The sequence below is a fragment of the Vipera ursinii genome (genome assembly GCF_947247035.1).
Source record: "Vipera ursinii genome assembly, chromosome: 3".
Classification (NCBI taxonomy): domain Eukaryota; kingdom Metazoa; phylum Chordata; class Lepidosauria; order Squamata; family Viperidae; genus Vipera; species Vipera ursinii.
In genome coordinates this window covers 44159358-44230800 of record NC_139516.1, presented here as the reverse complement: position 1 = coordinate 44230800, position 71443 = coordinate 44159358, and the positions used below count along the sequence as shown (strand labels likewise).

At 39.3% G+C, this 71443-nt stretch overlaps 1 protein-coding gene across 1 annotated transcript; it reads right to left on the bottom strand.

Annotated features, from left to right (window-relative positions):
* Positions 1 to 11158: 11158 nt before the first annotated feature.
* On the bottom strand, positions 11159 to 33126 carry NUAK2 (NUAK family kinase 2). Its single transcript, XM_083358566.1, has 7 exons — positions 32840 to 33126; positions 22560 to 22680; positions 20629 to 20780; positions 18769 to 18834; positions 16738 to 16857; positions 16212 to 16344; positions 11159 to 14404 (listed from the first exon to the last, which is right to left on the bottom strand). The coding sequence occupies exons 1-7, from the start codon at positions 33056 to 33058 to the stop codon at positions 13263 to 13265; spliced, it is 1953 nt and encodes a 650-aa protein (XP_083214692.1). The 5' UTR covers positions 33059 to 33126; the 3' UTR covers positions 11159 to 13262.
* Between the last annotated feature and the right edge of the window lie 38317 nt (positions 33127 to 71443).

The window sequence follows — 71443 nt, the reverse complement described above, 5'->3', positions numbered from 1 at the left end:
ATTCATGGTAATTATCAAGTGGCATGGTGGCCTAATGGTGAAGATGCTCGCCTCCCACTTGGAAGGTTGAGACTTCAATCCTAGGTAACACTCTACTAGGGTGCAAAGAAAAAACATCTGCCGTGAACTCCATGTAGGTGTCAGGAAGGGCATCTGGCCAGTAAATGCTCAGCTCCATCCGATCACCCCAAATTAAGAGTTTACAGCAGGGGTGTCTAACCTTGGCAACTTTAAGGCTTGTGGACTTCAACTCCCAGAATTCCTCACCCAGCTTGTCTGGCTGAGGAATTCTGGGAGTTGAAGTCCACAAGTCTTAAAGTTCCAAGGTTGGGGACCTCTGGTTTACAGGTTTTAAAAAAGGAATTATTCATGATAGTTGTTAGTCATTAAAGGAAAAATATAATTTTTAAGCTAATTTGTTTTCTTTTATTGGCCAATATATAGAAATATCTATTTTATTATCTATAAATACAGCCTTTACTGGTACATGATTGCAACAGGATTAAAAAAAACCTGAATTATTCTATGTAAACTGCTATTGTGCTATTGGAAAGAAATCTGGTTTTGTTGACCAGGCAGTTGTTCTAGGTACAGTACACATGTACTTTTCATTGTCTTGTGGTTTTACTAAGAACATGTTGTGGGGAGTCAAGGGACACAGCACTTTTTGGATTATTTAGAAGAAATGACTTCATGAGTTGGAAACAAGCATAAGGAAACAATTATGATGTTAGCAGTACTGTAGTGATGATATCATTTTAGGTATAAAAATAAATATATTGGAGAAAATGATATTTGGACTTCAAAATGGGATAAATAGTAACACCCGGTGAAGACCTATGTTGTACTCTGATTATATTACTGGGCCGGAGAGACAAGGTTCAAGCCCATTCATAACCATGAAAACTCATCGAGTGGCTTTGGACCACTTATCTCTGACATCACAGAGTTTGTTGTCATGAGAAGACTAAGAATAAAACTCTAATGGGTGGCTCTTTGAACTACAGGAGCATTTATGAGGAGGCAATGACACAAAAGGTAATATGAGTTTCTTTCTTAAAATCAGCTTGGACTCAACTCTGATTTGGACCCAAAAGGAATTTAAAATACTACATACTATTATTTCCCATAATAGATAAAGGTAAGTATCCACTTCCTCACAGAGACATGGCATCAGTTTGCAAATCAAACAAATCAATTTATATTTTTCTCTTCTGATATGAAATAGCTTCTGAAAAGACTGACACTTGGCAGAGACACAAAATTTGATGAAAGTGTTTTCTTGGCAAACCCAACTATGGCCTTGTCCTTTGCCATTTTTTTTTGATAGAGTGGCTTTGGGATAACAAGAATTATGAAATTTAAAATTAGTGGGGTAAACTCTTTCAAAAGTGTGTACTTGAGCAATGACCAAGTTTGGGGTGTTATATTATGCTTTTCCTCTTCAAAAGGTTGGTGTGCATGATTGGGGGACTGGAGGCTAAAACATATAGGGAACGGTTGCTGTAACTGGGTATGTGTAGTTTAACAAAGAGAAGGGTGAGGGGTGACATGATAGCAATGTTCCAATATCTCAGGGGCTGCCACAAAGAAGAGGGAGCCAAGCTATTCTCCAAAGCACCTGAAAGCAGGACAAGAAGCAATGGATGGAAACTAGTCAAGGAGAGAAGCAACCTAGAACTAAGGAGAAACTTCCTGACAGTTAGAACAATTCACCAGTGGAACAACCTGCCTCCAGAAGTGGTGAATGCTCCAACACTGGAAGTTTTTAAGAAGAGACTGGACAGCCATTTGCCTGAAATGGTATAGGGTTTCCTGCCTGAGCAGGGGGTTGGACTAGATGACCTCCAAGGTCCCTTCCAACTTATTCTTATTATGTAATTAATACACATATTTTAATACTGGATTGTGCCTTGATATATTGTTGTTTTCTTTTTTATTTTAAGAATTGGCAACTTGTAACCACCAGTCCTATGGCAAAGTTCTGGGGACTGGGTGCTGTTGACTAGGCAACCTTAACCACCAGCTATTGATTGAGGAGACAACTGTGAGATTTAATGCTATCTCTGTTGTTTGCATAAAACTCAAGTATGACGTTAGAACAGGGTTCTCATTGCTTTGGTGAACTTCCTTTTCAGGTTGCTTCTTCTGCAAAAACAAGCCTTGCACTAAATTGCCAAACCACAAGTGAAGGTCGTGTTTGTGTAATCCATCTAAAGAATGACTCTAGAATTACGCTAGTAGCTAGGCATATATAATTAGAAAGAGAACTTGGCTGTATCATTGCTTGCTTACATTTAGAAAACCAAGGAGAAGTATTTCATGATAGACAAAGACAACTCCTAAGAAAGGCTTCTCTACCCAGCAAGCTCAAGAGAATTGTGGCCTGGCTTGTATTTTATTACCCCTTTCTGAGCCAGCCACAAACAATTTGTATTAGGAGAGAGAATTTTTCCCCCTTTGGTTTCACAGTCATGACATGGCGGTTTAGCAGTCGATCAACAATGCAATGTAAGATTTTCTAGGAGTGAGCAGAATGGATCAGCCAGGCCTCAGCCACAACATTCCTGCCTTCTTTCTGTTCCTTCCTCCAAAAAGAAAATAAGAGGAAACCACAGTCCTTTGTTTCCAGCTGCTTGATCAGCCACACTCCTTAGGCTACAGACCTAGCATAGAGGTCAGCACTAGTTCACCTAAGACTGACCAGGAAACACCTTCTCTGTGACCCAGAATTTGCCTGTGAACCCAGATAAAGCAAGGTTAATGGTCTGCCCTGAGATTTTTCAGCTTTTACCTAATATGCACAAGAGAGAGGGGGAGTTTATAGTAAAAACATGCTAATAGCTGCATTACTTAAAATTGCCAGACAGCAGAATTGCATCCACTGGCCAAATTTAATTGCATGAAGCCCCAAATCAAATCCTGCTTCTAAGTAACAATATTAATGTCAGACCCCACTCTTCATTGTTTTTAACCTTTATTTAATTGCACAAAAATCTTACATGATGTTGAATACACATCAACAGAATCCTTTTGCTGATCAACCTTTTATTTAAGTGATTATTTAGTCAATTTATATCGCTGCCCATCTTGCAAGAGATATTCTGAAAGTCCAACATACTTTTTTAAAAAAATCAGTATAAACAACAAATCACCAACAATAATCAAGAACTATAATAATAAATATACGGAGAATGACTGCCAAGGTCTGCCCCCTTCACTTCTCAATTCCCATGCCTGGAATTAAGACTTTCTGGAAAGACAGCAGAGTTGGGACTGATATGATCACTTGTGTAGCTATGTATCAGTTTTTGTTTATAGAGAACCAGAGTAGTTTTGTTTGACTATAAGCTACGTCTTGTAGAGACTGGTTTGGGTTGTGCATGTAGCCATGAAGCTTATAGAGAGCCCTTGACTCATTAAAATATATTTAAGGATTGCTGGGAAGATAAAACGGGTTTCCTCAAAGCTACTTGGAGGAAAGAGAAGGTTAAAAGGTTATCAACATAAGGATCAAAATATAACCTGGCTCTGAAACAGTGTACTGAGGACAAGAAAGAGGCAAGTTAGAAATCATCTCTGCTTTGTCATTTCCTCTCAGTCTTCCTGAACCAGTCTTGCTACATGCTGTGTTTTGTAATTTGTGTTGTACAACTTAATCATAGAGATTTTTCTTTTGTTTTTATTTGTGCCCATAATCATCTGGTCTGCATACTCTGAACTTCATTGGCACTATTCTGTTAACTGACTTTCTCACCTCTACTTTTCTGGCTTCTAAGCAATCCACTGAAGACTCAGAGTGCCTGTATTAACTGCATAATTTTGGTGTGACTGTTCTTGTCATCTTTTTCATCTTATAAATGTAGTAATTTTTTTGGTGCAATAGTGATAACAACCCCACACCATATAACAGAATATGATGGAAGTTGGAACTCAACATATCTGAAGGAAATATGTTTAAGGAAAGCTGATGAAAACAGCCAGCAATATTACTAGTTATTTTCCTAGCGTTATTGGTCATGCACTGAACCTTATACATGGTGGAGTATCCTTGAAAAGGGATGAATAAATACACTTCTGCTATCATTATTAGGATTATTTGAGATTTGCACACACATTATGTATAATGTGTATAATCTTGTAGAGGAAAAGATACAGACGTATTCTTACACAGAACTCCGGACTGCATCAACTCCTGAACAAAACACCACTTTTATTCACCAAAGGGACAGAGCTGTTAAAAAGAAACAGAGCTATTAAAAAGAAACACACTGTATATAATTTAAAATATATTAAAAGGAACACGCACTTCATTAAGCATCCCTTTGCCCATTTTTAACGAACCTGTTTTCCTTCCTTTGTTTCCATTCTTATCCTTTCTCCAGATAAATTAAAATCATGACCTAAATGCTAAATGCTGAGAGCAAAAATGTACCTCAATTCTTATTGGGCAGGAAATCAAGAGGGAGACTTGGTGTCTGCAAACTTTGAGTTAAAGGTTCCCAAGAATGTAATGATAATGATCTGTTTGGCATTTATGGAAACATCTTCCTACCTCCAGTACTGTACACCTCCTTAAAGGGTGGTACCATCCGTAGCAGCATGAGAGAAAACTCCAGAGACCCCAGAGGGAAAAAGTAATTAGGAAGATTCCCATACTTTCACTTTCCTCAAAGAGAATACCTCCAATGGATCCCCATTTATTCCATAGATGGAAGGAAAGAGGGAAAGAAATTTGGGGGATAAAGTTAAATGGAAAGAAGAAAACTTTGGAGCTTTACTGGGCAGTTCACCACTAAGCACACTTTGAGATTATGCTGGTGCAAAAGGAGATGCTGGTCTATTTCCCTATCTCAAGGTTTTTTTTTTCCAATTCTTGCAATAATAAATCGTTGTGAAGCATCACCTAGGGCAGGGGTAGGCAACCTCAGCTCTTTTATGACTCATGGACTTCAACTCCCAGAATTTGTGAGTCAGCTGACTCAGGAATTCTGGGAGTTGAAGTCCATGAGTCATAAAAGAGCCGAGGTTGCCTACCCCTGACCTAGGGGATAAAGCAAGAGTTAAGGGGGAGATGGCATGATCTCAGGTGTGGAGAAAGTTCAAAGGCAGACGGGGAGAATCTGACAGAAAATTTTCTTGCTTTGAAAGGACACCCTGCTAATCCTTGGTGCACACAGTGCAAACACATTTTCTCCCTTGAACATTGACTACCAAGGCCAGGATCCATCCTGTTAACATTCCTGTCCCAGATGAAAGCAGTAGATACACAAATCTGGGAGTAGAAACCCCACCTGCTACAGTGTGTGTGTGTTTGTGTGTGTGTGTGTGTGTGTGTGTGTGTGGTCTACTTTGCAAAATAGATATTCAGGATGGGGAGGGGGATTCTTACAGATTCTTACAGAATTTCATTGTTTTGTAAAATACCTGGATCAGCATTGTGGCCCCTTTTTAATTTCTCCACCCTTGAGCCACTAAGGAAGGATGAAGCTGACATTCTAGAGTCATATCTATTCTTCTTCAATGTGTACAATGTTCTTTTCCATGAACAACCATTACCTAAATCTTTTTGAGTTGGTGGAGGATGCAAATAGTCTTCAAAGCAATCCTATTTCTATTCCATCAGTATGGCTACCTGTAAAAAAAAACTTCTCAGCATAGGCTACAGGAAGTAGTGTTCTCAAATTTAGATAACTCAGATAGGCTTGATTACAACTAATGTTACTGTCAACACTATAAGGTAGACCAGACTAGGAAACAAGTGCCATACTGGTCTAAAACTACTTGTATTAAAACATCTGTAGACTCTAACAAGTTTGACTTTCCCTCTTCCCATATTTTATCTTTGTGTAAATTAGGAAGGTGAGGTGTTTTCTGTCGTTTGTTTCTTGGTATGGGCTCAAGCTGTATTTGTCTAATCATTCCCTCAGAAACAGTTCTTCCCACTGTCCTTCAAGGTCATTTTCTAGTCTCTGCATAATTACCCCCAGTAAACAAGTTGTGTTGTCATAGAGGGGCAAAGGACATAAGATGGTGTAAAAACATCACTCTGGTGGAAAGCTCACTTGGAGAACAACTCTGAAGTTCACCTCCCTTCTGTGGGATGATGTCTGCTGATCTGGCAGTGAACAGCATTTCTGAACTCTCCCTACCTTGAGATTCTTAGGACTTTGGACTGACCAATCAGCTTGTTCTCCCAAAATGGCTTTAAGTACTCCCAGGTTTTCTTAATGGATTTGGAAACATGTGGGGAATTCTCTGCAGGGAGGCAAATTGCACAATGACCTTGTTAATTTCATCTGAATCTGAAAGTGGAGGGAGGGGGTGAATTCCAGGCCCGCATTCTTTTCATTTCAGTCGCAGTTTAATAGCTACCAGTAGGTTAAATGTAGGTGGTTTTGTTAAGGCATTTAAAAAGAATTAGTATTAACCAAATGGAAATAGAAGAAAATATTACAGCATTTCATAGTGTTTGCGTACAATTTAAGAAACTTAAATGAGCACAAGAAGACTGGCCTGGAGAGAGGATATAGTTCATTTCTTCACAGTTCATAAATTGGTCAGAATACAAAATAACAGAATTGGAAGAGGACTTGGAGATCTTCTAGTCCAATCCTCTGCTCAAGCAAATGACCCTACACCATTCTGGACAAATGACTGTCCAATCTCTTCCTAAAATCTCCCTTGATGGAGCACCCACAACTCGTGGAGGAAAGCCGTTCCACTGATTAATTTTTGTCACTGTCAGGGAAACTTCTCCTTAGTTCTGGGTTGCTACTCTTCTTGATCAATTTTCATCCGTTACTTCTTATCCTGTCCTTAGGTGCTTTGAAGAATAGGTCAACTTCCTTTTTTCTGTGGCAGCCCCTCAAATTTTGGAAGAGCACTATCTTGTCTAATCCTTCTCTTAATTAGACTACACAGCCCAGTTCCTACAACCATTCCCTAATCATCTTTGTTGCTCATCTCTGCATTTTTTTAAGAGCCTGGCTAGTCCTGCCTTTAATTACATTTGGGATACAACCCTCCCCCTCATTTTTTTAAAAAAAAGAATCCACAGAAACAAATGCACAAATCACATCCATTTTCTAAAGGGCTAAATGTTGACCTTCACAGCGTGTCACAAACTCATTCTCATTCTCCTGTAACTTGCCAAATGTATGGTCTGACCTGCAGACTTAATAGAATAGATAGCCATGCAATCATTTTTAATCTGAATCGAGTCATTCTGTTGCCCTGGGAGACGGCAAAGATTGCACTGTCTCCTCTCAGAAAGGAAATTCACTCACAGGTTGATTCCTATTTCAAGGTAGTGCTGACATCATTTTTCAAGAGGACAGTTGGCCATTTTAGGGTTGTAAGACAGATGTCATGGCACATACACCATAGCAACATACAATCGTACATTCCAACAATACAAAAGACGACTGCTGTCTAAAGGGTATTTCCTCATTCTGATTAGCAGCAGGGTTCATTCTGGTTTGGATTGCCACTGACAAATATTGTCAGAATAGATTTTGATGCAAGCTTTTTATTATATACATTTGCCTCATCCCTATGCACTATTGCTAAAATGAAACACTCCAGAAGAAAATCAAATATTTCCATAATTAGGATCAATGACTACCAGGAAAATGCAGCAATTTTTGGAGTCATTAAAAATCAGATGGAGTCTAATAGTTTCTTTTCTCCAACTAAGAAATGAGCTACAGCTCATTTTATCAAACTATCTAAAATGCTGGAGTTGTGTGTATGCATGTATTTGTGTGAGAGCAAGAGACAGACAGAATGAATATATGTGGAAAATGTCAACAGATATCTCAAATTATAATAATTGTTGCATATGGAATTTTGCAAAATTCCATTAATTTGATGTTCCCAAGTTTGTAAAAATAAATGTCAACTGACTTGACAGGAATATTATGAGTTAGTGTGAACTATTCCAAACATAAATGTGAGAGAAAAGCAAGGTGAGTGGACTATAGAAAATAAAATGAAATCCATGCTATATATGTTTAAGAAATGATGCTTTGCAGTTGGGAAAAGCTAGGGAGGATAATTAATTGTAATTGCAGCTTCCCTCCCTCATATCAATACTTGGGAATTTAAAGACACAGCATCTAATCTGACGAAGTAAAGAGGACCAAACAAATGCCTATACCAGGGCTAGGCAGCCTTGGCTCTTTTATGACTCATGGACTTCAACTCCCAGAATTCCTGAGCCAGGCTGGCTCAGGAATTCTGGGAGTTGAAGTCCATGAGTCATAAAAGAGCCGAGGTTGCCTACCCCTGGCCTATACCAATATCTTTTGTACTTATTTTTGCAGATTTAGATTGACTTAGTTCAAGAGTTCCACCTAGTAGGTTCATGAGTTTCCATAAATTGACACTTCAGATATTATTGAAAAGAGTTGGGGATTATTACTTTTCTTTCTTACTCTTTCTCCTTTCCTTTCCTTTTTTTTGGAGCAGAGTTACTCAGAGACCATGTACTTAGGGTTTAGAGCAGGGTTTCTATGTTTCTCCTCCAAGCAGTTTGTTAAAAATATGTATTATTCTTTTCTGTGATATTACTAATATAACATTATCTTTTCTTTGTTAGCTCAAGTGGCAAAAAGTTACAATTTGGAGAAAAGGCAGTATGGTTCTGCTTTTTGTTATTGTTGCTGTTTTAGCATGACATAGAATATATGCCTCCCCAGTTTGGGACTTAGGAGTGAGCAATGAGATGACAAAATTTGCTGGTAACACAAACTTATTTCAGATAATAAAAAAGCACAAGAAAGCTCTTCAAAGTGAAGAGAGTAAACATTAAAACTGCAGGTAGAACACTTTAATGCTGGGAAAACTTCGATTTACAACATTTATATGGCATTTTTGAAAGATTTCATGTTACAGGCTTCTAAAAAATGCCTCTTGAGGATTGCCTATATAAAAGTCTATAATGTAACCACAATTGGTATGCTGTTAATACCTGATTGCCACACCTCCGAGTATACAGTACTGTAATTCTGGGAAAAGTTCAGAAGAGAACCTAAAAACATTATGGAGCTTGAATGCCTGTGTCGAAAGTTTACGGTATTTGCATATTTCTAGTTTAGTAAACAGACACCTGGCAGAAATGTGGCAATTTGTGTTTGTTGAAAGCGAAGTAGATAAATTCAGGTTTTCCCCTCATTTTCATATAACTCAGCCCTAGATTCATCTAATGAAGCTGACGGAGGACAAAGGCTGCACTTCATTTTCTAAACAGTTACTGTACAATGGTTCAAAAAATAAGATATTTGGAAAATTCTTTGACTATTTCTTGTTAGAGTGGATAATATTGAAATTACAAAATTGTGGATAACGGGGTCACAATGATAATCTGAAATGATCCTCATTTTATATATTTTATGTACCTGAACACTAATATTTTTCCTGAATCTTTTCTTCAGACACCCCACATTCTTTTAGCCTGACAGATCATGTTCACATGTCCCTATGGAGCAGGGGTGTCAAACTCAATTTCATTGAGGGCCGCATCAGCATTGCGGTTGCCCTCAAGGGGCCGAGTGGGTATGACCAGGGTGGGCGTGGCCTAGTGGGTGGGCGTGGCTAGAGTGCATATGGCCTACTGGGTGGGCATGGCCAGCTCTACATCATTTGCATCAAGGGTGCCTATGGGGGCCTGGGCAGGAGTGGGACAGATCTGAGGGTCTCTGGCAGAAGGAGGGTCTCTGGGCCAGGGCCAAGGCAGTGGGGGCCGTTCCCTCACTGTTTCCAGGATGGCTTTGTGGGCCACATGAAACCACTTCGCGGGCCGGATCTGGCCCCCGGGCCTTGAGTTTGACATGTCTGCTATGGAGTAATTTTTGTTACCTTTAACTTTCTGCCTAAAATTCCTTTCTGGAGCTGGTTAGCTAGCTGCCATTCAAATACAGGTAGTCCTTGACTTAAGACCATAACTGAACCCAAAAGTTCTGTTGTTAAGTGAGACATTTGTTAAGTGAGTTTTGCCCAATTTTACATTTCTTGCCACAAGTGGATCACTGAAGTTGTTATATTAGTAACCTGGTTGTTAAGTGAATCTGGTTTCCTTATTGACTTTGCTTATCAGATTGCAAATGGTGATAACATGATCCCGGAACTGCAACCGTCATAAATATGAACCAGTTGCCAAGCATCCAAATTTTGATCACATGACCATAGGTAGATGCAAAGGTTGTTATTGTGGGAAAAAAGGTCATAAATCACTTTATTCGGTGCTGTTGCAACTTTGAATGGTCATTAAATGAACGGTTGTAAGTCAAGGACTACCTGTATGTACTCTTTACTGAAATTCCCTCTCTACAAATCAGCCTCTTCTCTCTAAATCTGTTTAAGTATTGCACTTTTGTCAAATTGACAATAACAACATTGGGCTAGCGATCATGGCATAAATCACCTGCTGCCGGCGTCAACTTCCCTCCGCCCTGTGCGTTCCCAGAGGGCCTCCTCAGGGTGCCACCGGTCAGAGAATGTCGTCTGGTGGCCCCCAGGGGGAGGGCCTTCTCTGTGGGTGCCCCGGACTTATGGAATCAGTTGTCGGTTGAGCTCCGGACGGCGCCTGACCTTCGCTCCTTCCGACGTGATCTGAAGACATATTTATTTGAACAAGCCGGCCTGGCCTGATGGGGGATGTGTTGGGGTTTTTATTGTGGTTTTACATTATTATTTATTGTTTTAGCTCGGGCTTTGTATTTAATTCTCTTTTTAACTTTTGTACTTTGTATTTTATATGTGCCCTGTTCACCGCCCTGAGTCCTTCGGGAGAAGGGCGGTATACAAATATAATAAACAAACAAACAATAATGCATATGCAAGGGGGGTGGGGTGGAGCTTTTGTTATGGTAGTGTAATGGTTTTACTATTTGCCCCTCTTGTGCACTCTATGGATACCTCTGAGCAACAGCACAGATAGATGTCAGGCGGGTCCCTCCTCTACATGTGCGATAAGAGAATGAGCAAATAAAAGGATAGGGGGATTGTACCAATATATTATATTTGCTATCTCTCCTCTTTGGACCCTGCCCCCTTCACAGATACTTCTGCCAGTGTCTAAAAAGACTGGCCTGGGCAGGAAAGAATGCAAACAGTAACTGTCAACATAAGCACACAATTTCTTATTATTGTTTATTATTATTTCTTATGTAACCATTGCATCAATTTATGAGCAGACAAAAAGTTCTGGTCCAACTTTTCTAGAAATGTATCTTCTTTGGATGGAAGAACAATACTTTATAACACAGTACTTTGAAGGTTAACCAAGAAAATACATGGCAAGATACTGCAACTGGTACTTAGAATCCAAATGCGACAATATGGACATGTTTTGCAGCTTCTTTATTATGAATTCACTATATTACCTTTTTTAAAAATACCTTCTTTATTTAAAAAAAAAATTCTGTCAAGTACATATTGGTCAAAAAGGCAGTGTTTTTTTTAAAAACAAAACAAAACTCAAAAACAACGATTCACTACTTTGACAACAGAACCAGATTTATCCTTCCACAAAAATCCAGAAATAATTAGAAAATAAAGACGTTTTTTCCTGTTTTTCTGTATTTCCAATGTCATCTAGCAACCATACTGATTTTTTCAACCCAGATATAGAAGGCACAGGCATCCAGAGAAAATATAAGGACTGGATTTGTAAAATAGGTTAATTTTTAGGAGACAACACCTCCCCCCCACCCCCAGAATGAGACTTTCTGCCCTTTCCTTCTTTCCAGTAACTCTCAGGAGGGCCACTTGAACAACAAAGAGACCCTCTGGGACATGTGGAGAACATCAGGAAGTTCAAAGAAAGGTGTCTTTCTATGTTAAGTAAACATCTTTTGGGTTTCAAATCATAGCCTAACATCTTTTCAAAAGCAACTGTACTTACTGTATTTGGAAGGACTTGATGCTGACTTCTTTAAAAACTTACTATGCTTTACTATTCACAAACATCTGTTTCCCCATTAAACAATTTTCATCTGGCCCTCATTACCTTGACCTTTTAGACTGCATATTCTCGTTCAGACCTAGCTAGCTATACATGTACACATTTCTGGAAACACGTGTCTATTTGAAAGCTACAGGAAAATTCACTTTACAACATAGTTGGGTTACAGCAGCTATATTTTGCATTCTTTTTTGGCAGGAGTGAAAAATGCACCATATTTTAGTCACTTTTTAAATCAAGGTCAAAACAAAGGGTCCTTCTAGTATTCTAAAAAGTAGGGGGGGGGAAATGAGAATAGAGAATTTTGAACTTCTCTGTGCCTTTACTATATCGAGTTTACCACAACATCTGACTTTTAACAAGTCAGTCTTTCCTGCATGATTCCCTCCATATACGTTGGGCCTTCGCTTCTGTTTTCCTCAGCCAGAATGTCTATATTGATTGAAGATTATGGGAATTGTAGTCTAACAGGAGGAAGCCCACTGGGGAAAACCGTTCTAAATTTTATCAAATGTTTTGTTTCTTAACTGAATGTTTTTAGTGAGCCCCTTTTCTCTGCCTTTTCAGTCCAAGGATATTGGGGTAATTGGAATTCTAAATAATATATAGTGCAGACACCCTCCAATGAGCCAGAACATTAGTTGATCCTTTCCAAGTACCTTGCTTTAATCTTTTTTTTTCCCTTCAGAGGCATTTCTAACACATTCTCTTCTTTGTGCAACTAAAGAAACACAGTGCAAATAAAATTATTACTCCAGTCACTAAGATTAGAGATGATCATCAAGGTCTGTTTGGAGAGATAAAGGCTGTTCAGGAGAATGTTATGGAATTAGTTGCTCTTGATTCCAGTTCAGTATTTCTTTGTTGATGGTGTTGAGAGAATAAAAAAGTGCATCCCTTTTAGCCCACTACTCTATAGAGAACAGATGCCTTCCCATTTCTCTCCCCCCCATATTATTCCAGGCCCATTATACTGTTTTACTTTTTTCCTACAGCTAGTGCCCTTTTATCAACATTTTTTTCCTCTCCAAACACACATCATACCCTGTTGTACCATTTTACAGGCAATGATAAGAATGTAAATGCTCCTTTACATTATCAAAGAAACAAGGAATATGTAAAAATAAATAGCCTCCCAACCCTGTCAGGGTGAAGACAAAGACTGCTTCTTTAGTTCTTTATCCATCTGAATGGGAAGTGCAAATTGTTTGGAGAATGCCAGAATCTGGGCTGTAAAACATGTTTGCCACGATTAGCAAACATGCGTCAGTGGTCCTTACTGGCAATGAGTCCATCAGCTTAGTTTCATGCTGATAGTCACAGCCCGTTTGTAGACTTCAGTAACATTATCACAGTCTGCCAGAGAGAAACAGCTGTCTGCAAGGGGTTTTTGGCACTGAGTCACTGTCCAGCGTCGGAGTCGGCGGCCTTTGGTTTCCCCATCTCCCTCCTCCAGCTGCAAGAGGTCATCTGCAGAGACAGAGCCACGCATGGAGACCCCTCCACTTCCTGGCATTCGATCAGGCAAATCAAGCTGGTCAAAGGACTCTGTGGAAAGGATGCTATCTTCACTCACAGCGCTGGATGGGCAAATGCGAGAGGCTAGGGACAGCTTGGGCAAGATCACCTCAGGGAACGTTGGGAGGACTTTGTCAGGCACATCGTCTGACTCGGTGCTGCTGGAGGAATACTTGCCATTATATTTCAAAATACCTTTCCGCCTCGCCTGATTGTCACTGGAGTTCTGAGAGGAGGAGGAGGGAGTGCTCACAAAGACACTGGAATTGAGGTCTACGTTTTCAGAGTCTAAAACATCTGCAAATTCACTGCGCTCTGAAGATGAGTAATAGCCAGACTCTCTCTTTGGTGGCTTTTTCAGAATTCCTTTCTTGGGCACTGGAGGGACAGCTACAATATCCTCTGTATTACAGGCCAAGGATCTGGAAGACAGGACACAAGCTAGCTCAACTGCAGGTCTAGTATTGTCTTCTTTCTGTATATCAAGAGGAGCTGTCACAGTTGAAGAAGGACCCTGGGACTTCTCACAAGAGTTTCTCTTTTTCAATATGCCTTTCGGTCTCTTTAGGATTGATTTAGATTGATTCTCTGGTGCTAAGCCTGTTTCTTGCACAACATGAGACACGTCATTCTCCTTTTTTGACTTTTTGAGTGAACGCTGCTTCTCCAACGTGACACCAGGGATATGTTGTTTAAAGAAGCAGCGCATCTTGGAGCCATTTTCAAACAAAGGCCTGGAGGAGCGACGAAGCCAATCTGCAACAGTGGCCAATGGAGATTCATCCTCTCGTAAGGACTCCTGTTCCCCAACTGGTACTTTGTAACCCCAGTTGATCCACCAATGGCTGGCTATGTCCTCAATGGTAGCTCGGCGTTCTGGATTCACCATTAGCATCCATCGGATCAAGCCACAGGCATCTGCAAACCAAAGGAATCATATGAGTTGTACATGCTTCATTTCACAGAACTTTCTAATTTTAGTACAAGAGGAAAAGGTCCTATTTCAGCTAATGACCTGGATCTGATATCCATCAGTTACTCTAAAGCTGCAAATATAAGAATATATTTTTATAGACCTCACATTCAAAGAAAGGGGTAATTCAGGACATCAAGCCTAGCCTTCTGCTCAGCGCCAAGAATTAAAATTAAAGCCTCCCAAACAGATGGCTGTCCAGTCCATGCCTCCCTTAAAATTGTTTTACTAACTTACTATGCAATTTTTTTCTTAGAAGAAATGACAAATTGAAAATTGCTCTGAGCTAAAGCAGAGCTGATGATTATGATGGAATGATATATTTTCAAAGGAAGCTTGCTAAAGCTTTGAAGAATTTTGTTAGAAGGAACAATAAAATGGAAACAAATCAAGTTCTAGAATATAACTTGAAGAGGTTAAAAATCAAGATTAAAAGTAAGAGGAAGTAATATAATGTTGGTTGGTTTGATCAAGATTAAAATAGATATGTTATCTCTGGTAACCTTTAATCAACTTTTTCTGATCACAACTAAATGGTGAGCTTTTAAGGTTTCTAGATAAGAGATAGGATATAGGAAGAAGAGATCATTTATTGTAATTTAAGAAAAGATGATAATCAGTTTGCACAATCAGCAATTATAAGTAAAAATAAGAATGCAGATTTTTGTCTTAGAATTCTCTCATTCATTAAATTAAAACTTATATATTAAAACCTTCGTAAAGAGAAAATCAAACTCTGAATATTATCCAAGCCTATATGTAGAATTACAATTCAGAAATATCTGTTTCTCAAATATGAGATTATTTTTTACACTGATGCCTGTTCCTGCTACTTAATTTGCCATAACATTGCCAGTTCTATGGAAGGAATTATAACTGATTTCCATTGGAAAGCATAAAACATCCTGGCAGTTGTTATCTTTTATAAAGCCGACTTAATATATTTTGTGAGACTACATAGTTTGCTAATGTTTAGCAAAGATATAACTGGCAAGTAATTTCAACCTTTACATTTTTCCCCCAGTGTACATAAAATCAACTTCCAGGACTCTTGGGTTTTACAGTGTGGGCATCAAATATGAAAAACTGTCTGACCTGATTATTGCATTTACAATAATTTTTAGAAAAAGAGTTAACTATTTCAGCAATCAGTACTACACCGTCAATATAATATCTTGTACTAATTTCACTAAATGGATTATTCTTGGTGAACTTAGTATTTATTTGCCCCTGTGATCCCCACAGCAGCATGTCAATTATTCTATTTAAATTCAATCATACAGTATTTCATCAGCAGTTTGTAAATAAGTCCCAACAAATGTTCTGAATTTTGTGTTTTTCAAATTCAATCAAGTCTGTGAGCATTCTAATTTGTTTTTTTGTAATTCTTCTAGGATGATATTTATGCAATAAATATCCACATAAGCAATCCAGTCATAAAATGACAAAAACTAATCTGTAATCCAAGTTCAGCAGCTGGCTGGTTTGAAATGTGGTACTGCCAATCTACCTCATTTTCTTTATTACACTTAATCCTTGGCCTTTTTGAATCATAAAGTTTTCTCTGCCACTATTTTAATATCTTGTTTTCAGTTCTTCCTAGAATGATATGAAATAAAAATGCAAGACTTGGAAAAATATTCATTTTTATTACTGCAATAAAAAAAAACAGTACTCAAAGTGGTGAGTGATTAATAAAAATAGAGTGGAAATATTCCCTAGGGAGAAAACCCTTATCTGGTTTCCACTTACCTGAAAGTTTGGTGGGCTCTTTGTAATCTCCTCTTGTAATCTGTTTTACCAGAGTCTTATAGTCATGACTATCAAATGGCATTGTGCCATGGATCAAAATATAGAGAAGAACACCAAGAGACCAGCTGTCAACCTGCAGATATAAAAGCCGATTGTTAACTTGCAATCAGTCTACTCAAGGAATAAAAGTCTTCCTTGATCTTTATGTTGGCAACAGCTATTACCATCAGGAAGTGCAAATAAGAACATCTTGGCCTGATCACTGTTAATAGAACAACAATGTCATTCTCTCAGGGTGTACATTGGCTGTAAACCGCACAGTAGTTTCTGGCCATCGGTTTGCTCTTAAAACATCCAAGGGGCTTAATAAACCCAATGTGCATGACCAGGTGTATAATCTAGCAACAATTAAGTATTCAATGGGAAAAGCCAGGAATTTCTGCTATGTGTTTTGCAGCCAGAATATTATTAATAGTCCAAATGCTTCTCCAGTACTGGGAAAATTTTATTTTATCAGTTCTCTTACCTCAGGTCCTTTGTAAGGCCTTCCGTTAACTATCTCAGGAGATGCATAGAGGGGACTGCCACAGAATGTTTGAAGAAGCCTATCTTGTTGGAAAACATTGGAAAGGCCAAAGTCCGCAATCTACAATAAACAAGAATAATCTCAGATTAATGTTGTTTCATACTACCAGAAAACAAATAGCAAGGACTTCCTTTAGAAAAAGTTTTAGTTTCCAACCCCAAACCAATTGTACTTTTACAGAAAGCCTTTCAGTTTCCTGCATTGTTCACATAAACACAAGCTCTCTAGCCCTAGATTTAGAGTTGTCCAAATGCTAAATTCGGTACCAGAAGAAGCACCTTGTACTTACAGTTTACTTAGGTAAATGTGTATGGTAGCCTTTTAGTCAGGCTTGAAAATATTTGTCACAAATGTCTAGCTACTATCTTTTCTCTTCAGATAAATAGCAAAGATAGCTGGATCACACTAGCTCTCCTTCCCTCGACAATGAGAAAGCAAGATGGGTGAAGTATAAATCTGATCAATAAAATCATCTGCTTTTCATAATTGAATGACAGCAAAAAATAAAAATAATAAATAAGGTCACTTGTTTTCCCCCACTGCATTTGTATTTAGGTCTGTTATGGACTGCCAAGGTAGCCTTTCAGGTGGAAGACAGGAATGCTAACAGGAAACTCTCTTTCTGCAGTGAAAGAACCAATTTGTTGAGTGTATACCAACTTTAAGATCAGTGTGGCTCCTGTTCTCTGCTATCCCTCAAGAGGAAATTTGTGCTAATGCCACCACTATCATGTTTCCTCATGCAATCTACAACTAATCAGATCATCTAGACCAGGCATGTCAAACTTGCAATGTCACGTGACGTATCACGACTTTTTCCCCATTGCCAGCAATGGAGTGGGCGCAGTTTCGGCGGGACGTATCCGGCCTGTAGGCCGGCAGTTTGACATGCCTGATCCAGACAGTACAGCACATATTTTCAAAGTTTGCAATTTGGGAACAGTTTATTGTTTGGGCAATATAAATTGGGGCCTAGGCCCAGCAACATTTTAAAGGGGAAGAATCAAAATAAGCAAGATGGCAACCGTACAATCACAATGGAAACTCTACTGTTATGTGTGTGCAATGTTGACACAATCTGGTGTCCTCAATCTGTGCTTAATTACAAATCCTTTATATCCAATGTCCCACTTGCCATCTTGTGATAAGATAATGAATCATTCTCAGATATACAACGAAATTATTAGTCTAAAAAAATGTTTTCAAAGTCTCCCTTTCACTGTCCCACAAATGCCACTTCCTTTTTCTTAAACAAACCACATCATTTTCTTTTTGTATTCTGTTTTGCCAAGAGTCACTATGTATTTTAATTCTTCATTATCAATCTTCTTGTTTAGCAGAACAGAAGATAAGCTAAACTTTTTGGCAACTAGTTGTTTTTAACCGTCTTTTTCTTGTTAAAGGAGCCAAGTAACCCACACACAAGGGTTTGGATAACAGCATCTTTTAGTTTTTTGACGATATTAAAAAAGGCAGGACTCATATTTCCCTTCTGAAACTCTGAAATCTAATAGATGTCAGTGGATAAAGTGGAACCATCAGTGCCTGAAGCCTGAAGGCACAGAATGGATCAACCTTGCTGAAAGTAGCCACTTATAAACCTGATTGCTTGTGAAACTTAATCATGTTTTGAATTCCACAAAATAAGGGAACTTTGTCAAACTATAAATGTTCAGTCTTGTTGCCTAACTAGCCTAATCTGCAATGACGTCATGCAAACTCTAAGATGATTTAAAACATTTTCACACCGGAAGCCTTAACATACCAGCATCTCCACTAAAATCCATTCTGCCAATATAATTCCTGCCATTTGTGGAGGGGGACTGGGAGGATGGAAATTCATCACATACTATCCAAACATTTCAAAATTGCTACTTTAAAATTGCCCTTGATCGTGTTTTAAGTTCTCCAATAATTACCATAGGAAAGAAGTGTTCAAATGCTATTTATTTCATGCCAATTCCAACTTACCTTGATGTTTCCATTTGTATCCAAAAGAATATTTTCTAACTTCAGATCTCTATGAACAATTCCATTCTGTTGGGGAAAAAATCAGAAGCTTGTTTATTTTTTCCTGTTAGAAGAGGAAACAAAGACACGCTGGAAAACTATCTCAGTTCATCCCATCTAACTGTGTGTCATATATTACTAGGTTGCTTAAAGATTTATTTTTTTTATGAAGCAAAACACTAAACCAGATAGAGGTAGAGATGTAAGTGAAACATAGACACATTGTATGCATGCTAAGTAAAGAAGGCAGAGTAATATGAAATTCCTGCAGTCTTACTAGCGCAACCCACACATGAGAACTAAAGCACCAGAAGCCTCCATCTAAGGACTATTTTGTACCACTGAATAAAGTTGTTTGAATTCAAATCTATGGTTTTCTGTGCAAAGAAATATGAGTTGCATGTGTAATTGTGTGGGAGTAGTGGTGGTAGAACCTTCTGCACATTTGTTGCTAGATAATGCAGATGAAATCACAACGAAGGAAAACCCGCCCTATAGCCCCTGTACGATGCTTTGGTGACACATTTCCTTTTGCTACTGAGAATTCCCCTAATGTGGTGATATGGCAAAATGCAGATTTCCTAACTAGTACATTTTGTTGCAAAGAGCAAGTTGTTATCAGCTTCTAACTATATCCTAAGACAATGGAATTAGTTGCAAAGGAATGCAGTATGTTCCCACTGACTCTCCCCATCTATAGCCCTTAACATTCCTAGAGCACCAGCATTATTTCCCTGAGATACAGAAAGTATTCTAAAACCTACATTTCTTCCCTCTCTTCCAAGAACAAAGCTTGCAAAATAAGACCAATAAATGTCTAGAATTCCAGACTGACAAGCTGTATTTGAAGCAGGTTGCTCAAATTGTACCTTAGTCTGTTACATTAAGCTTTCCTCTTGACTTTCAAGTGCCATAAGTTTTGCATCTAAAATGAATGGAAGCAGGTACTTCCCAATATAACAAGTGACTTATTTTGGGCATGTAATTTGAAAGTAAAGGAATTAATGTGATCGTTGCAAGGTTACTCTTTCTAAGGAAGATTGCTCAGGCTCCATTACCCTGAAGAGAGCTCATTCGCAGTGATGGAAAAGTTTGCTATCTGCTCTCTTTCTCTTTGTAAGTAAAGTAAAGGAAGAATCAAGATTTACATTATCAAGTTTTAATCCACCATAATGTCATGTCAGTATGATTTTCCTGAGGGTAAACTTGAAATTCTTACTACTCTAACTATCCTTATTGGGAAAGCCTACTGCTTTAAGTAGTGCCCCAAATCCAGCAGACCAAAATCACCCAACCTAATAATTTTGACTGTAGATATGTGTTTCCTAATTTAGCATCTCACAGTTGCACCTCTAGGACCAGATGGGACATTTCAGCAATCACTACAATCAACTCACTTTGTACAGATATTGTATACAACAGGAATCTTAATACACAATTTTTTTTCCACTTTGAGGTAAACATTCATCCTCTAATGTTTACATCCTCCATAATGGAATGAGAAAACTCATTCTGTGAAAGCTAGGAATGAGAAGAAAGTTCAATGATGTTGTCCATGTATATAAAACGCTATTAATTAGTCCACATGGATGGGTTCTATATTGAACTAATATTGCATTACAATGCTATAAGAGAAAACTGGGGAAAAAACCTTACTGTACTTTTGATAGATTGCAGGAAACTCATGCATCCCCATTGTGATAATATTTAAACAGAGTACTGTAATTATATTTCGGCTTCCAACCATCTTAAAAAACTAGATGTAAAACATGGATTTGAAAATATAAATTGAAATATTTAGTAAAAAGTTTTTCCACTAACCTTATGACAATAATAGATTGCCGACACCACTTGCCTGAAGAAGTGCCGAGCTTCCTGCTCCGTCAATCTCTGGCGCTCACTAATGTAATCATAAAGATCTCCCTTGCTGGCATATTCCATCACAATGACAATCTTGCTACTGTTTTCAAACACTATACAAACAAGAACAGATAAAAGGTTAGGAACAGTTGTAAAGAAGAATTCTAGATATTTAATGCCAAATTCTTCTAATAATAAACCTGGCACTTTAATTCCTGTCCTGACCTGCAAATTTGTATATTTGTGAACATGTATGGCCAAATAATTTAAACATTTTAAACTGCTGCAGTATGTACTGTAGCAGGTAAATTTAAGTTTAATGAATTTCCTCTCTTAGGAAACATCGTGAGTTATAACTAAAACAAAATTTTAGTCACAGACCACACCACCTGCCAAAGAAGTGCAGGGATCAGTACATGGATACAATCACTTTTCATCACTGAATGTAATAATGGTTTAACTTTAGACCAGGATCTGGCTATTTCTTTTACCAATTCTTATGTTGCCTTTGTTGATTCTGAATTACAATACTAGCAATAATAGTTAAAAAGTTAAGATGCCCTGCCCAGTTTTCACGTCTGACACATGCAATGTATGTAAAAAATGAGTGAAGCTTTGATGGCAGAACCATGGCCACCCATCATGACTTTTTTTGACCACAGACACCCCTGCAATAATCAGAATGATACTTTTGAAATGTTAACTTTTCTATTTCTTGTTTAACAATACAACACTTCCAAGATCTTTCACCTAGTCATGCCTTCATGATATGGTACACAGTACCTATATAATGAACAATACAACGAACAAAGAAGCTACCCAGACTCAAAGTTCTTTATTCTCAGTCTCAAAATCAAAAGAATCAACTGATGTTCAGAACATGTACAAGCTGTTTTGTACACACACCAAAAGAAGGAAAGAAAGAAAAAACAAGGAGCAAAATAAAGAATCCTGAAAAGTGCAATGGGAGATTTTCAGCGTTGTATTTCACTTATCCAGCTGTACTTCAAGCAGAATCTCATGAGACTTTTCCCTTGTGTTTAAATGGCAAAGAACAGCATTTATTTATGTGTAAAAACTGGAAATATGGCCAGCACTGCTTGAAGAGAAAATCTTGATATTTATTTTCCTCCCCATACTATATAATTGGCCTCCTAATAAAGTGACCAAGCCAGTTTAAACTCTTCTTGGGTATTGCCCTGAGATATTTTCTTACTTTATACTGCCACATTTTCAACTTGTGCCAATATGCAAAAGCTAAAAAGAAAAAAGAAAGTTCTTTGCCAAATGTCTTTTTTAGAACTTTCCACCATCGTAAACGCAAGAGGCCATGGCAGTCTTATTATGCCACAGATCAGATGAGTCAATCTTTAATGCTGTTTCAATAAATTATAATCCGCCTAGAAAGTTTGGCAGTTGGGCCTATTCAAAGTAAAGCATGTATAAATAAATCATTCCACTAAAATAACTTGATTTACCTACCTAATCATACTCTACAAATGCTGCATTAAGCAGCTTTGGAACTATAGAGTTAGAAATAGCTAAAGGTAAAGGTTCCCCCGCTAGTCGTTTCCAACTCTAGGGGCCGGTGCTCATCTCTTGTTTCAAAGCTGAAGAGCCAGCGCTTGTCTGAGGACGTCTCCGTGGTCATGTGGCTGGCATGACTAGACACCAAAGGCACACGGAACGCTGTTACCTTCCCACCGTAGTGGTCCCTATTTTTCTACTTGCATTTTTATGTGCTTTCGAACTGCTAGGTTGGCAGAAGCTGGGACCCTGTCCTAAAAACAGCTACAATTTCTAGAATTCCATTTCTTCCCTTTCTGAACAGTGAAAGGCCTGAAAAACAAGTAGATAAATTTAAACTGAGTCTGCACATAAACAATTCTTACCTTCATGAACAGCAATGATGTGGGGATGATTGAGAGAAGACATGATTTCAATTTCCCTTCGGATGTGGAGAAGATCCTGCTCATCCTTGATTTTATCTTTCCGGATAGACTTGATAGCAACCTGGAAATGCAGTTTTCCCCAAATTAACAGTGAACCAAACTTTCTGAATGTAAAACATATCAATGCACTTGATTTTTTTTTAAAAAAAAATATTAGATTTGTATCCCTCCTTTATTGTGTACAGGTCCAAGTAGTGCACACAGTAATGCTTTTCCCTTCTATTTTGCCCACTATAACAATTCTGTGAGGTGAGTTGGGCTGAGAAAGAGTGATTGGCCCAAATTTACTCAGCAGGCTTTCATGCCAAAAGGAAAGGAAAGGGAAGGGAAGGGAAGAAATAAGAATCTGGAAGGGACCTTGGAGATCTTCTAGTCCAGCACCTTGCTCAAGCAGGAGAACCTATACCATCTCAGACAAGTGACTGTTTAGTGTCTTCTTAAAAATCTCCAGTGATGGAGCGCCCACGATTTCTGGAGGCAGGATGTTCCACTGGCTAATTGTCCTCACTGTCAGGAACTTTCTCCTTAATTCCAGGTTGCTTCTCTCTATGATCAGTTTCCAACCATTGTTTCTTGTAATCTGGTGCTTTGGAGAATAACATGACCCCCTCTTCTTTGTGGCAGCCCCTCAAATACTGGAATACTGGTACGGTATCATGTCTCCCCTATTTCTTCTTTTCTTTAGACTAGCCAAACCTAGAACTCATGGTCTCTCAGTTTCTAGTCAAGCATCTTAACCACTATCCAAAACTGTTTCTTACTTTGATTTTGAAACCTAACATTAAGTTAAAGAACAAGGGAGTGTGCGTGTGCGTATGTATGTGTATGTATGTATGTATCTTCCCTTGCAGAAGCTAACAAAGTGAGAGAGATCCTGTGACTCAAGAGGTAAAAACAACTGCCTAATGTGCAATCAGCCCAGGTTCGAATCTCAGGGTATGGCTGACTGATGAAAACTAATAAGTTTGAAATGCATTTCAGTCTCCCTTAATTCTTTGTTAGTAATTTACATAAATATCTTTGAATATATATATAATGTCAGCAGCATTATCAGAATAACTAAATATGCATTTTTAATTTCATACTCCTGGGCGAACTAACATCCCCCATCTGGAAGCATACATTTTGAGAATTCTATGATGTTATTATTTTTTATTTTATTTATTTATGTGATTTATCCCTGCCTCAATCTGAAGGTTTTCTAGGTCATTTTTATTGAATTGGTCAGTGCTTAGAAATGTGTGTTTATATTGTTAAATTCTTACTTTTCTTAACCCTTTTTTAAAACTTATCTGCTAACCACAAAGATGTCAGCACACTGGCACTTGAAGCATTTTGGTTAAAGATCCTCTTTAAAAAGAGCCTTTTCATTTTTAAATTAAACATCTTTTGTTTCTCTTCAAACAAAGTATCTGATTCTTTCAAAGCAGCAACTTTGCAAAAGCTTAATACAAAGCTGGAATTGGTGTTTTGGTAGAGGTCTTGTAATAAAACATAGCTAGTGAATGGAAAGTGAGCAGAGCACATGACTAAATGTTTTATTTGCTGCAAATGAAAACACTGTTATTCTCAGTCATCCATTATGGCTGAAAATAAGTCACTTGGTCAGATTTTTTTTTTAAAAAAAACCCCTTGGCACTGAAATAAAACCATAAAGTTCCAGGTAATAGTTTCTGTTCTGGACAAATACATTTTTTTAAAAAAGTAATGAACACAGAAATTCCTCCAACATAGCCAGCTAGTCAAAATTCTGCAAATCTGAAATAGCAGAAGCAAACTTTATAAAAGACTGCTCAGGTTGCTTTATTATGAAAATTCTTTTCCAAGTAAAAGAAGGAGAGGAGAGGGAAAGTGAGCACGCTAAAGAATATATGTAGTTAATCCTCTTTCAAAGAGATTGTGAAGACAATGCATGTCTTGGGTTGAATTTTCAACAGAATCCGGCACAACCTCCATATTCTCCCTCAGACAAGAATGCGGAACAGCATTAATCCTGTAAAAGGATCCTGGAAGACACATAATACTAAGTCTCCTGGCAACAAGGAAAGGGAGGCCTAGTCTTGCATCCCAAAGGCAGAAATGTTAGAGCTCTCCTATCCAGTCACAATGAACTCAAATTCCTTTTTTGCTATAAGGAGAGAAAAGAGAGAGAGAGAGAGAGAGAGAAAGAGGGCAGAGAGCATTCAACTCTTCCCAAAGATGGTGTATTTAAGGCATATCCTGCAGTTGGGAGTCCAAAATCATTTGGACTCCCAACTAGTGGTAGGATGGAAGAGATGGTTAACCTGCTAAGCTGAAACTTAACTTGGAATTCTAAAAAGCAAATTCATTTCCCCTTCTTGCTAAAGAATAGTTTTATCAATCACCAGAGATTCAGTTTACTCAGATATAATTTATTTTTGATTCAATATAAGCAAAACAGAACTGTATGACTTTGCCCTGGTACTAATATGAATATTATTCTTCATGTGAAGCTATTTTCAGAAAATGCTAAGTAATGAGGAGATAGATTCATCTAATACTTACACATTAATGTTGGCTACTTTTCTACTGGGAGAAAAAAAATCTTTGATTCCTTCTTTGGAAGACAGGCTAATTAGATAATCAGAATACTGGTCTGATTTAGGAATAACATGTTACTCTGATACAGAATTTAATCCTAACTGAAAACTATTGCTGATTACGCTATATATAAAGTTATGCTACATGCAAAATTCAGCTTCTGTAACAGAAAGTATTATGTCTTCATTTGATCTATATAGCTTTCAGTATTTATTTAATGTATGATTTACTGTATTATAGCTTTTTTAGTGATTTGAATTGCCTTAACAGAGTACGCTCACTTGAAAATTCAATAAGAATAATGTTTGGTACTGTATGTTTTATATCTTTCTTAGATCCTTTTCATGTATATTCTTTCAATTATTTTTAAACTAAAAAAGAGGTTGGCCATTCGCCACACATGCATTGTCACACTGGGATTGCGGCCACAGCCTTGAACTGTCTGATCCCTCATTATATCATCACCATTTCCTTCCTGTTTAGGATGTGCTGTTGCTTTTTAAAGGAATGGATATATCTCAAAAATATAAACCAATTATATAAACTCAAGAGATATATTTATCTGTCATGAATAATCTTTTGCAACATAAAGATCAAAGAGGTTAGTAGCAGGCTAGCCTGTGCAAGGAATAAACTTTCCCCCCCCCTGCAAATTGAGGACCACGCCTAGCGTGAGTGGTAAGTAGGGATCCATACTTTCAAGAACTGAGATGAACCCTCCCCAATATCTGAAATGTAATTAAGGAATATAAAATTCTAGACTATGATTATTTCCTACTTCATAATTTTATTTCTTGCAGGAAAAAAACATAACACTGTACACACTGTGAGGGAGATGGGCAGTTCCAAATGTGATAGACAATCTGCCAACAAAACATTTGAAAGAACTCTGGTGCTTTGAAAGAAAAAAAAGTATGTTGCCAGCTCCCAAAACATAATGAAAAGAGAGAAAAGAAACTGAAGAAAAAGCTTTCTACCTACAGATTTTGTTTCATTCACAATTTGTCAATCTTTCCCAATCTCATGTCTTCTAGATTAAAATGCTCTATTTCATTAACATATCTTATTTAAAAATGTTTTAAAAACTATAGGAGTCAATTAATTTATTTCCCAGGGGAATGGGGCAGAGACACACAAATGAACAACTAGGGCAAGAGAAGTCTGGAAATAGCATCCTGCAAAGGTTTTGATTCACAACACCAATAAGCACATGGGCAATGAATGGCATCACTGTAGCATCTCCAATGTCAGAGATTCTGAGAATGTGGTCCAAAGTATTTGTAAATCAGCAACTCTCTGTGGTTTATATTGTGCAGAACTACAATATAAGTTTCTTTCATTAAATGGCCTTTGTCCTAGGTTCAAGGGTTAAATCTTCAGTTCTTCCCACTTCATTGCCTCATCATTTGGATAAGTTTCTGGAATGTGCATCACTAGTGGGCAAAGCCTTTCCTGGTAAACAAGTAGGTGCCTTCTCTAACCTTTAAAAGTCCTCATCCCATCCACGTCTTAAATCTAAACCCCAACTACACTCCTAACTGATCCAGAGGCATGTGTCTGAAATGTTTCTTCAAAGCTAGGCAGAATCGCCCTTGAAATTTAGAAAGAAGGCCTAAAGTGGTTAGAGCTGCTAATGCTGAAGCACCACCATAACTTCATTCTCAGTGCATTTTCCAAGATACGTCCCTCACAGTCTGTTCAGAAAACTATGAAAACTGACCAGAAAAAAGGACAAATACACCTGAGTTATGCTCTGTGTCGTATTAGGACAATCTTAAAAGCTACAAGCTGCAAAGCCAGTTGTTCATATTTATTGGCTATTCTGATATCCTCAACATGTGTTGGGATACAGTTTTCACCATCCTGAGCCAACACAGCTCTAAGGCTGTACTGGTTGCACATTGTGAGAGCTGTAATCCGGTTTTTACTTTTCCTACTACAAATTACACACACACACACACACACACTATATCTATCTATCTATCTATCTATCTATCTATCTATCTATCTATCTATCTATCTATCTATCTATCTATCTATCTATCTATCTACATTCCCATGGAGTTTTACTGTTATATACACTATGCTGTTAAGATTCAAATTTTATGCTTTGTATCTGACTCCTTTCCCTGCCTGACATGGTATTTAACTATGCGGTCCTAATCATATGGCTTCTTTTTAACTCTAAATTAAACGTATGTTCCTAGAAAAACTCATATACAATAACGAGGGTAAAAACATTGCATAATGTTTGGTGATATATGCGAGAATAATCAATATTAGATACCTTTACTGGTTTTTAGCTGAATCTACTCCATCTGAATCTAGATGGAAGATGTGACTATGCACAGCTAGAACATTAGAAAGTGGCTTTAAGACAATCAGCACCATATTCTACATAAAGACTAGTTGGAATATAAAACAATTTTGTAGAATACCACTGTAAATTATGATTGCAGGTGGACAGTCTTTATCACCAGTCTGCTTTTTTTTACTGTTACAATTTGATCTCAGGGCTTATTTCAAATCTGACTTTAATTATGCTTTTGTTGAGAAAGAGATCTTCAAAAGGTAATAAAGGTTTGCCACGTGTGTTAGAATGAGTTCCAATTTCTATACATTGCCATATCCCTAAGAAATCATGGTTTATATCTGATTGTCAAAATCCCCTGTTATTTGCTACTATCCTGGGTTTGGGGGGTGGAATGGAGTGGATTTTCTTTTTTTGGAAAGTCACCCTCTTTCTTTCTTGCATAGCTCAACCCCTTGATTGTAAGTACTATATTCTGTTAGTAAAACTATAGAAATCCAGACCTACAATTTGATCTGGCAGAGAGCCAAGGACTAAAAGCTACTCTCCCTAGCTTATAAATACAAAATAATAAACTGAAATAGAAGACAATAAGCTTCACCATAGATGCACTTTGCAGTTTCATATGCAGTTTCTCACAGAAAACAACAAGGCACTCAAATTTCTTTACTTAGCATTTCAGGGTCATTACAACAGTTAATATCTTTAAAAAAGCAGTGGAAAGTAAGAACATTTTTAAAAAATGATTGTATAAAAGTTGGTTAAACGTTCAAGCTATACCACATTTTATGTTGATTTCAAGTCTTTGCTTCTACTCTGCTTTGGTAAGTATAGCATTTATTTTGTTTGATCAGATACATAACTGTGCAAATTTTTTTGGATTTGTTTAAAGTCTAACTAGATCTAAACAAAGTAAGGGAAAGTAATTCAACAAGACCATTCACCAAGATTAAATTAACTGAATCAGGATAGAGAATTCTGGGAACTATAGTTCCAATACTTCCAAAAGCCTTCAAGTATTATTTATCTGATTAGATTTCAGGACTGTCCATTTCCACACCAACTTTGGATAGGCTCACAATATAAAAAAATAAATAAAAATAAAATAAAATATGAAGATGTAACAAATACATCTAATAAGGAGTTGATCTACCCTACCCCAAAGTCTGGGAAAACAAACAGGTCTTCAAGGTTTCTGGAATGTCATCATGGTAGGAGCCATCCAGATTTTGCGGGGACAAGATTTCAGGTGCTGTGTCAAAGAATCTACCGTACTTTCTGAGTCTAGAAATATGACACTATTTAATCAAGGAGACCTAGAGAATGCCCACTCTAATGGCTCTTACCAATCAGGCAGATACCATTGGAGATTGGTGGGTCCTTCACATAACGTCAGTTCTCCCATGCCATGCAGAGCTTTACAGGTGATAACCACCATCTTGAATAACACTCAAAAACATACTGGCAACCAGTGCAGCTCATGAAGCAGAGATGTCATGCGAGCATGCCTAGACAGACCCCCACTGCTTGTACTATTGTATTCTTGACCAGTTGACGCTTCCAAGTGGTCTTCAAGGGCAGTCCCTTGTGGAACATACTGCGACAGTTGAATCCTAAAATGACAACGATATGAGTGTCTGAAGGGCTGCCTAATTGAGGAGGGGCACAACTGGCTCATGAGATGATGCGGTGCAAAGGCCCTCCTAGCCATAGCTGCCACTTGTAGGTTGGGGAAAGCTGATTCATACAATAAATAACAAGAAGCATCATATAAACAGAGGTGTCCGTTATCATATACACCTTGTTCAACTGAAAGCAGAAGCAACTGTGATATTCAAAGCTATGGCTTAAATTAAGACAGGAAATGTATGATTAGGATTAGCAGCACTTATACTGTGTGGCAATATGACTATTTACCAAGCTTTGGAATAAAAAGATATGGGGATTACTGAGAACCTCCATCTAGTTTTCATGGCAACAACACAGAACTGATTTGTCATTGCCTGCTTCAAGAATGTTTGACTTCTAAGTCTAGGTTAAAGCTCTAGAATAGATCTCTAGTGTCTCTATTCAAGTGCTTACCAGATCCAACTGCTTAGTTTTTTCCCCCCTAAGATGACTTCAGAGAACACATATACCGTAATTCAAAACAGAGCTTGTTTTTTTTTAATGGGATTTATTCTTAAGTACCAAAGCTGAACTTTGGTCTGATCTAGATTTGTTTAAACTGACAGTGTTTCAAGTTTGCAAACTGTAATAAGAATGTCACACATTTTAGAAGTTTGCATCATTTGGTTACAGCTTTTTTTTTAAGTAACATGAAAAGAAAGAAAAGGTGACCCATATTATGAGTACAATTTTATCAAACTGGTTGTTAAGAAAAACTAAAACAGCAGATTTTCCATAAATATAATCAAGAATATTGTTTAGATCAAGAAACTGGCAATTTTGTGGATCTTAAAAGATCTGAATGTGCAAGTAGCAACAGAATTCCTAGTGGCAGTAACAAAACAGGCAAGCTTCTGAAGTTATGGATACTCTTCAGGAAAGGTTGATATTAATAAATGAAAAAGAGATAAAAGTAGCTTACTAGATGAAATTAAGTATGTGGACTTAAGTTTGACTAACCTGGGCATGGTAAAAAAGGGGGTCAAGTTGTATTACCTGCTATTTTTGTTGGTAAGCTTATAATATTTATTCTTTCAGACTAGTATAAACATGTAATCTCTTCTTTCACAGGGAAACAAGATCTGTGACTTCAGTCAGCATGATTGAACTGTTTATCTACTCCCCACATCAACCCAGCTTACTAATGCTCCAAACCGATGGTGCTGCCACAGATAATTTATTTCCAAACTTTAGGTTTTTGCCAATCCTGCTTAAGCAATATATCTTATGTAGGGGTTTATGGAGAGACAAACAATACCATCATGATGAGTTCTTTCAACAAACTACAGTATTCTACTGAATGAAAGCCAAGACGTAGGCTTTAGGGCAAATTCACACTGTGCTTACATAACCAGCCAATGCACATTCTTGTAGCAATGCTAATTTACACAGGAAAAACAAGGTTAAAAGGAAGATATCAGAGACCTTTGGATCTTGCTCTTCTGGATACTGTACCTTCCCCACACCTTAACTTGCAGCCAATAAAATTAGCTTCAGTATTTCAAGAGAGGCAACCATAGGCAGGCAATTCATGCCAAATCAATGACTTTAAAAAGTTTAAGAGTGGGGAGGACATAAACATACGGTAGAAGCATAAGATGGCCATCTTTCTTCATTCTTTTAAAGGGGAAGCACCTACAACTCTGCCAAAGCCCCCCCCCCCCAATAATCCCAGTCCACTAAGGCTACTGGTTCACAAACAGCTTCCCACTATCATCAAAAGAAAAGCCACGCAGGGAGCTTTGTAGGAGAGCTCTAAACTTATCACCCTTGCTCTGATGTAATTTCTCTTAATCCTATCCCTTTTCCTCACTAGCTAGAATGATTTAAAGGAGGTATAAGAAGTCTTGCAAGACTGCATTTAATTTGCATGGACCTGTCTCACTGCATGTTAATTCACACTGTTAAAGTCTATTTTGATTCAACACACTATGCAATTTTTTTTGCTATTTTTTTTGCACTACTGCATTAACTTAGAATCCAATTCCTTATCCAATAAGCTGGGCCACTTACATAACAAATGCTGTAAAGTCCATGGTGGAGATCCAACCTAACAAAAGCTGTATTAATTTGTGTGTCCCTCTGTGCATCTTTAAGTCAGTGTTGACTCCCAGTATTTTAAATGTACCCAAAATTAAGCTTTATGTCCTTCAATAGAAACAGGGAAACGTTCACTTAAAGCTACCAGCAGAGACCATATTTAACCCAACTCAAATATGTAGACCTCACTCATGGGTCATCAGGGAGCTGCATTGATAGTATCCGGAATGGAACTGCAGATTAATCTAATACATTGTTGTAAAAAAAAAAATAATAAAAAAAATAAATCAGGATTTTTTCTTCTTCTGCCGATAGTATGACAATTAGTCTGTAATATAATTAAAATAATGAACCATTATGCAATCCCACTTCTCTTTTTTTTTTCTTGTTAGACTGCTAATCTCCCCCTACCATCAGCAAACCCTGCAGAGTGTAGGTTCCTAATCACTTTCACTGTGCAGCAAAAAAACGCCTCCCCTTTTCCAGCCAAAAGCACTCTGCAGTCACAATAGCTTTGCCAGTCCAGCTTACAGCAGCCAGCCCTGCGCTGTTCACCAGGGAAGGGGGGGGGGGAAAAAAGAAGAACGGAAAGAGGAGAGATCAACCCTCATTACATCAGCTGCAAGGGATCATCAGCCACGGCTGCGAAACCACAGCATTCTGTAATGCTAAGGAAAGACAGGCAGGCAGGCGCGCACGGGGGGGGGGGGAATTGCCGTTACATGGCTAAACAAGCTGGAGGACAATAAAGAGAGAAAGCCTGCGGATTGAAGGTAGAGGGGCTTTCCTTCACTTACAACAGCGTTTCCCAACCTTAGGAACTTGAAGATGCGTTGGACTTCAACTCCCAGAATTCCCCAGCCAGCATAGCTGGCTGGGGAATTCTGGGAGTTGAAGTCCACGCATCTTCAAGTTCCTAAGGTTGGGAAACGCTGACTTACAAGTACACACGCAGGCAAACACCTAGCGGGAAAATTCAAAAGAACGCTTCGCTCGGCCGATTTCCTTAAGGTTACCCGTACCAAAAAAAAAAAACCCACATCCCAATATAAGAGGGAGACAAGGAAAGGATTCTGAGTGGGGTCAGAAGAGAGAGGAAAAAAAGTAAAAGCTGGAAAGCATCCGACGCGCCTAGCTTTCCGATGGCTCTATCGTTAGCGCGACTTTCTACACGTTTACTGAAAAGCAAAGTTTTCTGAGCCTTGCAAACAAGTCGAACCAGCAGCCAACCTTTACACGCAGGTTCCTGGAATAAAAGGCTTAAAAACTCGGCAGACGCCAGCACCGTATGCACGGATCACCCTCGCAGTTTCAATCTCCGGCCGCTTACCCCTTAGGCGCGCACGGATATTTATTTATTTATTTTATTTTATTTTATTTTATTTTAATTCCATTTATATCCCGCCCTTCTCCGAAGACTCAGGGCGGCTTACAAGCTTAGCAGTATACCTAGCTTAGCCCAATAAAACCAAGTCGCCTTCTCTAACCTGGCGCGTTAAAGATATGCTTGGACCACACGACCCACCATCCCCTGCCAGCACGACCCCCGGACGGGGAAGCCGGGCCGATGACCCAGCCGAAAGGCAGCAAGCAGATGAGAGAGTAAGTGGGGGGAAAAACCCACGTGCGCTCCCCTTACCAGCTTGCCGGATCGCTCCCTCGCCTTCTTCACTTTGCCGTAGGTGCCTTTGCCCAACGTCTCCAGGAACTCGTAGCGGTGCCGCAGGTTGTGCTTGTGGTAGTGCCGCTTTACCGCTTGCTTTTTCATCGGCGCTTTAGGGAACTGGAATAGCCCACCTTTGAACGGGGAGACCACCACCGCCGCCGCCGGAGCATCGGAAGGCGGGACATGCTCCATGGCCGCCTCCGCCACCCCGCAGAGCCAGCGCGCCAGTTCAACGATCGCCGGCTGCCTAGAAACCTAGAGCCGGCCGGCCAACCCGGTGCCAATAAATGCTACAAACCTGCCCGCTTCTGACCCTCCCTCCTGCAGCTATTGGTTACGCAGCCCCACGTGGGCGCCCGTCTATTTCGCAAGGTGTCGCTGCGCGCCTGAGGGAGTGCGGGAGGGGGGGGGGCGGCGGCGGCGGCGGCGCGGAGGTGGTAAGGCGGCTGGGGGTAGTTTTGCAGAGGAGACAATGGGGCAAAATTAGGAAGGTGCATTCTTTTCCAGACACCTCCACGTGAGAGACATTAAAAAAAAAGATGGATTTCAGTGAGGCCTATTTCCGGGCACGCATATCATCAGTTTATTTATTTATTTTTATTTATTTTATTTTATTAATATTTCTATACCGCCCTTCTCCCAAAGGACTCAGGGCGGTGCACAGGGCAAGAATAAAATACAAAGTTACAAATATTAAAAAAAAGATTAAATATGTTAATGCGCACAAGACGTAAAAAGAAAGAGGAGAATTTGGTGGTCGGTGATCAAAGCTACAGAGAAAGAATATAAAGCTGACTTAAGCATACCTATTCCCAAGGAAGTTTAACAGAGGAATGTGCTGTCCAATGTACAATAGACAGAAACATAATTCCTGGAAGAATCAAGCCACCTAAAATATGTTCATATAATTACACACACACACAGCCCGCGTAGCAATCTCTTCTTTCTTGAACTTCAGAACTGATTTATTTGTGCGTTTTGTAATGTAACCTTTCAAAAAACCCAGGATGGTGCCCAGGATGTCTAATTTATTCTCTCAATATTTCTGTTACATAGGACATAACTCAAAGAGTGATAATGGAGTAGGTATTTTTATATGAGGCTGAGATTCCCATGTCTCTATTTGCGTTCATAAGTACAGGTAGTCCTCGATTTACAACAGTTTATTTAGCGACCGTTCAGAGTTACAATGGCACTGAAAAAAGTGACTTATGACCATTTTTCACACTTACGATTGTTGTAGCATAACCATGGTCACGTGATTTACAGTTGCAAAAAAAAAGTATGTGAACCCTTTGGGATTATGTGGAGTTTTGCATGAATTGGCCATAAAATGCACTCTAAGCGTCATGTAAGTCACAACAATAGAAAAACAGTCTGCTTAAAATAATACTACACAAACATTAGCTGTTGTCATGTTTTAATTGAACATAAGATGGAAACATTCACAGTGCAGGGTGCAAAAAGTATGTGAACCTTTGGACTTAACAACTGGTTGACCCTCCTTTGGCAGCAATAACCTCAACCAAACGTTTCCTGTAGTTGCAGATCAGACCTGCACAACGATCTGGAGTAATTTTGGACCACTCCTCTTCACAAAACTGTTTCAGTGTAGCAATATTCTTGGGATGTCTGGTGTGAATCGCTCTCTTAAGGTCATGCCACAGCATTTCAATTGGGTTGAGGTCAGGACTGTGACTGTGCCACTCCAGAAGGCGTGTTCTGTTCTGTTGAAGCCATTGTTTTGTTGAATTACTTGTATGCTTTGGGTCATTGTCTTGTTGCATCACCCATCCTCTGCGGAGCTTCAGTTGGCGGACAGATGGTCATACGTTTTCCTGCAAAATGTCCTGATAAACTCTGGAATTCATTTTCCCATCAATGACAACAATCCGTCCAGGCCCTGAGGCAGCAAAGCAGCCCCAAACCATGATGCTCCCTCTGCCATGTTTTACAGTGGGGATGAGGTTTTGATGTTGGTGTGCTGTGCCTTTTTTTCTCCACACATAGTGTTGTGTGTGTTTTTCCCAAACAACTCAATTTTGGTTTCATCTGCCCACAGTATATTTTGCCAGTAGTGCTGTGGAACATCCAGGTGCTCTTTTGCAAACTTCAAACGTGCTGCAATATTTTTTTGGACAGCAATGGCTTCCTCCGTGGTGTCCTCCCATGTACTCCATTCTTGTTTAATGTTTTTCTTATTGTAGATGTGTCAACAAAAATGTTAGCATGTGCCAGAGATTTCTGTAGGTCTTTAAGCTGACACTCTAGAATTCTTCTTTACCTCATTAAGTATTATGCGCTGTGCTCTTGCAGTCATTTTTACAGGACGACCACGCCTAGAGAGAGTAGCAACAGTGCTAAACTTTCTCCATTTGTAGACAGTCTCTCTTACCATGGACACATGAACATCAAGGCTTTTGGAGATACTTTGGTAACCCTTTCCAGCTTCATGCAAGTCAACAATTCTTGATCGTAGGTCTTCTGAGAGCTCTTTTCTGCGAGGCATGGTTCACATCAGACAGTGCTTCTTGAGACCAGTAAACCCAAAAGAGGTGTGTGTTTTTAAAGGGCAGGACAGCTGTCAGCAACACATCTAATATCATCACACTGATTGGAGTCAAGATTGGCTCACTCCTGGCTCCAATTAGCTCTTGGAGAAGTCATTAGGCTAGGGGTTCACATACTTTTTCCACCATGCACTGTGAATGTTTCCATCTTATGTTCAATTAAAACATGTCAACAGCTAATGTTTGTAGTATTATTTTAAGCAGACTGTGTTTTTCTATTGTTGTGACTTACATGACGTTTAGAGCGCATTTTATGGCCAATTCATGCAAAACTCCACGTAATCCCAAAGGGTTCACATACTTTTTTTTGTAACTGTACATTTGGATGCTTGGCAACTGACTCATATTTATGACAGCTGCAGTGTCCCAGGGCCATGTGAGCCCCTTTTGTGACCTTCTGACAAGCAAAGTCAACGCGGAAGCTGGATTCACTTCACAACTGTGTTACTAACTTATCAATTGCAGTGATTCACTTAACTGTGCCAAGAAAAGTTACAAAATGGGGCAAAATTCATTTAACAAATTTCTCACTTAACAACATAAATTTTGGACTCAATTGTGGTTCTAGGTTGAGGACTATTGTGGCACAATCTGTTTGGCTTGGATTCTAAATTTTGAATCCATCAGAATACATGAATATAAAACATAATCCATCCAGTTTCAACTGGTTTTCCCAGGCCTCAGTACATAACCCCATACCAATACTTTTGGGGACTCAGAGATGGCAAGAGAAGGAAAGGAGACATTTGTCCAACATGAACTTCCTTAATATTAAATTATCTTAAAATTCAACTCTGATAAATTTTGTTACATCTATTCTAGCAACAGCCTCCATTATACCCCTCCTCGTTGTATTTACCATCCAATCTATATATTAAATATAGAAATTCTCCTGATTTTTGTAAGAATTTAATATTCCAATTTTAAGGCTGCCCAACTCTGCAACAACTCTGGATGGCTTACAGTACAAGAAAATTAAAAATAATAGATATCCCACTGAACTGAGCTCCTGGTGTTTCTCAATTAAAATCTCCAATTTATTCTTCATGTGTGTGTGGGGTTGTCATTTTGTTCCTATTATTATTAAGAAATTGGGTTTCAGAAAACATTTCTGAACTGTAATAGCACCAAGAGCTCTATCCACTAATCCTTTCTGTAGTGTTCTTTTTCTGTTATATATCATTGATCATTAATATAATTAATATTTTGAGAATTTAAACTATAATAAATACATACCCAGGAATTTTCATGTATTGCATATATTCTTAAAAATGTAAATAATAAAAACTTATAAGTTTATTTTTTATCATTTTCTCTGCATCCCCCCCCTCCCTATTTGGAACATAAGAATAGCTAGAACGACTGCTACATTGTGGTTTCAGATCTTAAAGAGGAAAGTTCCAACAGCAGTCAAAACAAAAGTTTCAGCATGACTTTGGCATGTGAAGCCATTCACTGATTGAAGAGAAAGATAACTTCAGAGTTAGTCACCAAGACCTGGATTTTCCCAGAACTTCAAAGACTCGATCAGAAGCTATATATAAAAGGGCAATATGCTAACACAATCAAGGCTAATCAGACTTATCTGGTTACAAGATAGCAGTCAATTAATTGGGTTAGTATAGCTCTTGATAGGTATTCATAATGTCACCCAGAGCATCACAAAAGTTTTGCAAAATAAATTTAGGATTTAGGATTTCTACATGATAGTCTGTATGAATCCAGCAAGAGCATCATTGGTTAAAAAAAATCTTAATTGAGTTACCCAAATTGCTTTTCTTAAAAAAAAATCTGGAATAATTTGTATGTTTGATACAAAAATTTCCCAATGTCTAGTTTTTAGAGAGGAAAAATCATAGGCATCCCCAGTAGGGCTAAAAGTGGATAAGTGACATCACATATGTAGTGACAGAGACAAAATTGACACCAATGATATATTATGATGCAACTTACAGAAATGACAAAATTAATGTCATTTACATGATGACATGAGATCACTGTGACTTCTGTTGAGCACCTGTGCTAAAACAAGAAGCATTCAGGAAAAGATGCTTTTTTTACCTGATTTGTGCCACCCCCTCCCCTTGAAAGGAACCAGAGAGGCTTTCCTTTATAGGAAATACTAATCTTGCTGCAGAATAAGAAGAAAAATGTGGCTATACAAGTTAATGCCCATCCTGAAGGTTCAAGGCATTGTGAAGTACAGGTAGTTCTCGACTTACAACCACAAAGTTCTGTTGCTGAGACATTGGTTAAGTGAGTTTTGCCCCATTCTATGACCTTTCTTGCCACAGTTGTTAAGTGAGTCACTGCAGTTGATAAGCTAGTAACCCGGTTGTTAATTGAATCTGGCTTCCCCATTGACTTTGCTTTTCAAAAGGACGCAAAAAATGATGATCACGTGATCCCGGGACACTGCAGCCGTCAAAACTATGAGTCAGTTGCCAAGCATCTGAATTCTGATCACAGGTTATAACTGTGAAAAATGGACATAAGTCACTTATTTCAGTGACGTAACTTTGAATGGGTCACTAAATATACTGTTGTATGTCAAGGACCATGTTTATACAGTATCCAAAGTTTTTTTTCCTAGATTCTATTTTCTTCAATTAAGAATGGTAATACCCAGGTGGAAAGGAAATATATTATTGTAACGGATTGCTTATTATAGCAGAATTTATCTGAGGATAATAATATTGCAGGGCAAATCAGAGCTAGGTGATGCTAACTTATAATACAGATATTTTTATTCCTAAATAAAATAAAAATAATTTTATTCCTAAAATGTTATAAATGACAAAAGTACTGAGTATACAATGACCTTTATTTTCCTGATATCTTAATACTTTCTGTACTAATCTAAACTACTAAGGTTGGTAAGGAATAGCAATTACTATCTATTGAAGAATACAGTGTCCATCTCCAGCACAATGAATCTGAAGTTAGGTTATACAGCAGTCTTCATCTAGATATGCTGGAATTAAATTCCTACAATTTGGAAAGAGAAAGGCTTTCTGGTTGAGTAAGGCTGACATACAACATGAACAGATTTTTGACTTTTATGTTTTGCTTGTGAGAGTCCCAGGAGCAATTGGTTGAATGTTATTCGAAACTTTGATCTGTTATACCACATTTCAGTATATGCTCGTCATTTTGATACTTGGTACATACAGTATGCTGGGCTCACTGGATCAGCCTCCCAGCTCCAACACACTGAATTATTGCTACAATGTCTAACCTATTCCTAATGCTTATGTTTGATGAATGCTTATCCTCCAAGAAGCAGCTATATTATGATGGGCTCCTAAACCTCCATCACAGTTCTTTATTTTCTTTGATGTGGCTTCAAAACATTCCATGTTGTATTCTATAGTTGTCTTTTGAATTTGATCTTTTGCAGGAGGCCATTAAATAAAAAAATATTCAAATAGGAAATGTAAAGCAGAAGGACATAAGGTGAAAAAGAAACCAGAGATTTAGATTTTCTTAACCTTTAGATCTTCCCCCAGGCGATTTTGTTTCTACTGATAATACATGCAGACCCCTCCATTATGGGAAACTGCATATTTTCACTATGAAGAAAATAGAATCTTCAGAACTTACTTCAAACTCACACGATTGAAGAATGTCAGACAATAAGGAATACATAATCTTATTCAACAATCCTTGATTCTTATCAAGCAATTTGCCAAGAAGGATGTAATGCAAGCAATGAAGAACAGTACTTTCTGTTTAACTCTTATTTAACACTGTCTTGTATTTACCTCCCCTCCCTCCATTTCTAATGACTTCCCCTAGCCTTAAAGCAGGCTGTTGTATGTTTTCAGTTAGTTTGTGCATATAATACATTGTTTATCTTGACTAGTTAATAAATGATCAGTTGTGCAATTATGTCAAGGTATTAGCTTCTCCACTGTGTGTTAAACAGCTATACCTCTTTTGACAATAAAAATGTTCATTACCTTGGCTTCAAAACATTAAAAAAAAATAACAGCAGAGGTTTCTTTTTCTCATTGTATGGTGTTCAGTTTTGTGCCCAAGATATGTTCAGAAAGCAACAGACAGGAACAAATCTCAAATAAGCCAGTTCCAAGAGAAGAAAATGATTTACTTTTAATGAAAAGCAGATTTAACTATGCAAATATGTATGCACGCATACTGGGTCTTCCCAGTTCACAGATTAAATCATTCAATAGACCTGCAGCTCATATATAATGTAATACCATATTATATATGGTATTGGAATGCTATATATTCCTCCCCATATAGTATAGTACTGTCATTCTTGAGCAGCTGCTTCCTCTCCCCCTCATTGTACAAAATGCAATCCTGGTCCATATTCTGGCCTCTGTTTCCACTTCTCACAGTCCTTTTTTCATTTTTCACGTTATTCTTTGCCACCATAAGAAATTCAAAGAGTGGTTTAATTCCATCAATGCCTGAAGTACAGATAATAGCTGTGTTCATATAATATGCTAGCCTCTGGTTAATTTCCCCAATAAACTCAGTTTTTAAATTTTGCGCAAACGTTGAACCACCACCTAATCACATTGACTGGATTCACACAGGCACTTGAGGCGTAAACTACCAGCCACATTTTAATTTACTGTATTGTTCAAAACTTCAAAGATCCAGAAGAAAGAATATGGACCATGGTGTTTTCTTAAAGTTCTTTCCAGTTCTTACTTAATGGAATAGCTAAAAACCAGTTGAACATAAAACATGGGGTGGGAGAGTTTATACTAAAGGCAGGCATCTTGCTTAAAATGTAAACAAATTTGCCTGTCATAAATTGAAGCTAGAAAAATATGGAGACTTTAAGATGGACCAGCCTTGAATAAAAATAATACCAATTGCATCCAAACATGCATACATCAGTGAGAAATTATATAGTTGTTATCATAGCTTTGCGAAATCATTCTCAAAATAATGTAGCCCAGACAGAGACTGTTTGCTGGAACTTATCTGATAAATGAGGAAAAAGAATGAGTAGATAATAGTTTAGTGGAGGTGTTGCCTCAGCTTCCTGTTTGTAAAAAAAATGTCAAGTTTCTCTGAAATTCTGGTTGCATTATGTTAAAAATAAACACAGCTTTTTGTTATCTCCTTTGTGCTTAAAAGTATTTATTGCTGCCCATTTTTGGAGGCACAGCTGAAGTTCCTTTTGTCAAGGTAAAAATCACCTTTGTAGAGGGCGACGGACCGTGCTTCGGAGAATGCATGATACACTTGCAGGAAGGCAAGAAAAACACGACGCATAATCTTACTAAATACCTTTTACTTACAAAAAATAAAAACTAAATATATATTATACAGAGCTAGCTCACTACATCTTAACGTAACAGACAGTAACAGCAAAGTGAAGAAAAACAATACAGATAATAACTCTGGGAACTTCTTCTAGACATGCGCACTAAAACAGACTGAAACCATAACATAGCTAGTCATATGGTATTCACTATGGTTACCAGATAAGTTATCACAACAGGTGCAGAGAACAGGGGAAAATGTACAGTTAGAAATGAACTTTTCTGACGAACAAAAAAAAACGTGCAGTGACATTCCCCTTCTTTCGTCAGCAAAGTGAAGACTCAAGTAAGGCACATCTTCTCACGCAGATACTCATGCTGGGCTGTAGGAAGTGGTTTGTTCAGCATGTCAGCAATTTGATCACGTGTAGGCACATACTGTAACGTCACAAAACCTTGTTTAACCAGTTGCCTTATGTTTTGATATCGGATGTCAATGTGTCTGGACCTTGAACCTGTAAAACGTGTTTCAGAAATATAAACCACAGATTCATTATCCTCCATTACTGTGATTGGTCGAATCGGATGTGTCCAGATATCTGTGACCAAAGCATCAAACCAGGTTAAAGAATTGCATGCATCAGACACACAAGCATACTCAGCTTCTGTAGAGGAACAAGAAACAAAAATCTGTTTATGCACATGCCAGTAAACAGGACATCCATTTAAGAACATCATGTAACCTGATGTACTTTTCCGTGACTTCTTATCACTCGCCCAATCTGAATCTGCAAAACAACATAACTCTGCATAGTCAGTATGTGTGGGTTCCAACAACAACTTCATGTCTTTGGTGTGTTTTAGATACCTCAATAACTTTTTAACACATGTCCAATGAAACTGTTTTGCCTTGCCTACGTGTCGTGATAAAAGATTAACACTAAGTGCAATGTCGGGTCTAGTCCAACTACTAATATACAGCAGCGACCCAATGACTGAGCGATATAGTGTTTGATCTTCGAACTCAGGACTTGGTTCATGTGCCAAAATGTGAAAGTCAGTTTGCATGGGTATACTCACAGGCTTAGCGTCCTCCATGTTACAGTGATGTAACAGTTGTTCAATCTTCTCTTCTTGTGTGAGACTAAACCCCTTCTGAGTTTTGGCAATTTGAACACCTAAATAAGTGTTAATACATCCTAAACACTTCAACGTGAAAAACTTTTGTAAAGCTTTAGCAAAAACCTCACTCATCTGCTTATTTGGACCAATATAAACAATGTCATCGACATAAACAAGAATTATCTCATACCTATTACCGGATCTTTTGGTAGACACGCATTCATCTGTTTCGGACTTAATAAAGCCCATTGAATTTAGTTTGTCAGAAAGACATAAGTACCACATTAAACCAGACTGTTTCAGACCATAAAGACTTTTGTGTAGAAACCAGGTATCCCCTTCTTGCTGTCTGAAACCTGGAGGACCTTTGACGTAGATGTCTTCATCAAGATCAGCGTGTAGATAAGCCGTTTCAACGTCGAACTGAAAAACTTCCAGGCCAAGGATAGTTGCAGTGGCTAAAGCAATTTTCACACTTTCAGTCCGCACTGTGGGTGAGTATGTATTTGTATAGTCCTCAGGGTAACGTTGAGCGAAACCCTGGGCTACAAGTCTGGCCTTGTACAACGACTCACCATTCGGCTTCTTTTTGATCCTGTAGACCCATCGAGTACCAATAACTTTCTTGTTTGCTGGAGGGCTCGCAGGCGTAAACACTTGAAGTTTCTTTAGACTGTCCATTTCAGCCTGCATTGCCTCAAACCATTTATCTTGTTCTGATTCAGGGAGATGTTTGATCTGTGTGAACTTCTCAGGTGGAAGTGTTACATTACAAATCAAAGGTACAGGTGTTTTTGTTACTTGCCACGAATACCGTTTTGGAGGGATTCCCTTTGTGGACCTCTTGGAACGTCTCGGGCCAACCGTCCATTCTTCTTCTGTGTCGTCCTCGTCTTCATCGTCGCCAGCAGCAACATCAGCGGCTTGCGAAGACGGAACAGTAGGTTGGGAAGAACTCGTGGAAGGAACATTCTCCTGTGCATCTTGATCAGGTTGCGTGGCATCAGCAACATCATCTCTAGGAAAATAAACTCCAGGATCGTTAGAATGAATCCTGGACCAGTCAGCATCTTCCTCAAAAGTAGCAGATTGTGAAACCACAATAACATGATGAGAGTCAATGTATTTGCTCCATTTTGAATTATCATCAATGCCCATAAATCTCATCCTTTTTGCTGCAGGACCCCCTTTCTTTCTTTGGGCTAAAGGAATATTCACCATAGCATAGGAACCAAAAATATGGAGATGTGAGAGATCAGGCTTGTGTCCATACAACATGAAATAAGGGGTCTGATTTATCACACTACTCCAAGTACGGTTGACGATATGGTTAGCATATTTGATAGCTTCACCCCAGTATGGAAGACTGAGGTTAGCATCTTCAAGGAGGCAACGCATCATGGTTTGCAGAACTCCATTTCTGCGTTCTGCCACCCCATTTTCAGCTGGAGTATAAGGAGCAGATGTCTGATGTACTATCCCATTCTTACGCATCCAGTCCTGGAAACGCTGAGACATGAATTCAGCACCGCGATCACTCTGGATTCTGGCAATGTTGACCTCGAATTGGGTATAGACAAGACTAGCAAAGTCTTTAAAGATCTGAAAGGTCTCAGATTTTTCTTTCATAGGATATACATATCCATATCTAGAATAATTGTCAACGATTGTCAAGAAATATCTTTTACCACCAAGTGTTGGTGCAAAAGGACCAACTATGTCAGTGTGTACCAAATCAAAAATGCGTGTTGACAGGCGTGTAGCGCGTTTTGGAATTGCAGCTGCCTTAGATTTGGCTTTCTTGCAGACAGCACAGTCCAAGAACACCTTACACCCCTTTAGATCCAAACCTCTTGCGAACTCTGGCATCTTCTTCAGAACACGGAAACTGGCATGACCCAATCTTCTGTGCCACTTATGGATACACCTGGAATGCAAAGGTTTACCTGTTAGTGAATTCTCAACTTTAGCATTTTTATTAGGAACCCCAGGCTTGCTGTGAGCAACCTGTGTCTTTTTTGTATTTTTATCATTATTAGGAACCTTTGGAGTAGCAACAGGATCTCTCTCTGAGACGTCTCTCTCTGGGCCTGTGCTCTTTGGAACGTGTATACTTGCCTGCTCTTGCTGCTTAGGCTTTGGTTTTAAGTAATAAACACCACCAATCAACATGGTTTCAGCAACAATATCTCCGTCTTTGACTATATAACTTGCTTTTTCAAGATGGTGGACCTGAAAATGAGAAAACCTAGACAAATGACTCTGACTAAGCAAATTACTACTGGCAGATGGAACATAGTAAACATTTGGAATGAGAGCATCAAGCTCTTCAATGTAGACAGTTCCTTTTCCCAAGACCTGAACAGGATGATTTGAAAAAGAGTAAAGTTCACGAAGTTCAGGTTCAGGCTCGTGCATCTCAGTGTAAAGCTCTTTTCTGTAGGTAACATGTAATGCTGCTCCACTGTCCAAAGTCCAAAGAAGTCGTCTGTCGTACTCTGGTTGAGGCTGTGGATCGTTGGTCACAACCAATGTGACAAGTGGAGCTTGTGGATCACGCCTGGAACCACGACCATGACTTTGTCGTCCGCCTCTACCTCTGCCTCCTCTGGAATCTGTTCCTCTGGGCTGGTATGTGATGGGCGCTGGAACTCGTTGGGGACAATCCCGGGTGGCATGTCCCACACGATTGCAGATGTAGCATCTTGGCATCCTTGGAACGTAGGTCCTTCCACGGAAGGCACGCCTCGCTGAAGCTCTTGATGCAGGTGGTTCCCTTAAATGTGGCGCAGCTTGCATAACTGCCTCTTCTTCGGCTAGGATCCTGCATACATGATCCACTGTGCGTTGAGCAATAGGCACTTGATTGATCTTGGAAATAGCATCTTTCCATTCATGATTCAAAGAATTGATGATAATGCTAATCATTTGAAAATCATCAATAGGATAGCCTTTTTCACCCAGTTCTTTTCTAATACCTTTCATTTTAGTCAAATGTGCTCCAATATGTTCACCAGGTTTTAATCTGGAACCATGGAACTCAGACAAAAGTAAACATGTAGACTCAATTGATGTAGGCCGATAACATGCCTCTAACTGAGTCCAAATTTGTTGGGCAGTTGCATCTTGTGAAAACGTGAGCTGCAATTCAATGTCCATTGACATCAATAATGTTGTGCATGCTCTATTATCCAAGTCCCATATGTCAGGAGTCCATGGCTGGGCAGGAGGATTAAACACCATCATGTGAGTACCTTCTCTGCGTAACAAAAGTCCAACCTCACTGACCCATGCCCTGTAATTCTGTCCTGACTTCTTTAATTTTGAGTCACCAGCCAGTGATACAATGGAAGGTGTTTGATGAGGAAAATACAATTGAGGTACTGGCTGTGCAGGTTGTGCAATCCGACCATAACCTGCAGGGGGCACCAGTGGCGTCTGTCTCTGGACATGCGGCAGTTGCATTGAAGCTGCCGGTAGTCTTGGTGCTGGCTGTGACTGTCTTTGAGCTGCTATTCCACCCTGGCCAGCAGGAGGCGCTGGCGCTGGGGCTGGTGCATTAGCATAACCTGCAGATGACACTGGCCTTCGCATATAAGAACCCGGTGGCAATTGCATGTGGGTTAAATATGGCTGTGTTCTGCCAGGTAGAGGGGCTTGCATAGAAGCAATATTAACAGGAGAAGCAATAGTAACAGGAATCCTAGCACCATCAGGGACTGGAGCCTCAGATGATGGCAGAAATCTTGTATCTCTGAGCAAAGACTCCTCCATAGACAATTGCGAGAGTGAGAGCTCCAATTCATGTCTTAATGCAGCTTCACCAGTAGATGGTGCTATAACAATTGCTTCAGGCATCACTGTGGCTCTGTATGTCCTTTGAGACAGCCCATAATCATGTGACACAGGAGCCTCCGGTTCCCATTCGTCTTGCATGACACTCAATGATGGGCGTGACTTTAGCTTTGGGAAAGAAGGAGGCAATATGGCTTCTCCTTGTGGGTGTGGCAATATGGCCGGTTCATGCTCATAATTCCTCTCATATTGCTGAACCATTGACACATATTTCTTTGCCTGCTGCAAACGCCTTTCAAAAACCCCAATTAGTTCACAGTAGCCTTGCATAGCCCTATCTCGCATAGTTTGCTTGGGGCTTGAAGGAGCAAAAGGAATTTTCTTCGGCTGAACTTTAAGTTTCACTCCAAGCCTTTGAAATTCATCTTGAGCCCCTGGAGTGTGAACATTTTCAAAAGCAGCTGCCAGGGAGCTTGGAAAAGTAGAAAAAGGAGTGACTGACCTTGCATCGTGGACAGGAGCAGGCGCGTCTTCTCCAAGACGTGTGGCCGAAGCTATCGGAGTTCTTAAGGTCGAAGGGAGATGCCCAACAGAAAAACTCCTTTCCAGCCGTGGCTTCCTTCCTGACATGTTTCAGCAGTTAATCACCGCTGCCTCACTAGCACTAACTAACTGATAACAGCCGCAGAAACATGCTTCTCCAAAAACATAAATCAAACCATCCTCTGCTACCAAAATGTCAAGGTAAAAATCACCTTTGTAGAGGGCGACGGACCGTGCTTCGGAGAATGCATGATACACTTGCAGGAAGGCAAGAAAAACACGACGCATAATCTTACTAAATACCTTTTACTTACAAAAAATAAAAACTAAATATATATTATACAGAGCTAGCTCACTACATCTTAACGTAACAGACAGTAACAGCAAAGTGAAGAAAAACAATACAGATAATAACTCTGGGAACTTCTTCTAGACATGCGCACTAAAACAGACTGAAACCATAACATAGCTAGTCATATGGTATTCACTATGGTTACCAGATAAGTTATCACAACAGGTGCAGAGAACAGGGGAAAATGTACAGTTAGAAATGAACTTTTCTGACGAACAAAAAAAAACGTGCAGTGACACCTTTGATCTGAGTCACAAGGGAAATTGCTGCTGGCTACATCCAATCTATTGTTATAGGTGCATTTTTTTTTACTTCATGTGATCTCTGAGCTGTAGGCAATGGTGGAAAAATAATAGCAGCAGTAATTTTACAAAAAATATAAAAATACTTAATTATGTGAAAAAGTGGAGACTGATGAGATTACTATTATTTTTTTTTCATAAGGATAAAAACAGAATAACGAGAGGTGGAAGAGACCGTGTGGTCTTCTAGTCCAACCCTCTGTTCAAGTAGGAAACCATATACCATTTCATACAAAAGGTTGTCCAATCTCTTCTTAAAATCCTCCAGTGTTGGAGCACCCATAACTTCTGGAGACAAGTTGTTCCACTCTATTAATTGTTCTATCAGGAAAGTCCTCCTTCTAGGTTGCTTCTCTTTTTTATTAGTTTCCATCCATTGCTTCTTGTCTTGCCTTTGGTGCTTTGGAGAATAGGTTGATCCCCTCTTCTTTATTGTATCCCTTTAGATACTGGAACACTGCTGTCATGTCATCCCAAGTCCTTCTTTGCTGTATTGTAATATTTTAACATATATATTTTGACATAAGAGTCTGTGCTCTATATTGGGAGTCCCCAACCATTGGTCCGTGGACCAGAACCGGGCCATAGTATGCCAGCAACCGGGCTACACCAACAAGCAAAGCCCCGTCCGCGGCATGCAGGTAGCATACAAAACCACGCCCTCTGGTGTGCAGAAATATCTTTCTCCATAGAACCGGTCCCTGGTGCCCAAAAGGTTGGGAGTCTCTGCTCTACATCACTGGGCTTATAATAATGTTGGATAAAACTAACACACTAATCTGACATATAATCTGGTTGTATTTTTTGAAACATGAGAACATAATATGAGCTCACATATTTGGTACCAAACTTTAAATCACCAGAAAACCTCAGTGTAAAAAATACACCAATTCTGAACCAGATTAGTTTGTCTCTATTTGCTGAGTGGAAATACAGTTTATATTATTCCTGTTATTAAAGAAGATTTAGAATATTGAAGTAGTACAATAAAAACCTCCATACTTCCAAAGGCTCCTTAACTCAAGTAAACCTCCTTAATATCTTTGCCTTAGCATTTGCAGATGCTGTTTCACAAGTTATATTGAATCAGCACTTGTATTTTTAAATGAGAATTAGAAAGAAAATAATCATAAAGGTTGTTTGTGCCATCCTCCAGTTGGCAGAACATTGTGGTCTGTCCTTAGTGCTTTCTCTGGCTCAAGCATATCCTGTGGTGTCCACTTCTAAATTGGATCATGGGGAATTTTTAAATTGGGTCATGGGCAAATTTGTGTTCTGTGTATACATTTGAAATATGTACACTATTTGAAATATCATAAGATGGACATTTTGTATTTGAAGTTTTAACCCAATTGACTTCCATCCTTCCCATTATCTTCATGAGTTTGATTATCTCTGCCAGCTGAAAATAACACAATATCCTAGAGTAGATTTTAGGATACAGGTTCCACAATTGTAAATCTTACTGGATGAGAATCACTGCTAATTGGAAAACCTTGCATATCCACCTTACATTACAACAGGAAAAATAAACCTAACCTTGGACATTTTTCCACATGCACATTTGTAACTCACTTTTTTTTTCCAGTCATGGAATTTAATGGGACATAATTGGGATCCAAGATGATGTTCAAGGAGAACTTGACCAGCAGTATTTTCTGGCGGTCTTCTCATCAGACAGGGGGACAAGTGTCTCAACATGGCACAAGCTGAAGACATCATAGGCAATTAAAATGCTGTCAACTGTAGCCATCCAGTGTAGCTGAAGTTACCTGGAAACCCATGACACATACGGATCCCCATCTGATTCAGGATTCCATGTGCCAATGTTAGCAGTACAAATATTTCCACTGTAAATTATGACCAGAAGAAGGAGAGCTAGTTTACAAGTAACTCAGAAGATTGATCAGATGATGGAACAGTTCCACCATTCTTAAATCACAATGCTTTTCACAAACCACATCTAAGCTTTTCTGAAAGGAAAGATGATCTATGCACTGTCCTGATTTGTTTTCAGGACAGTGCATAGATCATCTTTCCTCAGGCTAATGTCTTCCATTATGGGAGGACTGGCTAGGAATTGTGAGAGCTTAACTCTAAAATATCTGGGAGCCCTGAGTTTGAATAAAACTATTACAGGCGAAAGAGGAAAAGATATAATTGTATGTGAATACTCTGCTTATGTGACCTAAAGGGATGGATTAATTATAGGGGTATATCATACATGTAGGACTCATTTCATTTTAGAAAATTTATCTGTACATGGTGAGGATCTGAAGCTACTTTATGATGAATTTGAAACAACTACAGTGAATTGCACTTTGCGTGTAAATATGAATATGCACACTGAATCCTAGCCTCTAACATACATTCTTCTTGGAAAGTTCTGACATTATATAATTTTAGTCTTAACATTTAAACATAGTCATTTTAAAAATAACCTTAGAATTAGTGTCTGGGTCATTTTCAACCAACTTGCCAGTTTCTTCATTTCCTTATCACATTTTCATTGTTCAGCCTACACAAATATATTTTTATGGTTTATTCTCTCAAGGCAATCACTTGCCTAATGACAGTCATTCACTTCCATGACTGAACAGGTCTTTGGAGAAGAAACACATTAGTTGCTATAATTTTACACAGTGAAGAGTTTCCTTGGCTTGCCTGACTGAAAAATTGATACACTAAGCTGATAAACAAAGCAGAGGAAAACCCTCAAAAATATCCACTATAAGATAATTTTATAAATAGCTAAGCCAGGGCATAGTAAATTGAATTCAACTTGCCCATTTCACCCCAAATCCTTGTTCCTATAGAACTGGGTGGAAAGAGCTTAGCAGGATGGAACATGCTTTGTATCACTGGCAGAGAAATTCTGTTGTTGCAGTAGCCAAATAGCAATAATTACGTTGGAGAGCTATAAATTATTCTCCAAATGTTTCTCTCTAGTAGTGTTAATGGATTTGCCCTATTTGCCACTGAAACTGGCAAGATTAGATTAGAGCTAATGTTTTGGTTGTTCTTCAAAGGAGAGTGAATTTCACACCTGCTTTGTGTCTGAGCTTAGGTAAAGAGAAGTTACTGGTTGGTAAAAAAAACTAATTAAAGCAAATTATGACTCAGATGTTTCATATAGACAACCAGCTGTTCAGTATAGTAAATAGTTTTTCCCATTAGTAAGAAAACAGAATTTGACAAAAGAAATGTGACCAGATGTTTGGCTGATGTGAGCTTATACTAAATCATTTGTATAGATACAAATGTAGGGAAAAACTAGCATTCTGCACCAAATTTGTAGTAAGAAAAATTGGGGGAATTATTTCCGTGACATTCTCCAGGGGAAGGTGAATGCTCCAAATATTCTTCAAGGGCAAGGGTTTTCCTTAGACAAACTTGGGTATTTTATGGCCTGCAGGCCACATCCGATCCTTTGACTGTCCTTGTCCAGCCTGCAGTGTGGGGCAGAAGTGGCAGGGGCAGCCCTCCACAATTGTCCCAGTTTTTCAGGTGACCCCTGGGAAAATTAATTGCCCACCACTGTACTTTGTGATAATGGTAGCAACAAAAAAATCCTAATGAGAGAAGGTCCTGTATGATTTTTTCCCTCCTTGGGATTAAATAGAAATCCAAGGAGACTGCAGAAGGCTGAGAGAAAATTGGACAAGACAAAGCACTCGCATCCTTTGGCCACCTCATAATTAAATAAATACAGGAGTGCACCACCAGACATAGTTATTTCACCAAGGTTTTTCTTTGAAAGAATTTCAAAAGTAAGTTCCCTTTCATCAGATTGAATAACAACTGTTTAAAAATCTTGTAGGGAATTTTTTTAGCCTGGCACAAATTTAACCTGAAGTTCAGTAATTATATCATAATGAAGACAACTATAACCCTTTCAGAAGTGGTTTGCCATTGTCTCCTTCCTACGGCTGAGAGAAAGGACTAGCCCAGGGGTAGGCAACCTTGGCTCTTTTATGACTTGTGCACTTCAACTCCCAGGAATTCTGGGAGTTGAAGTCCACGAGTCATAAAAAGAGCCAAGGTTGCCTACCCCTAAACTAGCCCAAGGTCACCCAGGTGACTTCTGCCCAAGGTAGGACTAGAATGCACTGTTTCTTGGTTTTCTATCCTGATGCCTTAACCACTACACCAAACTGGCTCTGTCCCTTCCCTATAAACATTAATACTGTGAGAGATTTGACTTAATTTGTTTTAGAAGGAGGTTTATAAATTACAGTTATTGAATCTCTACATTAAAAGTTTTGTTTCCACATGCAATATTGCAATTACATAGTACTTGAATTTCAGGATTTACATAAGGTTTGCTAAATTCTATAATCTTACACTTTGACAGGAAGATACTAAAGGCCTCTGTTTTCCTAAAGCTGGGCTGAAAGGAGAAGTCCTGGATCAAAAGGCTGAACAGACAGACTAAGGCAAGGCAAAATGCATTTACATACAGTACAGCATCATGGAAAAAATTAACAAAGACATTCAATGTAAAGAATAAATATTGTCTTGTTTTATGTTACAAAAAAATCCAATCATGTGCTGAACTATGAAATTCAGAAGCCAACTCATCCTGTTAAATTTTCAGTTTGTATATTTTAGTATTATTGCCCCTTTCCATTTACAATATAAAATTCTGATCCCTTTCCTTTAGGTAGATTCAACACAGGTAAAAAAAAGAATAGTGTGCATGTAATTTTTTTTCTTGCATGCTAAATAGTTTGATAGGCCAAATCAAAACATTTTTATGAGATAAATTTGAATGGAAAGCTACACGTTCTGGAACAAGATAGTATCTGGCATCTTTAATAATAGTTAATGTTTCTGTACCATGCAGATTGTTCAAAATGTTTCACATCAGCACTTTAATAAATTCTCCTCTGATCTTATAGGGTAAGTAATCCATATTATTATCTGGATATGGATGTTAATATAGTAGGGAAAAACTGAAATTGCCTGATAAGTTCCATTCTAAAATAAAATTAAAAGTAGAAATACACAGCTTTCAATTTTCCTAAATATGATTAGCTTACCTTGGCAGAATTGCTGTAATCTGTATGGATGAAAAGCCTTAGCCATGATGGCTAAGAGATAAAAGATATTCCATGAAATAATAATTGCAGTAGTGGAAAATGTATCCTTTAGCCTCCTAAACTGTTAACATGTCAAGGTAGTGGAAGCATGAAAAGTAATAAATCAGAGTAGACAATTTATGTATAATAACACTGAAAGGATCTGTAGCATAACCATAAGTTGTAACACTTCTCAGCTGATAATGAAACCACTAGGAATACAATTCAGCACCATGTAGAGCAGGCATGTCAAATTCTTGACATCATGTGATGTCGCGCAACGTATCGCGACTTTTTCCTCATTGCCGGCAATGGGGCGGGTGCAGTTTCAGTATAATGCATCCGGCCCGTGGGCTGGCAGTTTCACATGCCTGATGTAGCGGGTCTAAAGTTCCTTAACAAATATTATAGTAATATATATGAAAATATGTGGGAGTTTCAGATACAAAATCAGTGAGAGTTTTCTTCCTATGGTATTGAAACCCCACAATGTACCATATATGATTAAAGCCAATCACAGTTCTTTGCTATGCTTAAAAATGTAAGCAAAATCCTTCTTGTCTACCTACAGTAACATAAAGTTAGTCTTGATTGGGATTCCTTGATGATTCTAACGCAAAACAAGTCTGTGGTATATTTTTGGTAGGAATTTTGAAATCAGGCATTGAAAATATTTGCTTCAGTTCCACTGAGAGTCTTTTTTTTTTAAAGAGGCATGTTTCTTGTATTTCAGATGTGCCCACTTCTGGATTGCAAAACTCAGGACTTTCACTTCCAAGAATGCTCTTTCCAAAACAAAAACTATTTGATTGAACTCCCCAACAAAATTCTTCTCCTTTCAAGCCACTAAACTAAAAATTAAATATTGAATGCTAGAAGTTATATAAAAGGGAACTTCAAAGGGGCAGCACCTGGGTCCCATTAGGAATAGAGTACACTGGCAGATTGTGGTAGAAAAACAAGCAAACATCCCAGCTGTTACCATCTGCTCATAGGCTCACCGTGAGGTATTGGAGACAGAATGACAAACCAGCTTTTGAAATCTCTGGGCACAATTGGTAACTGCAAGTTGCATCTTGATTTGGCAGTACTAAGGATTCTATCTGAAGTCTATTTGGGCTCTAATTGTGTTTATTTGTTCCAAAGCTATTCTCTGTGTCTATAAAAGTTGAAATAAAAGACAGGTTTTGTGTGTAACCCTATGTATACAGTCCACTGGAATCAACAAACCTATGAAAACCCGTAGCTCTTAAATTCAGTCTGTGAATCATGATCAGCCATGCATGTTCATCTGCATGAGAGGTCAATTACCTGAGCACTATATCCAGCCTATGCTGTTTGTTCCCAGACTCATCAAATATCAATCAACTTCCTGTCTAAATGTTAGTAGGATATATAAGGATAGCAGCAGGCCTTCGTATCAGATTTTTCACTGGGATCTTGATATATTTGTTCTGGAGAAGCCATGTTTTTATTATTTGCTTTGTTGAAAAAAAAGTTTACAAATCTGAAATCCCAGAGAGTTGCTTCCAGTTAATGTTGGCAGACTTTTTACTATCTCAGACAAAAGCATTTCTCCTAGTTTGGATCATGGGAACTAGAGGTTTCTCATTTCTTTAAAAATTTAAAAATACTATAAGATTGGCGACATTTAGTGAAATTGTGCCAATATGGTTTCTCACAACTGTTGACAATACCTATGATTCATTAGCCAGGGTTAACATGAGATTTGAAGATGAGACTACAAAACTAGAGAATGAGCCCACTGTTCATTTTCAATGACTTCATGCTCCAGGCAGACAAAGCCAGAGTCCATTTACATATATTACTTTGGGTTACAGGAATCCTTGACTTACAACTGTAATGGAACCCACAATTATGGTTGAAGGTTATGTCAGTCGTTAATTGGGTCATTATGTGACTGTGCCTTTTCTGTGGTGGTCATTAAGCAAACACAGTCATAAAGTGAACACCAAGGTCATTAAGAAATGTTGCAATTATTTAGAAATCAAACTATATGAAGTAAATGCTGTAAAAATAGGTACACTAAATATAGTAAATATAAGCACAAGTGTGAAAGCACACTCAAGCACAAAGGGCATTCCAGATTTATGTATAAATACATTCTTCAATAAAGTCCAGGGATTTTGCAGAAGCACAATTAGTCTGAAATCTATCAAATCATCACGTCCCAGGTCTTTATGGGTGAGACTTCAGAAGCAACTGGATATGCTTATATCTATATTTTTGGCAGACAGAAGGTTTTCATTTTAATGTTTTATCCTGGCAAGCAGTTTCCCATCAACCTCAGCAAAGATAACTAACTCTGCCACAATTAGTAATTACGATCAAAGACCCTGTGCAATAGAGCTGGTTTGATCACTAGCTTAAATTGCCTGGTTTATGTTTTCTCCTGTTGCTTTGGGCCTGGTGAGATCCATCAAGTATCATTTTCAAAGACAGAAAAATTCTCTGATCCCACTGCTGAAAAATAGACTTAATTTTCCTCATGGACTTGCAAAAAAGACTTAATTTGCCTTAGACATCACCAGCAAGAGGTATATCATTTGTTGGCATTGACAATCATTTATATCAGGTTCCTTCCTGAAGAAAAGCTAGTTGAGCCTCTGTTTTGCTATTCCTCTCCAGGACATTCCCCCATTTTGTCCTATTTTTACTTTCTGATAAAAGATAAAATTCTATTTATAAAATGAGACTGGGAGAAAAATGATCAAAGAAAAAACAATTCTACCCTATAAACTTTGATACGTACATTTCAGTGTATGAAGATTCAGTAACTGGACTGGTTTGCAACAGCATGTGGAAGTGGTTTATTTAATATATACCTCAAGGGAGATAAGCAAAAATAAGCAAGAATCGATTAGATACTGCAATTATGGAAAAAGAATGGGAACAAAATAAGATGAAGCCAAGAGGCTTAATACACTCTTTTGTAGAGTAAGCCTATGCTCTGCTATCATCAGAACATATGGCAATTGTTACTGGATCTTGGCCAGGGTTCCCACAGTAGCCAAACAAAGACATATGGGAAACCTGTAAGCAAGATGTGAGGACGTACCAGTTTCTTTCTTGCTTGCCAGCAGCTGATATTTAGAAACATATTGTCTCTGATCCTGGAGGTAATGTTGTTATCACTAATAGCATTGTCTTTCATCAACTTGTCTGATTTCTTTTAAGGTCATCCAACTTAGTGACCATGGGTAGAAATGAACTTTAAAATTCAAATCTCTCCTGTGTAGAGAAAGATGTGTTATCCATGTAGGCCAATGTTTCCCAACTTCAGAGACTTTAAGATGTGTGGACTTTAAGACTGATTGGCAATTTGGAACTTGAAGTCTCAGGTTGAGAAATGCTGATCTAGACTCTCCCAAGTTTCAATTCCACTAGATGACCTGGACTATAGTATTATGAAAAGGGGAGGCAGACTTCTCTTACCAACTTTCTCTACCTCGTGTATAATTTTATAAACACACTAATCCTTAATCATTTTCCAAGCTTAATAGCTAGGTATTTTTTCCTTTAGTTTAATTGTGTCTGATTTTCAGAGACTGCCTGCCTGGACAAGTTTAAAGGTAGCTTTATGCCTAAAGTGGGACTAGAATTCATCATCTGCCAGTTTCTAGTCAGATTTATTTATTTATTCAACTTATATGCCACTTTATTCAACTTATATGCCACCCATCTTGCCGGGAAGTGACTCATGCAGATGATCTTAACCAGTATGCCAAACTAGCTCTCTAATAGCTGTATACCTTATCCATTTCTCATAAGAAAGCCACTCTGACATCCTGATCATTTTAATGGCCCTTTTCTGCACCCTACATTCAAACAATAACCCTTTTCCTTTTTCCTCTCTGCAGTCATTCTTGAGTAGATGAAGCAAAAGAGCTCTCAGGAGGAAAAGTAGAATTTCTTGCAGCTCCCGCCAAGTGATACAATCTAAAATCACTTTCATCATAGATCTGGAGAGCATCAGATTGAACAAGGTGATTATAGCTTGAGTTTTCACTTCATGCTAAACCAGAATGTTATTTATTTGGATAGGTATGGTGTATGATGCCAGTCTTTGTGGTTAGTAAGTTATGATTTCTGACTTCACACTGTGTGACCCAGTTCATTGTGGTACTGCATATTCAGTTTTTCAGAAATAAACAATGGCTTATAGTTTAGTGATTGATTAAGGGTTTCTCCTTCCCTCTCAATTAATAGTAGGTACAAAGAGAAACAATTATGGAATGATCTGAATATAACAAGTTCTTCCTGTTCACTGTACTGTAGTAAGTGAAACTTAAATGTTTACACTGTAATAGGTAAACCTACATTTGTGATAAGGAGCTGGAAACAATGGCCAGGCATAATTACCAGCTGCTGACATGGGCTTAATTCAACTTGGCATGAACTCATAATACGTGAAAGAGCAATAAAAGCATCTCCCCCTAAGCATGTGCAGAGCATCATTCCTATACTGCTAAGTTTAAGGAGTCAGCTAGTTTAAACATGTTGGACCAGTTTAAAGCTCTTCTCATTGTAAAAAAATTAACAACACAATGCTGCCAAGTGATACTTGTACTATTCTTAAACCAGTTTATTGAAAATAGTCTGAGCTGAGGGATTCCCTTGTATATTTAGTTTATAGCATACTTGTGTATAAACCCATCTCCTGATTCACTGGATAACATTTTTTTTCAAAAGTTTTGCTTCCTGAAAAACGTGTGGTGATTATGTTAGACCCCTTCAAACTGAATAAATATAACTTCAGAATGACAATATCACATAGGAATTATGGAATTAATTATTAATGACTAAACTGTATAATGTTTCCAACATGTTGCATGAATTGCACAGGGCCAAAAGTTTTTGCTGCTGATTTTTATTGTATTCAGTGTCTTACGCATCTTGCTGCAGAGTCCAACAATAATCAGCCAGCATTGATGAATTCCAGTTGCCCTAATGCCAGTTTTTCTATTTTGGCAATGTCCTCATGAAAACTTTCACCATGTTTGTCACTGACTACACCTAGATTTTCAGGAAAGAAACCCATGTTGTGAATGCAGAAAATGAATCTTCAGTGACATGTTGCATTTCATGGTCTTGTATGATGTAAGAAGTTTGTCAACCAGCTGAATGTAGCTTGGTGCTCCATAGCTGCCAAGAAAATCCTTGATGATATCCTTATATGCTTTCCAGGCAATTTTCTCTAGCCCCACTAACAGAGCTTTGAACCGCTTATCGCTGGCGACATATCTGATCTATGAACCAACAAAAATGCCTTCTTTAATCTTGTCATCAGTTATTCTTAGAAATATTTGTCTCAAATAATGAAAGCCTTCATTTTCCTTGTAAGTGAAGGTTTTCACAAATTATTTTCACAAACGTTTTCATCAGTTTGAGTTTTATGTGAAGTGGAGGCAAAAAAATATCTTTGTTGGCTCAACAAGTGGTTTATATGTTACATTTTTCTTTCCTGGAACCAAATTCTTTCAGAGTGTTTTTATAATGTAATCTGACTTTCTTGCATGGCTGCCCTGTAATATATGTGTGCATGAATGTAAATACTTATTACTATATTTCTTACTATTGTTAACACGTTAAAGTATGAGGTAAACCAATCTGACAGAAGAACAGCTGTCAAAATTCCCCGCCAGAGCGCAGGCGCAGCCGACTGACAGCTCACGGCTGTCAAAACAACGGAGAGCCGCCTGGCCACGAGGAAGAAGAACTGTCAAGGAGCGGCCCAGACGATTGGACGAGAGAGGCGCGGCGCGAAAAGACTAAACCCTGATTGGTCCGGCCAGCCGGCAGCCGGCTATAAAAGCCGAGCTAGTTTGTACCTTTTTGCCTTGCTCTAAAAAGCCATGGCAAATCTAGACAGCACACTAAAAAGCAGAGACATCACCCTGTCAACAAAAGTGCGTATAGTCAAGGCTATGGTCTTCCTAGTTGCAATGTATGGCAGTGAAAGTTGGACCATAAGAAAGGCTGAGCGCAAAAGAATTGAGGCCTTTGAACTCTGGTGCTGGAGAAGACTCCTGCGAGTCCCTTGGACTGCAAGGCGATCAAACCGGTCAGTCCTAGAGGAGATCAACCCTGACTGCTCTTTAGAAGGCCAGATCCTGAAGCTAAAACTCAAATACTTTGGCCACATAATGAGGAGGAAGGACTCACTGGAGAAGAGTCTAATGCTGGGAAAGATTGAGGGCAATAGAAGAAGGGGACGACAGAGAATGAGGTGGCTGGATGGAGTTACTGAAGCAGTAGGCGTGAGCTTAAATGGACTCCAGAAGATGGTAGAGGACAGGAAAGCCTGGAGGAACATTGTCCATAGGGTCGCGATGGGTCGGACACGACTTCGCAACTAACAACAACAAAGCCAGCCAGCTGTCACTGTGTGGTCCTTCAGCCACTTCACTGGCGACGAAGGTGGGATCCACTCCACCGAGCTGAAGTCACGGCCAAGGAAGAGAGTTCCCGGCCAAAAGAGCAGTCACTGGAAGTTCTAACTTCCCGAACGGAGCGGACCCCAGGACCCAGACAGCATGGCCAATTTTGGGCATGTCAGGGAGTTCGACACCCACCATCCGGAGCAATGGGAATCGCATCTGGGGCAGGTCGAGGGCTTCCTCCTAGTCAGTAAAATTACTGACGACAGAGCAAAGGCCGCCGCACTCCTCTACATAAGCGGTCCCCCAGTCTACGATGCCGCAGTGGGGCTGTTTAGCCCCATGCCGATCGCTGAGGTATCCTACGCTGACCTTATTGACCGGCTCAACAAACACTACATGCCGGCCCGCTCCGAACTGTACTGGCGGGTACAATTCGCTCAAAGGAAGCAGTGGCCGGATGAAGCCGCGAACGATTTCATCGCAGGAGTCCGGCACGCCGCCCGTAGCTGCAGCTTCCCGGATTTGGAAGACCGAATCTGGGACCAAGTGGTCATAGGCCTGAGGGACGAACGTCTCCAGAAGAAGCTCATATCTAAGCCAGATATGAGTTTAGCCGAACTCTCCAGAGAGATAATGGCCTACGAGGACAACCACCGAAAGAAATCAGCCCCGACCACACCTGAAAGCCACGCAATACCAGGACGAAGCGACCTTCAGCGATGACAATGAGTCCGTAGACCTCACCGACAGGGATGCACTACAACGCCGGATGGAGAGGTGGCAAACCCGAAGAAACGACACTACAGACTGCCAAAAAGCAAGAAACCTCCTGCCACCACGAAGAGACCAACGCACCAACTGTGCCAGCTGCGGGGGCAACCATGCCCGGGGCAGCTGCCGGTTCCGCAACGCAAAGTGCCACAATTGCGGGAAAACCGGCCACATCAAGCCTGTCTGCCGAAGCCACCCCCGCAACAACTTACACGAACTGGAGGCCAACCCCCCAGGTAGGAACACCCTCCAAAACAGCAGGGGGGAGATTCAGGGGAGTTTAGTGGAAGCGGTGGAAATGGTGCATAGCTTAAGCCCCAAAGTAAAAATTAAGACCAAAATTCAGGGAGTCGCCTGCGACATGGAGGTCGACTCCGGGTCAGCAGTATCCCTAATTTCTTTAAAGACGTACCAGGAAATCTGCCGCCGATGCAAAAGGGAAATTCCCTTAGAAAAACCCCACGTTCAGCTAGCAGATTATCAGAAAACCCCCATCCAGTTGAAAGGGAAGGCCAGGGTTACGGTAGAATACAAAAAGTTTAAGGGACCCCTAGAAGTCCTAATAACTCAAGGGGACCGCACCAATTTAATAGGGCTAACTGGTTCAGCCCCTTGGGCATTGCCATCACCGGGGTAAACTCCGTACAGGCCGCAAGCCTCGAAGCCGTCTGCAACAAATATGCAGACATCTTCGATGGCTCGCTAGGGAAATATACAGGCCCCCCCATCTCCTTAAAACTAAACCCGACGTCTTCGCCTCCATCCGCTCCGGCGCCATCTTCACGAAACTTGACCTCATGCAGGCGTACTTGCAATTGCCTGTAACCAATGAAACCGCAGACACACAGACAATCGTCACGCACCGCGGGGCTTTTAAAGTAAAAAGGCTACAGTTTGGCATTTCGGCAGCCCCGGGGATCTTCCAAGGCATAATGGAGAAAACCTTGAAGGGAATACCCGGGGTCTGCCTATACTTCGACGATGTACTCATCGCCGGAGAAACAGAAGCCAACTTAGCAGATAGGCTGTCAGCTGTCCTGGACTGGCTCAGAACAGCCGGTCTCAAATTAAAAAGAGAGAAATGCTCCATAGGAGTCACTTCTACAGAATTTCTGGGTTATAAAATAGACGCCAAAGGCATCCATCCTACCAGTGAAAAATTAGAAGCTATTCAAACAGCCCCCAGTCCCAAAAATAAACAAGAACTCCAAGCTTTTTTAGGACTACTAAACTTCTATCACGCTTTCCTACCTCACAAGGCTACAATCGCGGAGCCTCTCCACAGACTATTAGACAAGGGCACTCCATGGTCTTGGACCAGGACACACGAAAACAGTTTCCAATCACTAAAAAGTATTATCTGCAACAGCTCAACGGTCACCCTTTTTAAGGAAGAGGTCCCCGTATGCATCGCTTGCGATGCCTCCCCCTACGGAATTGGAGCAGTATTAAGCCACCTATATCAGGACGGCACACAAAGACCAATTGCTTTCTATTCCCGCACACTATCTAAAGCAGAAAGGAACTACGCGTAGATAGACAGGGAGGCTCTAGCCATAGTAACAGGCGTAAAAAAGTTCCACGATTATCTATACGGCAGACCCTTCACGATCTTCACCGATCACAAGCTGCTTTTGGGAATATTCACTTGGGACAAAACAACCCCCCAAATTTTATCCCCAAGAATTCTGCGCTGGTCCACCTTTTTGTCAGCGTACTCATACAGGCTAATACACAAGCCAGGGAGGGAACTAGGACATGCAGATTGCCTTAGCAGACTGCCCATTCAAACAAAAGACACAGACCCAGCTCCCGCAGGGAACATATTGGCAATATCAGAGTTACCGGAGTGTCCATTCTCCGCTAAAATCATAGCCAAAAACACTGCCAAGGATAAAATTCTAAGCAGGGTCCTACGATGGGTGACCACAGGATGGCCAGCCAAATGCCCGGAACCGCACTTCCAACCTTTTTTGAAGTGAAGTGGCTGAAGGACCACACAGTGACAGCTGGCTGGCTAACAGGGTTTATTTAGAGCAAGGCAAAAAGGTACAAACTAGCTCGGCTTTTATAGCCGGCTGCCGGCTGGCTGGACCAATCAGGGTTTAGTCTTTTCGCGCCGCGCCTCTCTCGTCCAATCGTCTGGGCCGCTCCTTGACAGTTCTTCTTCCTCGTGGCTGGGCGGCTCTCCGTTGTTTTGACAGCCGCGAGCTGTCAGTCGGCTGCGCCTGCGCTCTGGCGGGGAATTTTGACAGCTGTCAAAATTCCCGCGTGTTCTTCTGTCAGATTGGTTTACCTCATACTTTAACATGTTAACAATAGTAAGAAATATAGTAATAAGTATTTACATTCATGCACACATATATTACATGCCCCATCTGCATATGTAGTAATACTACTTGGTATATCCAAGCTGCATACTAATCAGTGGAACCACTACTTTTAGATCTCCACAGATATTCCAGTTGCAGTTGATGTATTAGATGTGCTTCAACAACAGTTCCATGTTTTTTTGTATTTCAGGTGCGCAGCATAGCCAACAGATTCTGAAAGGTGTACATTGCCATCGTGTAATAAAAGAGCCTTGAGGCTTAACACTGATGAATCAATAGAGAGGTGCCATTCTAGTGGGTATTAGTAAACTTAAAATTAGTAAACTTAGTGAATTAGTCAAATTAGTGTGTACACACACACACACACACACACACACACAGTGAATAATGCAAAAACAGAAGATAAAATGGTACGTGGTAGATTAAATTAAAGTTATTTATGTGGTTAGCAGTCAAAAATCTATAATATATACCCAAATGTTTTCAGGAAGGAAAATCTTAGTGTTCTAGTTTGAGGATATATACTTTCAAGGTGATTTCCTTCAGGTATGGAAGAATCTAGTTCCCTGTAAATTATAGGGCAATGAGAGTTAGGTAGCAAAACCTTGAGAATCACTAAATGGCAGCTAGAGGAAGAGGAAGAGGTGGTGGTGGTGGTAGATTTTTGTATCTCTGCTAAGATAGGGTCAAGGTTCATTCAGATTTTTCCAGTTGAGATCTGGTATCCTTAATAATTTGAGCACATTGATACATTGAATATATAGAGACTGAGTGGTTTAAAAATAGTTGTGAAAGGATTCTAGAAGCTGACATGAAAAACTTAATGTAGAGGCTTCTAATTTTCATGTTGGATATCTGGTGCCCTCTGCCGTCTATGCCAGATAGAGTTTGTCTATTCATTTAATACATTTTATGCTGCTTCTGTTCAGGATGTTTCAAACCAGGCATCAGTGTTAGAAAGAACTCAAAGGTACAATTAGAAATGTTTTGTTTAAATCTTGTTAGTCTGATTTCTTCTGTATGGTTTTAATTATAAATCCAAGCATCCCATCCAGAATGGCTAAGACACTAATTCAGGAATGAATTCCAGAAGTGTCTATGGAGATTCTCAATTATTCAGGTCAAAGTTATCTCAAAGGTGCTTTTTAAAAATAATAATAATAATAATAATAATAATAATAATAATAATAATAATAATAATAATAATAATAATAATAATAATAATAATAATAATAATAATTATTATTATTATTGATCATTGCACAGTCAGCCAGATGTTCAGACTGGATTTGGCATTTTTAGCTACCTATCGAGTCCTTAAGGGACGCGGTGGCTCAGTGGGTTAGGATGCTGAGCTTGTCAATCAGAAGGTCGGCAGTTTGGTGGGTCAAATCCCGAGTGCCGCGTAACAGAGTGAGCGCCTGTTACTCGTCCCAGCTTCTGCCAACCTAGCAGTTCGAAAGCACGTAAAAATGCAAGTAGAAAAATAGGGACCACTATGGTGGGAAGGTAACAGCGTTCCGTGCGGCTTTGGCGTCTAGTCATGCCAGCCACATGACCACGGAGACGTCCTCGGACAAGCGCTGGCTCTTCGGCTTTGAAACAGAGATGAGCACCGGCCCCTAGAGTTGGAAACGACTAGCACGCATGTGCGGGGGAACCTTTACCTTTACCTTTACTATCGAGTTCTTAGCAAAGACCTGGGATAGGCAGATGTGGCTGTTTGATGGTATTACAGATATCGTTGCAGGATGGAAGCCGTTCCTAGTAAGGCCACCTTTTGCAATTGACTAATGGCAAATTTGTCAATGCCAATGGTGTTCAAGTGGTGCTCCAGTTATTTTGGGATTGCACCCAAGGCGCCTATTACTATTGGTACTACCCTTGCTTGCCATTGCCACAGTCTTTCTATTTCTATTTGTAGGTCTTTGTATTTTGTTATCTTCTCCAGTTAGAATAGAATAGAAAAAGTCAGAAAAAGAAGGAAAGGCAACTTGATATTAAGTTCATGAAATGCCAATGGGGATATATTTGTAGAGGAAGACAAATATTAGTATAGTATTGCTTATTGGTCTTAACTTTTTAATCTGTACTAATTTATTACGGGCATTGCTGTTTAATTATTTTTTAATTTTTGTATCTTGTTTTTATTATGTATTGCCCTGTTCACCGCCCTTCTCCTTCGGGAGAAGGGCGGTATACAAATTAAATTAATAAATAAATAAATAAAACCAATTTGCTGTAGTGGTTAAGACATCAGGCTAGAAACAGACCCTGAGTTCTAGTCCTGCTTTAGGCACAAAGCCAGCTGGGTGACTTTCAGCCATTCACTTTCTCTCAACCCTAGAAAGGAGACAATGCAAACCACTTCTGAAAAATCTTGCCAAGAAAACTACAGGGACCTTTCCAGGAAGTCTCTGAGAATTGGACATGATCAAACAAAGAAAAAAAATGCTACATACAGCTGCCTTAAGATGCTGAGAGTCACTGTCAGAAAAATTAATTTAAGATCCTATGACAGATATATACATTAAGAGAAATACCAAATGAAAAATACTGTTTAGGTAAAGTCAGAGGGAATAATGGAGAGGAAGAGAATGCAAAAGGATAGCTCTATCACATTGTTATATAATTATCACATATTTGGATATGTAGCTGTTTGATTCCTATAAATGACCTTCATGCTATAAATATGTGTGTGTAAAAGAAGGAGTGGACATGGATGAAGGACAGAATGCTAAGCAATCCACTCAAAATAGGATAGAAGACAGAAGGGTTCCTTCAAGAAGATTTTGGAATATGCCACATGTATCTGAATTACATATCTCAATTAAAATTTCTAAGAAGTTCCTAGAGGCAGCTCTCGAAACAAGCAATTATGGATGAAGCAAAGACACCCAGTGGAGAAGTAACCAAGATTGGCCAAGCCTTGCTGGAAGTGATAAAAGTGTGTGGGATCTATAGTACTTTAGAGGTATCATGTAAAATAAGGTACTATGCTTCATAGGGAATTTCCATTGATTCTTCTGGAACTAAAACCCAGTTTCAGCTAGATATTGAGTTTGGTGATTATGAGCTTTGGAAGCTTTTAGTTCAGAAAGTGGACAATAACAGATGTAAACTGAATTTCTTTTTCTATATTGGGGAAATTTGCCTTCAGAGCTTGTGTGGTATAATGGTTTAGTTGCTAGACTAGCACTATGAATGTGCAAGTTAGTGTCCACCCTCAGTCAGGAAGGATTCTGAACCAATTACTTTCCCCTCAGCCCAACCTATCTCACAGAGCTGTATCAAGAAAATGGGAGGAGGAAGATTATCATCTTGAGCTCTGAAGAAAAGGTGCATTGTGAATATAATATATAAATTTGGATAAATAAGAACAAAGAATAACATTGGAACTGTTATAAACACCTCTTCTTTTGAACCTCTGCATGAAACCTTTGCTTCAGTAATTACAACAGAATGTTTGAGTATGTAGATCACTCATGATCTCTATGGTCAAACATTTTGTTGTAATCAATGAAGCAGAGTTTCAGAGGGTCAAAAGAAGAGGTTATGAGAATGGCATGGTTGGAAGAAATGATAGCTGGATTCAGAACTGGGGGCTGAAACACTAATAATGGAAGATATGGCGATGAAACTGTTGGCAGAAGTAAAAGGGACATGCAAGAATTCATGAAAATAAAAAGGGAAAGAGAAAATATCAGGCTAATGTTAATTATTAAGGCAAAAGGAATGTCATGCTGCATGATTGTTGAACTTACAACTGAAAGCAAAGAAGTGAATGTGATAGTTTTGTTTTCTTGGGCGCAAGAACAGATGTTTTCTTGGGCTCATGATTGACAGTGAGCTGAAGAAATAGAGAGGGTATTAATCCTAGGAAAAAGTTAATGACAAATTTGGACATGATCATGAAAGATGTGGATATAACAACAAACATCAGAATAGTTAAAGTAATATTTTGTCATATTAGTGTAGTATATCACACTGAGAAAGAATAAGAAGAAGCTGCCTTCTAATTATGGGACCAAGATAGTTGTCAGAAACATCAATGTCTACAAGAAGAAGTAGTCAGTCAGTCTTGTGTCAAGTAAAGACTTAAAGTTCCCTAAAACTATGATCTCACTGGAGAAGAGCCTAATGCTGGGAAAGATTGAGGGCAATAGAAGAAGGGGACGACAGAGAATGAGGTGGCTGGATGGAGTCACTGAAGCAGTAGGCGTGAGCTTAAATGGACTCCAGAAGATGGTAGAGGACAGGAAGGCCTGGAGCAGACATGTCAGACACAAGACCCGGGGGCCAGATCCGGCCCACAAAGTGGTTTCATGTGGCCCGCGAACCCATCCTGGAAACAGTGAGGGAACGGCCCCTGCTGCCTTGGCCCTGGCCCAGGCCGGCCGGGGGCCAATGTACAATTTCGTGGTGGCCATCTATGCTGAAATACATTCAGTCTTAGTTCCACAAGGCCATCTGGAAACAGCGAGGGACCAGCCCCTGCCGCATCGGCACTGCCCCCTGGGCGCACACTGGGGAGGTATCACCCTTTGTGAGGAATGAAGAAATGTACCATTGCCTGGAAGTGGCCAGCACATGGCCCTGCCTACTTCGGGCAGGCTAGGGCCTGGGCAGCATTGCGCTTCTCTTCAGATTCATGCCACCTGGCTCAGCCTCTCGGCACTGTGTGGAGAGCGCCCCGCTACCTGCCAAAATCGGGCAGGCTGAGGGCTGGGCAGCATTGCACAGGTAACATTGACTCTCATGCTGTTCATGGCATCCCCTCCCCAAGAGCCCACCAAGCCGGATATGTGAAGTAGGCGAGAGCCATGTGCTGGCCACTTCCAGGTGATGGTGCATTTCTTCATTCCTCACAAAGGATGACACTTCCCCAGCTGCGTTTTTTGCCTGTTTTTCTCCCTCCCTCATCTCAAATATTTTCCCACCACTCTTGGAAGGAAAGAAGGAAGGAAGGAAGGAAGGAAGGAAGGAAGGAAGGAAGGAAGGAAGGAAGGAAGGAAGGAAGGAAAGAAGGAGAGGGAGGGTCTGAGGGAAGTCCTGCCTTAGACCTTCCCTGCTGCCCTTTCACTATCACCTTGCCCCCTCCTCCTGGCCTATCTTGGGGGGTCTCCGATCCTATTGCTAAGGAAACTTTGGATACAAAGCCAGGTGTCCTCATATGGAGAGGGAGTGGGCTTCCCTCTTGACTTTGCCCTCGTACCCATCATGAGCAACCTGGCTAAGGAGAGCAAGCACAGCAGCAGCAGCCTTGAGGAGGAGGTAAGTGCAGCTGGGCACCCCCTTGGGAAAGTGGGGCTGGGCTTAGTGCCGTGGGTGCTTGAGGGCTGGGCTGGGCATTTGACCTCCGTGCCACCATCCAGCCCCCCCCCCACCACCATGGCCTGAGAGGAATAGTGAGGCTCCTCCAGTGGACCATGCCTTGGCACTTGCCCCGGTCCTATCTCCTTCTGCCAGAGACCCTCAGATCTGTCCCACTCCTGCCCAGGCCCCCACAGGCACCCTTGACACGAACGATGTAGAGCTGGTCATGCCCACCCAGTAGGCCACACCCACTCCAGCCACACCCACCCAGTAGGCCGTGCCCCCCCTGGCCACACCCACCCGCCCCCCCCCAAGGGCAACTGCAATGCTGATGCGGCCCTCAATGAAATTGAGTTTGACACCCCTGGCCTGGAGGAACATTGTCCATGGGGTTGCAATGGGTCGGACACGGCTTCGCAGCTAACAACAACAAAACTTATGATCAACGCATACTGTACTTTGGGTATAGCCTAAAAGCAATTATTACACTTGGTAAGGATGAAGGGAGTAGCAAGTAAAGACAAGAGGTAATGTGGAAGAACAGGATCAAAGAAAAATACTGGAGTTTGATCTACAACTACAACTTCTAGAGACAGATCAAGAAGTGAACAATCACTATGAAATCATGAGAAATTAAACATAACTATATACTGCCTATCTTATTTTTTTTTAAAAAAACACAACTTCAAATATTAAAAGTATATAACATTCCATTTTGTGGATGCATGTATGTGTGCATGCACATCCATGTACATGTTTGTGCCTTATTTTGGTTATAGTATCTTTTTTATCGTTTTATTATGGATACATATCTCAAGAGTTAAAAGTAGTCTGCCTCCAACTTGAATGTTAACATCTATATTGTGTAGTGGGACATGCATTAGAATGGAACAGAAGCATAGACCATTCTAGCTTGAAGTTGCTCCACTGCCTGCCTCCTAATTTGGGGAGCAGCCTTAGAGCCGCTGCAAGAATTCCATTCATTTGTGTTGATGCCAAGTACAGACTTTACCAAATGCAAAGAACAACAATCGGCTCTCTTAAAACTGAAACACCAGAGGGGTAAAAGGTAATTCAAGAGTGGTTGATGAAAATGATAAGAGCAAAGAAAATTGACACCACTTTGGATAATCGGGATACAACTGGGAGGTCTTATCTGAAAAGGAGGCAGAAAGTGTATAGCAAAATTTTGTTCCTTATAATGTACAGAAGGTAAATGTTTATTCTTTCTCATTTAGGCTCCTTTTTTGCAGATAGGCAGCAGATATTGCACAGGCATGGTTTGTTTAAGGCCACCCACAGAGTTCAAGGGAATCTGAATTCCAAGTCCAACACTATCTGCTAGACAGCATACTTGCTCAGTGCTGGCCTGAATATGGATTATCAGATTTATAGATGGAAGATCAAAGAAAATTTAACTTTGAAGTTTGACATGGCCCAGGTATTCTGTTTATAGGTCACAGGTGTTATACAGGTCATAGACATTCTCTCAAATAAACATAGAAATGTAGGATTTGCAGAAAATAAAAAAATAATTAACCTACATTGGGGAGGCATTTCAGAAGCACAGACATTGGTCTCATCATACCATTCAAGATAATATGACCATATCAATGTAATTATTTGAGGACTTACTGCTGGAGAATTATTTATTGCTGATATGTGATTTCTGGGTCAATCCTGTCCTCCTCGAAGCAATTCCCATTGCTTATATAACTGTTCTCTGAAGAATGATTCTACTTTTCCACTAGCACTGGATTTTACCAAGAGGAGAATAAATCTCCATCGTCTAAAACATATCAGATTTTATGTGGTAAAATTATTTTTATATTATATGTGGTGTAGTGCTAATATGGGTCCACAAAGCTCTGTAGTATTCAAACATAATGTGGTGTAATGGTGAAGATGCTGACCAAAATGGGGAAGACTCAGATTTGTGGCACCATCTGCCTGTAAGGTTTTTGGGAGATTTTGGGTCAATCATTCCTTTTCAGCTCAGCCTACCTTTCAACATTATCACTGTGAGGAAAAGTTGAGATGGGAGTACCATTTATATCACCATGAGTTCCTGTAGAGAAGGTGAGATATGAATCTAATAAAAATAGTATAAGATTCTCTGTTGCATTTGCTGCAAAAGTCTAACATGACTAACCCTCAAGGCAAAGTGGATGAAAATCACCAGATGCAGAATGAGAATGAGTATCCTGGATTTTGGTGCCTGAGTTGAGTAAAAGAAAAAAAATCAACCCCAGTTCTCTATCTGTGGAAAACAGGATTGTAAGAATTCTAACAATGGAATCAGCAAGAGTCATTCGGTGATGCCTATCCTGGAAATGAAATGAGCTTGTCCAGTTAGTCTGAGAATTGGAAACGAGTGAATGGAAACGAGTGGGGGGAAAAAATGACCCTGGTAATACCAGGGCTAAGGCTACAAGGTTGTAGAGGGAGGGTGGATTTTAATCCATTTTCCATTTTGCAAGTTTTTCAATATTTCTAATTATTTTGAAACATTTTTGTAGAAATGTAACATTGAATATGAAATTGTCATTTTTTAAAGTAACGCTCATTTCAGTGATTTATTGCAATTTGTGTAGGCTATTTTGAGGTATATGTATATTATTATATATTATTTATAACTGGATTTTTAAGATGTCATTTAAAATGAACAATGTAACAAAGTACCCATTGAATACTTTATTTCTAAGAAATTATCTCTGCATATGATACATAATAAACAAATAGACACCAGGTGCTATCTCAACTTACCACAATTGAACCCAAAATTTCCTTTGCTAAGTGGGACAATTATTAAGTGAGTTGCACCCCACTTTATGACTTTTTTTGCCACGGTAATTAAGCAAATCAGTGCAGTTGTGAACTGAATCATGCAGTTATTAAATGAATCTGGCTTCCCCCATTGACTTTGCTTGTCGGAAGCCAGCTAGGAAGGTTATGGTGATAATGTAATCCTAGGACAATGCAAGGGTCATAAATACATGCCAGTTACGAAGCTCCCAAGTTTGATCATGTAACCATAATACTGCAACAGTTGTAAATGTGAAAACCATCATAAGTCACTTTTTCAGAACTTTTATAACTATCACTGAATGAATGGTTATAAGTTGAGAACTAGCTATATATATAGTTACACTTGTGATATATTCTATTATAAATATTATCCTCCCCCTTCACAAATAAAAAAAAAGTTGGACAGAATCAAGCAAAATCTAGGGTTTGGTATGCTTCATAATGGAAAGACATGCCATAAATTAATATATATTTAATTATATGCACAATTCCAGAAAATTGATGAATTCTGAAAAACTGCTAAAAATATGAAATAGTGGACATATACTATTAGTCCTTTTTTAGTCCACGCTTTTTATCTCAATATATTTTTTTTCCTTTTCCATATTTTACCAACATAAACAGTAATCTGATCAGATTTTTTGAATATGTGTCTTTCCTAGGAGATGAATTCAGCATCCCAATAGACAATAGGGTACTGGTCAGGGATTATTATAATTACGTCCAACATTTCTGAAGGATTACAGGTTAGGAGAATGGATTACATTCTTCTGAGATGTGTCTCGGCCTTAGATATCAACAGTTGTATTTCTTTGTTGACAAATGAGTATCAGGATCAGACAGTTTTTTTCCTCTCTCTGTTGGTATGTTTTACTGATAGGTCTCCTGCTGCTGAGCAAATTGACTAGATTGTTGTGATAAGCAGAAGCAGATCTGCCTTGAGGGCAGGAGAAAGGATTTGGTTGCCTCTTGTCATTATGAATTGTTCCTTACCAAATATAATGTGGCAATTTCTTTCAGACCTTGACTTGTTTTGGGGAGTCTGTTCAAACACTTTTTGATCATTTAACCAATTTGCTGTTAATTTGCTGTTGATTGTTTGGCTTTCACAAAGCTTATGGAAGGAAACATTTTGATACATCTCTTAATCTAGGAACATTCCTGTGGAGTGTGTGTTTTTTAAGCCTCTGATCTTTTATTTCTTTTCTCTCCTTTTTGATCCTTTCCTTTCATTCTTAAATTTCAAGGGATAATTTATCTGCCACCCATGGTGCTTGCCGAATTCATGCCTATAGTTATTTGTGTCTGGCAATGACACAAATCGCAGTCTCACTTGCTTCTGATTTTTATTGATAATCTCATTTTTTTAAAAATGGTGCTTTTGCAATTTAAGTAAAGTAAAAATCAGCAGTCTTGTAGCACCTTTCTGGCTAACACATTTTATTAAAAAGGTATACGCTTTTATGAGCCATAGTTTCATAGGATGCATGGAGTGGCATCAGGGAGGACCAATTAAAACAAAAAACAATCAAAAACATTGTTGGCTGCATGTACACCTTACAGATCAAACCATTAAAGTGCATCTATGGATCATACTGGGCAAATGACACTTTCTCCGGTACCCAGTGGCAGGTCCATACTTGCATTCAGGCAACCACTGAATCACCCAACTACTGTGAAGCAAGAAATGACAATGATACGAACATGGAAAACAAAACCAAGTCTCCATTTTGACCCAGTGTTTGCACCCAACAACTTCACATACATAATCAGAGGTGCCTGTGGATTCCACATAAGATTCTACTTAAGACAAATGGGTCAAATTTTGCACACACACAAAAAGAAGAATTAATGGACTGAAGTTTGACTCAAAACAAGGAAATAATATCAAATAATATCAAAATAATATCAGAGCATTTGAATTTCCCATG

What these genes read in the sequence shown, in the direction of transcription:
- NUAK2 (XM_083358566.1), bottom strand. Translation starts at nt 33,058, where the DNA reads ATGGAGCATGTCCCGCCTTCCGATGCTCCGGCGGCGGCGGTGGTGGTC. An exon ending in CATCATTGCTGTTCATGAAG is followed by an intron (nt 20,781 to 22,559) that starts GTAAGAATTGTT and finishes TTGTTTGTATAG; the next exon opens with TGTTTGAAAACAGTAGCAAG. An exon ending in GGCCTTACAAAGGACCTGAG is followed by an intron (nt 16,345 to 16,737) that starts GTAAGAGAACTG and finishes TTATATCTGCAG; the next exon opens with GTTGACAGCTGGTCTCTTGG.